This window comes from Oncorhynchus clarkii, chromosome 20 (genome assembly GCF_045791955.1).
Source record: "Oncorhynchus clarkii lewisi isolate Uvic-CL-2024 chromosome 20, UVic_Ocla_1.0, whole genome shotgun sequence".
Taxonomy (NCBI): domain Eukaryota; kingdom Metazoa; phylum Chordata; class Actinopteri; order Salmoniformes; family Salmonidae; genus Oncorhynchus; species Oncorhynchus clarkii.
This window is the reverse complement of record NC_092166.1, coordinates 11,011,681-11,083,769: the sequence shown is the minus strand read 5'-3', so window position 1 is coordinate 11,083,769 and position 72,089 is coordinate 11,011,681. Positions and strand designations below refer to the sequence as shown.

At 44.3% G+C, this 72,089-nt stretch overlaps 2 protein-coding genes across 4 annotated transcripts; both read left to right on the top strand.

The window, feature by feature from the left end:
- The first annotated feature begins 11,731 nt into the window (after positions 1 to 11,731).
- LOC139377255 (calcium-activated potassium channel subunit beta-2-like) lies at positions 11,732 to 18,179 on the top strand. The gene is made up of 5 exons (XM_071120261.1): positions 11,732 to 11,898; positions 13,284 to 13,412; positions 13,643 to 13,813; positions 14,204 to 14,399; positions 15,621 to 18,179. The coding sequence occupies exons 1-5, from the start codon at positions 11,888 to 11,890 to the stop codon at positions 15,903 to 15,905; spliced, it is 792 nt and encodes a 263-aa protein (XP_070976362.1). The 5' UTR covers positions 11,732 to 11,887; the 3' UTR covers positions 15,906 to 18,179.
- Positions 18,180 to 23,688: 5,509 nt separating this feature from the next.
- Positions 23,689 to 53,106, top strand: LOC139375876 (phosphatidylinositol 4,5-bisphosphate 3-kinase catalytic subunit alpha isoform-like). 3 transcript variants are annotated; one of them, XR_011627855.1, is made up of 22 exons: positions 23,748 to 24,056; positions 24,835 to 25,245; positions 25,440 to 25,649; positions 26,102 to 26,352; positions 26,774 to 27,019; positions 30,787 to 30,872; positions 31,220 to 31,325; positions 36,308 to 36,460; positions 36,815 to 36,949; positions 37,318 to 37,442; positions 37,672 to 37,753; positions 37,988 to 38,152; positions 42,541 to 42,644; positions 45,309 to 45,480; positions 45,720 to 45,826; positions 46,014 to 46,135; positions 46,532 to 46,610; positions 47,307 to 47,477; positions 47,880 to 47,997; positions 48,689 to 48,840; positions 49,198 to 50,255; positions 50,485 to 51,976. XR_011627855.1 is itself a non-coding variant. In XM_071117821.1 (21 exons), the coding sequence occupies exons 2-21, from the start codon at positions 24,894 to 24,896 to the stop codon at positions 49,466 to 49,468; spliced, it is 3,207 nt and encodes a 1,068-aa protein (XP_070973922.1). In that variant the 5' UTR covers positions 23,689 to 23,928; positions 24,835 to 24,893; the 3' UTR covers positions 49,469 to 53,106. The 3 variants fall into 3 exon arrangements, 2 of the variants coding, with proteins under 2 accessions (XP_070973922.1, XP_070973924.1); XM_071117821.1 differs by having other exon boundaries at positions 23,689 to 23,928; positions 49,198 to 53,106; XM_071117823.1 differs by having other exon boundaries at positions 23,698 to 24,056; positions 49,198 to 53,106.
- Positions 53,107 to 72,089: the final 18,983 nt, after the last annotated feature.

The following is a 72,089-nucleotide window of genomic DNA, read 5'->3' as shown; positions in this document are numbered from 1 at the left end:
TTGGCTCCAGTGCCTGCTAGAGACAGACCACTGCATTGGCTCCAGTGCCTGCTAGAGACAGACCACTGCATTGGCTCCTGTTCCAGCTAGAAACAGACTACTGCATTGTTTCCAGTGCCTGCTAGAGACAGACCACTGCAGTGGCTCCAGTGCCTGCTAGAGACAGACCACTGCAGTGGCTCCAGTTCCAGCTAGAGACAGACTACTGCAGTGGCTCCAGTGCCTGCTATAGACAGACTACTGCATTGGCTCCAGTGCCTGCTAGAGACAGAACACTGCAGTGGCTCCAGTGCCTGCTAGAGACAGAACACGGCATTGGCTCCAGTGCCTGCTAGAGACAGACCACTGCATTCGCTCCAGTGCCTGCTAGAGACAGAACACTGCATTGGCTCCAGTGCCTGCTAGAGACAGACCACTGCATTGGCTCCAGTGCCTGCTAGAGACAGACCACTGCATTGTCTCCAGTGCCTGCTAGAGACAGAACACTGCATTGGCTCCAGTGCCTGCTAGAGACAGACCACTGCAGTGGCTCCAGTGCCTGCTAGAGACAGACCACTGCAGTGGCTCCAGTTCCAGCTAGAGACAGACCACTGCAGTGGCTCCAGTACCTGCTAGAGACAGATCACTGCATTGGCTCCATTGCCTGCCTAGACCTAGTTATTTTTTAACCCAACCAGGGGGAAACAAAGGGGAATAATCAGCTTTCATCTTCCATTACTCTATTGTTGTTTCACCTCCAAATCTGACTCGTGAAGAAAGCATCCGGTTCGCCTGCAATCCTTCTTCCTCTGTGGTGATTATGTTTCGGCCTGGTCACCTATACACCACAAATGCCCTTTCTTCTTTTTTTCTATATTGGGCCAGCGTTCCCCCTGTTTCCTCGCTATGTGATGGGAACGGGGATGGTTCTTTTCAGGCCTCAGAGCGGAGGTCAGGATAAAAAAAGACATTGTTTTCCAATGGGTAGGCCCAACAGGACAGGTTCATACAGCTTGTTACAGCTCTCGGGGGAGGTTGTAATCTCCTATCACAGGGTAGACATTACACTGATATCAGAGGGAGCTAAGTAGCTCATTAGGCAGGGGCTGACTGTCCCTTGGGAGGAGAGCTTGGAGTTTAAGATGGGCATATCATCAGAGGCTGGTAGTGAATAATTGTTATGGATGGAAGACCGGTAATGAGACAATCAAAATCCACAATGGCTGCAAGGGGTTTGCAGGGGAATCCCCTAAGCATATCTAGTGTATCTTCTGGAGAACCAAGGAGAAGCCACTGAGGATTCCTTAGAATGTCTTACTATAATGTGACTCTGGATAAATAGAAAAGTGATCAATCATTGCTCTAATAAAAATACTACAGCGTATAATAACCCATATGCACAATATATGATATATACACAATATACGCAATATGTACAGAATTTTATATATACTGAATTTTCACAACCAACATTCACATACATTAATGAAACAATATATTTGCATATGCATTTATTTAATTTGAAATGCTATCTCAAAGTTGTATAATAAACATATTTCAGTTGATAATCACAGGATAATAACAGTAAATCCACTGTGTGGGAAGCTGCTTTGCATTTTTCTGATTCTGTGGCAGCAGAGACACCTGGTGGCAAAACAAGAACATTATTTCCTGTTCGATAGCTGCAGACACACTACAAAAAACATTGCTATACATTGAGCCACTACAGTTAATTGTGCCTTGATGCCTTAACCGACTCATTTTAAGCATGGGCGTATTGAAATTGTCACTCAAATTACCCACACAGGTATGACTAGCATGCAGTTTGACTGGGGTTTGAGTATGAGTATAAGGTAGCAGGGTTATGTCACTGAGAGTCCACACTGTGTTGGAGAGGGACACCGTTGACATAAATGTGACAACATTCAGACAATAAAAATATTGTGTCAACCATTTACTTTTACATATCTAATTTGACACTACGTAAAGATACTAACCAGTTAGTATCATAAAGATACTAACCAAGTCAGCTACTTGACCTGTCAAACAGCAATCATGGGAGCATGAGCAGGTCCAGCAGCCAGCTCTGTTCCAACATGCACCCCATCCGGTATCACAACAAGCAGTGATACGGCCAGATTAACAATTCAAATCAAATCAAATCAAATGTATTTATAAAGCCCTTCGTACATCAGCTGATATCTCAAAGTTCTGTACAGAAACCCAGCCTAAAACCCCAAACAGCAAGCAATGCAGGTGTAGAAGCACGGTGGCTAGAAAAAACTCCCTAGAAAGGCCAAAACCTAGGAAGAAACCTAGAGAGGAACCAGGCTATGTGGGGTGGCCAGTCCTATTCTGGCTGTGCCGGGTGGAGATTATAACAGAACATGGCCAAGATGTTCAAATACAACTACAGACACCCATGCCCTCCCCTGCACTACAGACAGCCATGCCCTCCCCAGCACTACAGACAACCATGCTCTCCCCAGCACTACAGACAGCCATGCCCTCCCCTGCACTACAGACAGCCATGCCCTCCCCAGCACTACAGACAACCATGCTCTCCCCAGCACTACAGACAGCCATGCCCTCCTCAGCACTACAGACAGCCATGCCCTCCCCAGCACTACAGACAGCCATGCCCTCCTCAGCACTACAGACAGCCATGCCCTCCTCAGCACTACAGACAGCCATGCCCTCCCCAGCACTACAGACAGCCATGCCCTCCCCAGCACTACAGACAGCCATGCCCTCCTCAGCACTACAGACAGCCATGCCCTCCCCATCACTACAGACAGCCATGCCCTCCCCAGCACTACAGACAGCCATGCCCTCCCCAGCACTACAGACAGCCATGCCCTCCCCAGCACTACAGACAGCCATGCCCTCCCCAGCACTACAGACAGCCATGCCCTCCCCAGCACTACAGACAGCCATGCCCTCCCCAGCACTACAGACAGCCATGCCCTCCCCAGCACTACAGACAGCCATGCCCTCCTCAGCACTACAGACAGCCATGCCCTCCCCAGCACTACAGACAGCCATGCCCTCCCCAGCACTACAGACAGCCATGCCCTCCCCAGCACTACAGACAGCCATGCCCTCCTCAGCACTACAGACAGCCATGCCCTTCCCAGCACTACAGACAGCCATGCCCTCCCCAGCACTACAGACAGCCATGCCCTCCCCAGCACTACAGACAGCCATGCCCTCCTCAGCACTACAGACAGCCATGCCCTCCCCAGCACTACAGACAGCCATGCCCTTCCCAGCACTACAGACAGCCATGCCCTCCCCAGCACTACAGACAGCCATGCCCTCCTCAGCACTACAGACAGCCATGCCCTCCTCAGCACTACAGACAGCCATGCCCTCCCCAGCACTACAGACAGCCATGCCCTCCCCAGCACTACAGACAGCCATGCCCTCCCCAGCACTACAGACAGCCATGCCCTCCCCAGCACTACAGACAGCCATGCCCTCCCCAGCACTACAGACAGCACTTTTTTGTATTTTTTATTTTATTTCACCTTTATTTAACCAGGTAGGCTAGTTGAGAACACCTTTATTTAACCAGGTAGGCTAGTTGAGAACACCTTTATTTAACCAGGTAAGCTAGTTGAGAACAAGTTCTCATTTGCAACTGTGACCTGGCCAAGATAAAGCATAGCAAATTCAACACATACAACAACACAGAGTTACACATGGAATAAACAAAGCTTAGTCAATAATACAGTAGAACAAAAGAAAACAAAAAGTCTATGTACAGTGAGTACATATGAGGTAAGATAAGGGAGTTAAGGCAATAAATAGGCCATGGTGGTGAAGTAATTACAATATAGCAATTAAACACTGGAATGGTAGATGTGCAAAAGATGGATGTGCAAGTAGAGATACTGGGGTGCAAAGGAGCAAGATAAATAAATAAATACTGTATGGGGATGAGATAGGTAGATAGATGGGCTGTTTACAGATGGGCTATGAACAGGTGCAGTGATCTGTGAGCTGCTCTGACAGCTGGTGCTTAAAGCTAGTGAGGGAGCTAAGAGTCTCCAGCTTCAGAGATTTTTGCAGTTCGTTCCAGTCATTGGCAGCAGAGAACTGGAAGGAAAGACGACCAAAGGAGAAATTGGCTTTGGGGGTGACCAGTGAGATATACATGCTGGAGCGCGTGCTACGGGTGGGTGTTGCTATGGTGACCAGTGAGCTGAGATAAGGCAGGGCTTTACCTAGCAGAGACTTGTAGATAACCTGTAGCCAGTGGGTTTGGCGACGAGTATGAAGCGAGGGCCAACCAATGAGAGCGTACAGGTCGCAATGGTGGGTAGTGTATAGGGCTTTGGTGACAAAACGGATGGCACTGTGACAGACTGCATTCAGTTTGTTGAGTAGAGTGTTGGACGCTATTTTATAGATGACATCACTAAAGTCGAGGATCGGTAGGGTGGTCAGTTTTACGAGGGTATGTTTGGCAGCATGAGTGAAGGATGCTTGGTTGCGATATAGGAAGCCAATTCTAGATGTAATTTTGGATTGGAGATGCTTAATGTGAGTCTGGAAGGAGAGTTTATGGTCTAACCAGACACCTAGGTATTTGTAGTTGTCCACGTATTCTAAGTCAGAGCCGTCCAGAGTAGTGATGCTGGACGGGCGAGCAGGTGCGGGGAGGGAACGCTTATTTTCCACCATAATTTGCAAATAAATTCATTAAAAATCCTACAATGTGATTTTCTGGATTTTTTTCCCTAATTTTGTCTGTCATAGTTGAAGTGTACCTATGATGAAAATTACAGGCCTCTCTCATCTTTTTAAGTGGGAGAACTTGCACAATTGGTGGCTGACTAAATACTTTTTTGCCCCACTGTATTTAGTTATAAAGAGACCTCTCAATACTCATTCTCATGATAGCATATGGGTAATAATCAGCCGACAAATATGAAACCTAAGCAGGTTTGGGCTTGGTTAGAAGCTTGGATGGGAGACCAAATAAATTGCAGTATATAAATAAACTCCTCAGTAGGAGGTGCTGCACAGCCTATTGATTTTTGTTTCAAAGGTACAAATTCAACATATTGTATACAAGATTTGTCTACGTTGAAAATTGGTTACCATGATGACATAATTCTGTGGTTGAAATTTCACCCTCAAAACAACAGTTTACTAGGTTGAAAACTTTTTCCAATCCGATGTATTTTCCACATAGATCCCATGTCACAATACGTTGACAAATTACATTGAAACAACGTTGATTCAACCAGTTTGTGCCCAATGTGTAGTTTATTCTGCTTCATGCTGGCAGCATTAAAATTGACCATGTGTCTTTCAGTAGAGTATGTCTTTCAGTAGAGTATGTCTTTCAGTAGAGTATGTGTCTTTCAGTAGAGTATGTCTTTCAGTGGAGTATGTGTCTTTCAGTGGAGCATGTGTTTTTCAGTGGAGCATGTGTCTTTCAGTGGAGCATGTGTCTTTCAGTGGAGCATGTGTCTTTCAGTAGACTATGTCTTTCAGTGGAGCATGTGTTTTTCAGTGGAGCATGTGTCTTTCAGTGGAGCATGTGTTTTTCAGTAGAGTATGTGTCTTTCAGTAGACTATGTCTTTCAGTGGAGCATGTGTCTTTCAGTAGACTATGTCTTTCAGTGGAGCATGTGTTTTTCAGTGGAGCATGTGTCTTTCAGTTGAGCATGTGTCTTTCAGTGGAGCATGTGTCTTTCAGTAGACTATGTCTTTCAGTGGAGCATGTGTTTTTCAGTGGAGCATGTGTCTTTCAGTAGAGTATGTGTCTTTCAGTAGACTATGTCTTTCAGTGGAGCATGTGTTTTTCAGTGGAGCATGTGTCTTTCAGTGGAGCATGTGTCTTTCAGTGGAGCATGTGTTTTTCAGTGGAGCATGTGTATTTCAGTGGAGCATGTGTTTTTCAGTGGAGCATGTGTCTTTCAGTGGAGCATGTGTCTTTTAGTGGAGCATGTGTCTTTCAGTAGACTATGTCTTTCAGTGGAGCATGTGTTTTTCAGTGGAGCATGTGTCTTTCAGTGGAGCATGTGTCTTTCAGTAGACTATGTCTTTCAGTAGAGTATGTCTTTCAGTGGAGCATGTGTCTTTCAGTGGAGTATGTGTCTTTCAGTGGAGCATGTGTCTTTCAGTGGAGCATGTGTCTTTCAGTGAAGCATGTGTCTTTCAGTGGAGTATGTGTCTTTCAGTGGAGCATGTGTCTTTCAGTGAAGCATGTGTCTTTCAGTAGAGTATGTGTCTTTCAGTGGAGCATGTGTTTTTCAGTGGAGCATGTGTCTTTCAGTGAAGCATGTGTCTTTCAGTAGAGTATGTGTCTTTCAGTGAAGCATGTGTCTTTCAGTAGAGTATGTGTCTTTCAGTGGAGCATGTGTCTTTCAGTAGAGTATGTCTTTCAGTGGAGCATGTGTCTTTCAGTAGAGTTTGTGTCTTTCAGTGGAGCATGTGTCTTTCAGTAGAGTATGTCTTTCAGTAGAGTATGTCTTTCAGTGGAGCATGTGTCTTTCAGTAGAGTTTGTGTCTTTCAGTGGAGCATGTGTCTTTCAGTAGAGTATGTCTTTCAGTGGAGCATGTGTCTTTCAGTAGAGTATGTGTCTTTCAGTGGAGTATGTGTCTTTCAGTAGAGCATGTGTCTTTCAGTGGAGCATGTGTCTTTCAGTAGACTATGTCTTTCAGTGGAGCATGTGTCTTTCAGTGGAGCATGTGTCTTTCAGTGGAGCATGTGTCTTTCAGTAGAGTATGTGTCTTTCTAAAGACTAAATACTGGGACACCTGGCCACAGAGCAATAACCACTCGAAGGACAAGGCAGAAGATACATCCTGAGACATTGTCTAAGAAGCAGATGTTGTCATCCCCAAGCAGTCAGAGGCAGATTATTAGTATGGGCCAGCTTTGAAATGCAATGTGGCCTGTGGTGAGTGTAAAAATGCCAGGCCTTATGGTGAGACTTAGCACCCACTAAACTGTGGACTATCAAAGACAATTTCCCAGAGGGGTTGTAACCAAAGAAATAAATATAACTAACATCATTATCACTCACTTTCCTTTGCTTATGATTAATATGTCTTGTCCAGTCAAACTCATATGTCATGTCAACTCAAACTCATATGTCTTGTCCAGTCAAACTCATGCATAATGTCAACCCAAACTCTTATGTCATGTCAACTCAAACTCATATGTCTTGTCCAGTCAAACTCATGTGCAATGTCAACCCAAACTCTTATGTCATGTCCAGTCAAACTCATGTGCAATGTCAACTCAAACTCATATGTAATGTCAACCCAAACTCTTATGTCATGTCAACTCAAACTCATATGTCTTGTCCAGTCAAACTCATGCGTAATGTCAACCCAAACTCTTATGTCATGTCAACTCAAACTCATATGTCTTGTCCAGTCAAACTCATGTGCAATGTCAACCCAAACTCTTATGTCATGTCCAGTCAAACTCATGTGCAATGTCAACTCAAACTCATATGTCATGTCAACTCAATCTCATATGTCATGTCAACTCAAACTCATATTTAATGTAAACTCAAACTCATGTAATGTCAACTCAAACTCATGTGTAATGTCAACTCAAACACATTGGTTGCTGATGTAAGTGTATTTCAAACATACTTTGAACATCACAAGCAAAAAGTACAAGTTGGAAAGTTGACATTGATAACACTTTCTAATGATTTGACATGAACAAAAGCATCAAAACATCAACAGAGAGTGAAACTGACACATTCGACAAATTCAGAGGTGTGGTGATTATACTGTAATACAAAACTAAAAGTTGGGAAAGCATTTGAGAGTAGTAAATAACCTAAGTAAAGTAGCATGGAGTTTGTCACACAAGGTCAGCGGCATTAGGAGGACATGCGTCATTAGAGAGATAATGGGAATACAGGGAGGTACAGCAACCGTTACATTATTCAATAACATGGAGGACGTATGGGCTTATTCTTAATTACGCTCTCAAAGTGGGGGTGACTGTAAAACGTACGCAACCATCTGTAACCAATACGTTCTTCTCCATGTTTATGTGTAGGGGGCTTTATGATGGTGTGATGGCAGAATTTGGGGTGAGCTGTTGTAACTTCTCAAGGGGATATGTTCTGTGTTGGACTGTGATGTCATGCCTTTCATAGACTCCTGGTATGTCTGCACCCTAACAAGGCCATTGTGTTCCCGGAACTTTTGCTTGTATAAAAAACTGTTGTGTAAACAATATGATTGTATCGTCACCTCCCACAATATAAGAGACATGGAACCATTTACTCTTTGAGTTCTTCCCTGTGAAACCAGAGGTACATCTCCACTGCAGCTGCTTGTACTAAAGATTTTTCTATTATATAATTAAATAGTCTCTGATTTAATCTTTGGATCTAATTTTCCACAACAATGGTTAGTTGAATACTGTCTCCCATTTTCTCCAGTAAGTCCTGAAATTAATATATATAGATTACGGAGACGTAATTTATAGAGCGGAAAGTAAGGGTGCTCTCGAGCGGCTAGATGTTCTTTACCATTCGGCCATCAGATTTGTCACCAATGCTCCTTATTGGACACATCACTGCACTCTATACTCCTCTGTAAACTGGTCATCTTTGTATACCCGTCGCAAGACCCACTGGTTTATGCTTATTTATAAAACCCTATTTTCTGAGATACCTATTGCAGTCCTCATCCTCCACATACAACATCCGTTCTGCCAGTCCCATTCTGTTAAAGGGCCCCAAATCACACACATCCCTGGGTCGCTCCTCTTTTCAGTTAACTGCAGCTAGCGCCTGGAATGACCTACAACAAACACTCAAACGGGACAGTTTTATCTCCATCTCTTCATTCAAATACCTAGTCATGGACACTCTTACTGACAGTTGTGGTTGGTTCGCGTGATGTAATATTGTCTCTACCTTCATGCCTTTGTGCTGTTGTCTGTGCCCCATAATGTTTGTACCATGATTTTAGCTGCTACCATGTTGTGCTGCTGCCATGTTGTGTTGCTACCATGCTGTGTTGTTATGTGTTGCTGCCATGCTATGTTGTTGTCTTAGGTCTCTCTTTATGTAGTGTTGTGGTGTCTCACTTGTCGTGACGTGTGTTTGTCCTATATTTTTAACTGACTTGCCTAGTTAAATAAAGGTTGAAAAATAAAACATAAAAATATACATTCAAGGATTTTTCAATATTTTTAATATTTTACACATTGTAGAATAATAGTGAAAAAATCAAAACTATGAAATAACACATATGGAATCATGTAGTAACCAAAAAAGTGGTAAACAAATGTAATTCCTCAAAGTAGCCACCCTTTGCCTTGATGACAGCTTTGCACACTCTTAGCATTCTCTCAACCAGCTTCATGAGGTTGTCACCTGGAATGCATTTCAATTAACAAGTGTGCCTTGTTTAAAGTTCATTTGTGGAATTTCTTTCCTTTCTTTCCGATCATAGATACAATTTGGCTACATAGGCCTACAAACATTTACAATGAATAGCAAAATCACAATAATCACAAGAATGGCTTCAGATCAAAGTCCACGTTGAGACCGAAGGGAGCAAGAGTCCTTAAATTAAAGATCCAGGCAGCCTCTCGTTTTAACAATAAATTGTCGAGGTCACCCCCTCTCCTATGGAGGGTGACATGTTCAATGCCGATATAATGTAGGGACGAAATCGAGTGGTTTGCTTCCAACAAGTGGGCCGCAACTAGTAAGTCGAGTTTTTGCACCGAATGGTGCTACGATGCTAACATCTGCAAACAATGTGTATGTGACCAATAAAATTTGATTTGATTTGACTTGTCCCGAAGCTACTCCTGCGTTGTCTTGGATGTCTGCTTAGGGTCATTGTCCTGTTGGAAGGTGGCCTTTCACCCCAGTCAGCGGTCCTGACACTCTGGAGTAGGTTTTCATCAAGGATATCTCTGTAGTTTGCTCCGTTCATCTCCCTCGATCCTGACTAGTATCCCAGTCCCTGCCACTGAAAAACATCCCCACAGCATGATGCTGCCACCACCATGCATCACAGTAGGGATGGTGCCAAGTTTCCTCCAGACGTGACACCTGGCATTCAAGCCAAAGAGTTCAATCTTGGTTTCAGCAGACCAGAGAATCTTGTTTCTCATGGTCTGAGAGTCTTTCGGTGCCTTTTGGCAAACTTCATGTGGGCTGTCATGTGCCTTTTACTGAGGAGTGGCTTCCGCCTGGTCACTCTACCATAAAGGTCTGATTGGTGGAGTTCTGTAGAGATGGTTGTCCTTTTGGAAGGTTATCCCATCTTCACAGAGGAATTCTGGACCTCCCTGACCAAGGCCCTTCCCCCCCGATTGCTCAGTTTGGGCGGATGGCCAGCTCTAGGAAGTCTCTTGGTGATTCCAAACTTCTTCCATTTAAGAATGATAGAAGCCACTTTGTTCTTGGACCTTCAATGATGCAGAAATGTTTTGGTACCCTTCCCCAGATTTGTACCTCGATACAATCCTGTCTCTGAGCTTTACGGACAATTCTTTTGGACCTCACATGGCTTGGTTTTTGCTCTGACATGCACTTACAAATGTGGGACCTCATATAGACAGGTGTGCCTTTCCCAATCATGTCCAATCAATTGAATTTACCACAGGTGGACTCCAATCAAGTTGTAGAAACTCAAGGATGATCAATGGAAACAGGATGCACCTGAGCTCAATTTCGAGTCTCATAGCAAAGGTTCTGAATACTTATGTAAATAACTTATTTCTGTTTTTTATCTTTAAGAAATGTGCAAAAAGTGTCTAAAAACACGTTTTCACTTTGTCATTATGGGGTATTGTGTGTAGATTGCTGATATTTTTATTTATGTAATCAATTTTAGAATAAAGCTGTAATGTAACAAAATGTGGAAAAAGTCAAGGGGTCTGAATACTTTCCAAAGGCACTGTATATAAAATAGGAAAATGCATTTTCACTGCTTAAATGAACTGGCTGTTTCCATGACACAATCTGTAGAGTACCTGGGGCAGCCAGCGGAAAATACGGAGCGCAAGGGTTGGTAATGTTCTTTAGTTTCCCCGCGACTGGCTCAGTGTTCTGTCACTCATGGGGACACTACGTCACAGCAAAATCTACAGGGAGAGCTCGAAAAATCAAGCCCCTTGGGCGCTGCCATAGAGTTACATTAGAAGTGCCCATTCAAGAAGGCTCACGATCATTGGCAACAGACAAAACAACGTCAAATCACATATCTGCCGTAGTTTTGATTGGACTGATCATGTCAACATCATACTTTCAAAATCTTAGCTAGCAAGTTAGACAAGCAGTCATCATCATGAATCACGTCGACAATCTACATAACACATGTTTTTATTTTTGCCCCACCAGGATTTACATGCTAAAATCACCAGTACTAAAGAACATGGCCCTGGCTGCTGCCCAATTGAATATGCATGCTACTTTTAATGGGAGAAAGCTGTGTGCTATTGGGTGGAATGTTCAGTGACCATGATTCAGTGTGCCAGCCTTGGAAAGTTGTTGACGTTAGATGAGAGGACACAATGAGTTTGTGTTGACAGGGGTTGCATTCATATGGTTCATGCTCCAGGAGCTACGTCTTTCATGACAAGTTCATCGACATTAACACCTTTTATCCATGTTCATCGATCCTCCTGTCTCTCACCTTATTAACGCTTCTTTGTGTTGCAAAATGAGATGTTTGTTTAGCTGGTGGCGCTGCACCTGAATGTCAACTATATTAAAGGAACACTTCTGTCCTATTCAAGTCATTTGTTCTTCTTCCTGGTTATGGTGGATCACGACTACGTACTTGTTGATGTAGTAGGATAAATACTTAGTCGTTTCTTTTGAATTGTATAAACCAAATAATATTTTGTCAACAACTTGGCTTTCACAGTAGTGAATTTGACAGCAAAGTCATGCAACACAGGTAGGCTTTCTTTTGCTCTATCTCTATCTTTGAGCTTTCACACATAGTGAATTTGACGTCAAAGTTGTGGAACACAGGTAGGCTTTCTGTCTTTGAGTTGCACAACTATCTTGAAAGAACAGTAGAGCATATTTTAACATGTTTCTCTGTGATGGTAAAGCTATGTTTCAAACAATAGTGTTCTAGTTCAGTGTTCTTTCCATGACACGAAAGTGGGCAAGAGTGGCCATAAGCGGGTTGACTGAAGATTTACGGTGAAGAAATACAATGAATTACCATCATTAATCTAAATTAATATTATAGTTGACAATCTGTCATTGAGTATGATTCATGCCATTTCATTCCTTGATATATAATCTATGAAATCGCTATTGAGCAAAATGTATAACTACTGTTGATCTGTCTATCTGTACTATCTAGTAGTCGAAAATCTTATGTAGTAATGGCACAATATAATGGGTAGTTAACAGCATATTTAACAGGGTAGTTAACAGCATATTTAACAGTGTAGTTAACAGCATATTTAACAGGGTAGTTAACAGCATATTTAACAGTGTAGATAAGAGTGTAGTTAACAGGGCAGTTAACAGCATATTTAACAGGGTAGATAGCATATTTAACAGCGTAGATAGCATATTTAACAGCGTAGTTAACATGGTAGCGGGTAGTTAACAGAATATTTAACAGCATATTTAACAGCGTAGTTAACAGGGTAGTAACAGAGTAGTTAACAGGCTAGTTAACAGAGTAGTTAACAGGGTAGTTAACAGCATATTTGACAGCATAGTTAACAGGGTAGCAACAGCATATTTAACAGCGTAGTTAACATGGTAGCGGGTAGTTAACAGAATATTTAACAGCGTAGTTAACATGGTAGCGGGTAGTTAACAGCATATTTAACAGCGTAGTTAACAGGGTAGGAACAGGGTAGTTTCCCAAATTCGATCCTCAAATGTATTTTTAACACTACACAGCTGATTCAAAATATCAAAGCTTAAAGATTAGTTGATTATTTGAAGCCATGTAGTGCTAGGGGGAAAAAAACACACAAAAAACATGCACCCCTTGGGGTCGCGAGGACAGAGTTTAGGAAACCCTGCAGTAGTATATCTCATTGCCAACTGTCCAGCAAGTTGAACTGTTGGCGAGTGTCTGAGAACAAACAGGTATATTGAATAGAGCAGTGATTCCCAACCAGGGGTATTTGGCCTATCCACAGGGGGTACTTGAGAAGACTCATAAAACCATTGGCCTACTGGTAAAATGCACATGACGGGGTACTTCAGGGGTACTCCGGTAAGAGCAAAATTCAGTTACTGGTACAGTAACCAAAAAAGGTTGGGAACCACTGGTCTAGAGTGATAACAGACCGTTATTTTGTGCAGGTCATTCCATCAGTCTTTCCGCACCACTTCTTCTGTGAGAAGAGGAGGTCGTGAGAAATCTGGAAAGAGGCTCTTTGTGACAGGTGCCAAAAGTACGGGATGGGCAGCATCAGGAGGAGGAGCGACGAGGTACACTGTCACTCTTAAAAACGGAGGTTGTGAAAGACTATATTTTAGTCATTCATTTTTATATATTTTTTCTGACATGCAGTGGGGGTTCCTCCAAGAAGGAAATAGATAATGGTTCTCCTAATTTAAATTGAGAAAAATGTCAACTGATTCAACAAACTAAAAAAATCCTCTTTGTAAAATGAATTGAAATGGACTTGACCCCAACACTGGCCTGACCACTACCTCAGGTCCATCTACCAGAAATTCCGAGATGTTGACCTGCAGGACAAGAAGAAGACGATGACAGCTATGAAGGCTGGGGAGGACCGGGCTATTCTCCTAGGCCTGGGCATGGTCATTGCGTCGGCCATGATGTACTTTGTCCTGGGCATCACTGTACTGCGCTCCTATGCCGACAGGTACTGGACTATCAATCTGACAGTGGATTGTTTTGTGTGGATTTTGTACTTTTGGGTGGACTCTGCTTTCGTTCATTCTGAAAGACTGTAATTCAATCAATCTGCCTTTGTAGTGTTGATGCGGTATGTTTGTTTGTCAGTCTTTTCTTTGTGCAAGTCACTGCACAGCATGCCACAGTATTATGGAGGGTTATCAGCGCCAATTCTAAAATGCAATGCTTAAATGCTAAATTGAAATGTGAAAATGACGCATCTACTTCTCTACCTGGTATTTTTACACCCCAACATCTTTCTGCAATTTGATTTGAATACAGAGAAAAATCTATATTTACATGCCACTGTGTAAATCCTACAATAGCCTTGAATTATTACCTTTATCTCTCCATATAGTGTGTGGACAGAGGGGAGTGTCTGTATCGTGCTCAACTCCACCATCACGGCAGACATGAACTGCTCTTACAGCTGTGGCTCGGACTGCTGGAGAGGCTCCAAGTACCCCTGTCTGCAGGTCTACGTCAGTGTCAACACCACGGGCAGGATCAGCCGCTTATCCCACAATGAGGAGAGCTGGGACGCCAACTTTGAGGTGAACGGGGGGTCAGAACGGAGGTTGTGAAAGACTGGATAGCGTATGTTGACACTGGGCTTGTGATATTCTGACCACACCATATGTACACATACATGTTATTCACTCATTTCATCTAAACTGCTTGCGTGCGTCAGCGAGCGTCTGAGTAGCCAGGCGCTAAAATAGAACTTGGTTCTATTTTTAACGCTTGACACACTGCAAGTCCTACCTCTTCCATCTCCTCATTGTTTTTTAGGAGCATATAGCTGTCATGCCCTGAGCATAGAGAGCTGTTTATTCTCTGTTGGTTGGGGCGTGATAGTGACTAGGGTGGGTCATCTAGGTGATTAATGGTTTATGTTGGCCTGGTATGGTGCGACAGAAGATCCCACCACCAAAGGACCAAGCATCGTGGTCAGGAGGAGCAGGGATCCTGTGCCCGAGAGAAAAGTGAGTGGAGGACATCATGGACATGGGAGGAAGTTATGGCAGGGGGTAAGACCCTACTCCTTTCAACGAGTGTGACAATAGCCGCGTGGGTGATTGAAAGATGAACCAAGGTCCAAACTCCAGTCCAGTTGGTGGTGGTAATGCACCTTAAAGTTGGTTGCCAACTGCCATATAAAGTCCACAGAAGAAGAAGAATACTGATGGAGGAGAGATTACAATAAAATCACTAGGTTTCTCCTTTTATCTGTGAATTAATTGTCGGAGAAGAGAACACAAGATTTTGAGTGATTCAAAATGGGTAAAAATTCTACAAAGATACAGAAAAAAAGGACCTTGTGCATTTCAGGTAAAATGACCACCCAGTGTTTATATCCCATGACAAATTAGCTAGCAACAGCAAGCTAGCTAGCTAAATGGCCCTGAATGTTTCATGTGTTTTGACCTGTTCCCAAATTAACATGGTTGGTTCAGAGTTCATTTTGATATTTCAACCTGCGTGTTCCGATTTCATCTGATGGGGATGGACAAAATCAAACGCGGACGCACGCACGTGCCCTGTCTAGCCAGCATGGCCTGCTTCTTCCTGTTCAGGTGGTCTGGGAAACTCCTAGCCCTATGCATGACTCATGATGCGCTATGTACCTGTTTCTCTCAACAGGAACAAATGTTTATACAAATAAATATTTATGTTGACTATCAAAGGATGCTTACTAAGCCTGTAGGTTAGGTATGCATGCTGAAAGCCCCCGAACAAACATCAATGTCACCCACCCACTTTTCTATTTCCAGTGTTTCTATGTGCCAAAGTGCCAGAAGGACACCAATGCCATGCACCACATTATCGTGAACATCTCAGAGCGCCTGAAGCCGCACCACCAGGTCCTGTGCTACTACGACCCCAGCGACCAGCAGGAGAGTGTCCTCCTGACCCGGCAGTACGGCCACAGTCCCGTCTTCCACTCACTCTTCTGGCCCTCCTGTATGCTCACGGGGGGCACCGCCATCATCTTCATGGTCAAACTCACCCAGTACCTCTCCATTATGTGCGAGCAGGTTATCAAGATCGAAAGGTGAAGCTTGCTGGCGTGGCAGCTGAGAGCGTCAAACATGGCCGCCAGTCCGGACAGATGATGACATGAAAGGGATTGTTTCAACCGAATGACCCTGTGACCTCTTGTAATGTCGCTCTCTCAGCGCTGAGAGATTTGGAACAGGTGGCTGGACTGGCTTCTGTTCTGAAACTGACATCTTGGAAAGCAGATAAATTAATGTTCGACTCCTGTTGCTTGGAAAGCAACTTGCATGCATGTTTTCTTACTGAATATGTAAGCTTTTTATATACATTAACAGGCTATTTGAAAGTTATTAAATTATTCACCAATGCTGAACATGGGACTTTCACAGAAAGTTGGGTACAATCCTAAGTGTTGAGTATTGGTGAGCACTTTATCTAACACAGATGACAATGCCAAGCTACATTTGTGCTGACGGAGTGAGACAGAGAGTTCATTCTCCTAAATTGTCCAATGTATTTGCTGAAGATAACTGTTCACGTCCTACTGTGTCAAAGTTAGAACCCTGTTTCAGTTCCTGTATGTTCACAATGAAGAGGGTTAAAGACCATTGTGGATATACACAAACTAGGTAGAATATGCTGAATCTAATGGGGAAAATGCTGAATGACACCATCAACATATTTTAGGGGTCAGCTATAGCTTATATTATTTATAGTAGATACCATTTTATTGTTCAGTCTGTCATACAGAACTTGTGTGCTATGCAGCAACAACAAAAATCAGTGTCTTGTGTTGCTCTGATGACAATCCCAGGAAAGCTGCAAAATCCATTCTGTTTATTTTTAATACATTTTGCTCTGTATGCAATAAATTGACCTCTCATAACATATACATGCACTTATGCCTTCCCATGGTGAGGCATATCAAAATGAAATAAATCATTTCATTGTTTACAAATGATGAAACTGTAATAAACCCTACATTCTTGTTCAGAAATTCCTTCCTTTGAGGGCATTTGGCATAACAGCCTTTGAGCCTTTCCTTGCTTGAGAAAAATGTCACACCTGGCTTTGCATAAGACTGGCGTTGGATAGAAATACACATTTTATGGCCGCATTAATCACATCTTTGATATTGTCGGTTTCACTGCTCTCCCTTGTTATGACACACGTGTTGTTTGCTTGGCCAACTTCCCACTTCCATCTCCCTTTTACAGCAATGGAACGCAGCAAATATTTTACAATCAAGCAAGGGGGTTTCCTTTAATTTTCCCCCCTTTGCTGTCCCCTTCATGACAAGGTTATTACCCCTGACCAGAAGCAGTGTAGGCGGCCTAGTCCATTTTAGAGTGGGAGAGCTATAAGGAGTGCCCAGTAGGCCTAATGGCTGTCAAGACGGTTTCGGAAGATACACCTGCGTTTATGAAAATGGCGTCCCTTCAGAGGACAAGAACAAGATGTATGTCAGGAGAAGTGCAATATCATATGGAGACGTATACTTGGAATACAGAGGACTAATGGAAGGAAAAAGAGAGGCAGAGGAGGTCGAAGAGAGAGAGCGAAGATGAGGGGGAGCTTGAAGCAGAGGGAGCTGTACGCCAGATTTAAGACAGGAGGAGAATTGGAAGTGAGTGAGGGCAAGGTATTGGAGATGGTAGGTGTGATGAAGTTCTCGGAGCCTGAGGATTGCACCGAGGGTCAGGATAAATATGAGTCAGCGACGGTAGGAGGGTAATTTTGTGAAAAGTTAACCCTTGCCTTCAGGCTGATCCATTTGTGGTTTCAGGATGGGTGAAAACAGTCGGATGCTGTGGAATCGGTGAAGGTGATAATTGTCTTGTGATAATTGTCTGTGTTTCTGCTGGTCAGAGGGAATAGGTGCTCTACGCGTAACGAATGGGGACATAAGATGTGAATTGTTTTCTCTCAAGAAAAGGGCTCCATTGACAGGAGTGATTTCTGGGATAGCGGTAAATGCAGTGGTGTAAAGTACTTAAGTAAAAATACTTTAAAGTACTACTTAAGTCGTTTTTTGTGGTATCTTTACTTTACTATTTATATTTTTGACGACTTTTACTTCACTACATTCCTAAAGAGAATTATGTACTTTTTACTCCATACATTTTCCCTGACTCCCAAAATTACTTTTTACATGTTGAATGCTTAGCAGGACAGGAAAATTGTCTAATTCACACACTTATCAAGAGAACATCCCTGGTCATCCCTACTGCCTCTGATCTGACTGACTCACTAAACACATGCTTCATTTGTAAATCATGTCTGAGTGTTGAAGTGTGCCCCTGGCTATCCGTAAATTAAAAAAACAAGACAATGTTGCCGTCTAGTTTGCTTAATACAACGAATTTGAAATTATTTATACTTTTACTTTTGCTACTTAACTATATTTTAGCAATACATTTACTTTTGATACTTAAGTATATTTAAAAACAAATACTTTTAGACTTTTACTCAAGTAGTGATTTTCACTTTTACATTTTCTACTAAGGTATCTTTACTTTTACTCAAGTATGACAATTGGGTACTTTTTCCACCACTGGGTAAATGTATCAAGGCACAAGGCGAGACCCAAATGCAGACACAGGAGGCAGATGGTTGAAGTCGTACAATGTTTATTAATCCAAAGGGGTAGGCAAGAGAATGCTCATGGACAGGCAAAAAGGTCAAAACCAGATCAGAGTCCAGGAGGTAAAGAGTGGCAGACAGGCTCGTGGTCAAGGCAGGCAGAATGGTCAGGCAGGCGGGTACAGAGTCCAGGAGGTACAGAGTGGCAGACAGGCTCGTGGTCAAGGCAGGCAGAATGGTCAGGCAGGCGGGTACAGAGTCCAGGAGGTACAGAGTGGCAGACAGGCTCGTGGTCAAGGCAGGCAGAATGGTCAGGCAGGCGGGTACAGAGTCCAGGAGGTAAAGAGTGGCAGACAGGCTCGTGGTCAAGGCAGACAGAATGGTCAGGCAGGCGGGTACAGAGTCCAGGAAGTACAGAGTGGCAGACAGGCTCGTGGTCAAGGCAGGCAGAATGGTCAGGCAGGCGGGTACTAAGTCCAGAAACAGGCAAGGGTCAAAACCGGGAGGACTAGAAAAAGGAGAATGCAAAAAGCAGGAGAATGGGAAAAACGCTGGTTGACTTGGAACATACAAGACGAACTGGCACAGAGAGACAGGAAACACAGGGATAAATACACTGGTACAGAGAGACAGGAAACAGAGGGATAAATACACTGGGGAGAATAAGTGACACCTGGAGACAGAAGACAAAGGACAGTGAGACACAGGCTTAATCCTAGACACATGGAAGGTAGGGTGAATACGGAGGGTACGGGGTAACACAAGACAGACAGCAGTGGAACTCAGGACTCTGGAGATGGGAAAAGGACCAATGAACCGAGGTCAAACCGAGGACCAATGAACCGAGGACCAATGAATCGATCCCTTCGGGGCAGATCCCGAGTTGAAATCCATACCCTCTGCCCAATGCGGTAGCGGGGAGCTGGGGTCCGGCGACGGTCAGCTTGTCGACGATACCTGGAGTTGGTCTTGAGAATAGCCGCCCTGGCTCTTCTCCAGATATGTTGACAGCGGCGGACAAACCAAGGGTACACTGTCACGCCTGCTCCCGCTCTTTCTCCCCCTCCCCCAGCGCCTATGTCTCGGCCGGTTCGCCCAGGTGGGGCGCTGGGTGGCGGCCCTAGAGGGGGGGGGGGGGGGGGGGGGGGGGTACTGTCACGCCTGCTCCCGCTCTTCCTCCCTCTGGCGCTCGAGGGTGCCAGACTCCCCAACATTACGCACTCAAGCCACCTTCAGTACGCACACCTGCCTTTCCCCATCACATGCATCAGCACTCATTGGACTCACATGGACTCCATTACTTGTGTAATTTCCTTCGCTATATCTGTCTGTTTCCTAGCTCTGTTCCCTGCTTCAGGATTATTTGTCTCATGTCCATGTTACCCGTGTTCCGACGCGGTTCCTGTCTTGTTTCCTTGTCTGTCCCTGAATAAATGTCTGACTCCCTGTACCTGCTTCTCCTGTCCGGCGTTGGTCCTTACAAAACGTGAAAGTTGACCAACTGAAAGGGAAGTTTCCTGGTGTTTGTGATGCTCGTCATTTGGTAAGACGCAGAGAAACAGTGGTGGTGAAACAGAAGAGTCGTTGTCTGTTATTTTGAGTTTTGATGTTGAGTCTTTGTTCGACAAAGTGATGTTAGGGTATATAAGTTATCATGTACGAGCTTTTGTGCCGAATACATTACGTTGTTACAGGTGTCAAGCTGATGGGCATGTGGCAGCAGTGTGTAGGAGGGAGGTTCCTAGGTGGGAGAAGTGTGCAGAAGGGCATGAGACAAATAAATGTGTAGCATTGGGGAAAGTAGTGGTATGTGTTAATTGTAGAGGTGCTCATGGGGCTGGGGATCAGAAATGTCCGGTGCGAGAGAGGCAGGTTGAGGTTTCCAGGGTCAGAGTAGTGCAGAAGTTGTCTTGTGCTGAAGCAGTGAAGAAAGTAGAGGAAGTTGGTGCAAGGGGGAGGGATCCTGAGAAAAGTGGTGTGAGCAGTAGATCTCTACCAGTACATAGGGATAGGCCAGCAAGTGATATATTCTTCAGTAAGATTGGAACCAGAAGCCATGGATTACAGGCAACATTCGCCTGTAAATTCGAGCTAAAGGGTAGAGCTGCCACTTTCAAGGTGCGGGACTCTAACCCGGAAGCTTATAAGAAATCCTGCTATGCCCTCTGACGAACCATCAAACAGGCAAAAAGTCAATACAGGGCTAAGATTGAATCATACTACACCGGCTCAGATGCTCGTCTTATGTGGCAGGGCTTGCGAACTGTTACAGGCTACAAAGGGAAGCACAGCCACGAGCTGCCCAGTGACACAAGCCTACCAGACGAGCTAAATCACTTCTATGCTCGCTTCGAGGCAAGCAACACTGAGGCATGCATGAGAGCATCAGCTGTTCTTGATGACTGTGTAATCACGCTCTCCGTAGCCAATGTAAGTAAGACCTTTAAACAGGTCAACATACACAAGGCTGCGGGCCCAGACGGATTACCAGGACATGTGGTCCAGGCATGTACTGACCAACTGGCAGGTGTCTTCACTGACATTTTCAACATGTCCCTGATTGAGTCTGTAATAAAAACATGTTTCAAGCAGACCACCATAGTCCCTGTACCAAAGAACACAAAGGCAACGTGCCTAAATGACTGCAGATATTATGAATGCTATTCATTGTTCAACAGCATAGTACCCTCAAAGCAAATCACTAAGCTAAAGATCCTGGGACTAAACACCTCCCTCTGCACCTGGATCCTGGACTTCCTGACAGGCCTTACCCAGGTGGTGAGGGTAGGTTGCAACACATCTGCCACCCTGATCCTCAACACCGGAGCCCCTCAGGGGTGCGTGCTCAGTCCCCTCCTGTACTCCCTGTTCACCCATGACTGCATGGCAAGGCATGACTCCAACACCATCATTTAGTTTGCAGCCGACACAACAGTGGTAGGCCTGATCACCGGCAATGACAAGACTGCCTATAGGGAGGAGGTCAGAGACCTGACCGGGTGGTGCCAGAATAACAACCTATCCCTCAACATAACCAAGACTAAGGAGATAATTGTGGACTACAGGAAAAGGAGGACCGAGCACGCCCCCATTCTCATCGACGGGGTTGTAGTGGAGCAGGTTGAGAGCTTCAAGTTCCTTGGTGTCCACATCACCAACAAACTAACATGGTCCAAACACACCAAAAGTTGTGAAAAGGGCACGACAAAGCCTATTCCCCCTCAGGAAACTAAAATGATTTGGCATGGGTCCTCAGATCCTTAAAAGGTTCTACAGCTGCAACATCGAGAGCATCCTGACTGGTTGCATCATTGCCTGGTACGGCAATTGCTCGGCCTCCGATCGCAAGGCACTCCAGAGGGTAGTGTGTACAGCCCAGTACATCACTGTGGCTAAGCTGCCTGCCATCCAGGACCTCTACACCAGGCGGTGTCAGAGGAAGGCCCTAAAAATTGTCAAAGACCCCAGCCACCCCAGTCATAGACTGTTCTCTCTATTACCGCATGGCAAGCGGTAGCGGAGTGCCAAGTCTAGGACAAAAAAGGCTTCTCAACAGTTTTTACCCCCAAGCCATAAGACTCCTGAACAGGTAGTCAAATGGCTACCTGGACTATTTGCCTTGTGTGTGCCCCCCCTTCCCAACCCCTCTTTTACGCTGCTGCTACTCTGTTTATCATATATGCATAGTCACTTTAACTATACATTCATGTACATACTACCTCAATTGGCCCGACTAACCAGTGCCTGTATATAGCCTCGCTACTGCTATTATCACAATTTTTTTACCGTTGTTTTTCATTTTTTTCTTCACTTTTGGTTAGAGACTGTTAGTAAGCATTTCACTATAAGGTCTACCTACACCTGTTGTATTCGGCGCACGTGACAAATAATCTTTGATTTTATTTAATCTAGCATGGGTAGGATAGTCATCTGAATCAGGGTTAGTTTGGCAGCTGGAGTGAAGGGGAGCGATTACGATAGAGGAAATCAAGTCTAGATTTAACTTTAGCCTGCAGCTTTGATATGTACTGAGAGAAGGACAGTGTACCGTCTAGCCATACTCCCAAGTACTTGTATGAGGTGACTACCTCAAGCTCAAAACCCTCAGAGGTAGTAATCACACCTGTGGGGAGAGGGGCATTCTTCTTATCAAACCACATGACCTTTGTTTTTGAGATGTTCAGAACAAGGTTAAGGGCAGAGAAAGTTTGTTGGACATTAAGAAATCTTTGTTGTAGAGTGTTTAACAAACATCCGGGGAGGGGCCAGCTGAGTATAAGACTGTATAATCTGCATATAAATGGATGAGAGAGCTTCCTACTGCCTAAACTATGGTGTTGATGTAAATTGAGAAGAGTGTCTGGCCTAGGCTCGAGCCTTGGGGTACTCCCTTGGTGAAAGGCAGTGGCTGAGACAGCAGATGTTCTGACTTTATACACTGCACTCTTTGAGAGGTCGTTAGCAAACCAGGCCAAAGACCCCTCAGAGACACCAATACTCCTTAGCCGGCCCACAAGAATGGAATGGTCTATCATATCAAAAGCTTGGATATAGTAATGGATACCATCTGTACTGCAGGAATTTAAGTTGTAGAAAATTGAATTTATAGTGGCAACTGCAGAGATGTATTTGGGTGTATGAGATTTGACCTCAAAAGAGTTACAGGGTGTGTTGAGTGGTGGTGTCCTGTTCTTTCAGGCTGTTGGCCTGAGGTAGGGTTAGATATATTAAAATAGTGGAGTTGGGTGGTGGGTGTATGGTTAGATGGTAGGGTATTTGTTGATTTATTCGTATTTTTTTTTATTTAAAAATAATAACAATTCAAGCAAAGTATAAGGGACGTATACTCCAGTTTAGTAGGTGGCCGTAATGCAACATTTATTGGATGCTAACCGCCATTAAACCTCAGATAAAAGCGTAATGGCTCTGGTGGGCTGTAGGTCAGGGTTTTGTTCAAGCCCCTCATTAAAACATTCGATTCAAACCATCAGTGGAACCCACCCCTGGTCCTCCCTAATAGCAATCCCTGGCCACCCAACTCCTGGCCTACTATTAAAGCATTTTTACTTGAGTTGTGTTGGTATGCTGTCAGAATTGAATTTTTTGTATTTATTTCAAGAGTGTGTTTTCTTACACGTTTAAACAGTTTGTAAAAATGTATACAATTCTGTTGGTGAAATGAAAACGACAGAGAACGTTCTATGCATCATGTCTTCGAGGTCAAAGCCCGATGCCACTGGGGGTCTCTGATGGGGCGGTACTAACGACAAGCCAGGCGGCTAGCTGTGGCTAAACGAACACTAGCGGGCTTGTGAGCCATCAAAAAATGCCGTATTTTTCGCTATTGGGTTGGACTTCACATCATGGAATGTAATGAACTTATTCCTTGGGGGAAACTATATATTATAGCCAACGGACGTCTTTGTTGAGAAATCGGACTGCCCCTGAGACTTGGATGGAGTTGCAAGCAAGCGCCACGACCGAGGAGGTGTAGAACGGGTACGAATCGGGTTTGTTTAGCTAACGTCAGCTAGCTATTATCGGGAGAAAGTTGCCTGTTACGAGTGAAAACAGGGCGTTACTTGCGCGAGACAATAACCAAACTATTGTTTGTCTGCAGATGCCAGGTATTTAATCATAAAAGGTGTCAAAATACATATCAAATAAATACATACTTTTCAACGAGACGACAGCACGGCGTAGTTGTATAATGAGACGTTGGACAATTAGCTAGGCTAGCTGGCACACGCTAGCTAAGTCGGCACAAACAACTAGCTAATGGCTAGCGGTTTGTCAGCTAATATTAGCAAACTTGCTATAGGTAGTAGCACCGGTGTTTTAGCTAGCTAGGTAAAGTGTTTAAGCTAACTCTGTAACTAGACGCATTCTAGCAAGGAAAAAGAAAATAACAATTGCCGGTTAGTTCTCGAACTTTTGCCATCCTAATACACCCATATTGGGATGAATTAATAGGTTGCTAAACAACTAGCTAACTAGTTACTTTATTAGCAAGCTATCTAACCAGCTAGCTACTGTCTTCAAATTCCATTGGCATTGCTTGCTGTGACACAGCTTGTTCATTAGCTAGCTAATGATTACAGTGACTGAGCTGTCAACCTCTCCACTTAGCTACCAAACGACCTATTGTTATGTTAAATATTTTCTTCGAGCAACATATGTCCTTTTTCATGCTTGAGCTGCCCCCATGCATTTACATTTTCTGAGACAATTAACAATTTGAGTTCATCATTTTATAATCTACTGTAAGCAACCGCCTGATTATAATGTGATAGTAATTCGTTTTTTGCACTTCCACTCTCATTCAATATATTTAGCTAGCAGTATGGAGATTTTTTAAACAGGTCACTGCGTCTTATGGAATTGTCCCCCTCTCTCTCTGTCCAGTTGGTCGACCCGTCTCATCCTAATTATTAGCATAGTGAGGAGCAGCCGACCTGACCATCATGCCTCCCAGACCGTCTTCTGGGGAACTATGGGGCATGCACTTGATGCCCCCGAGCATCCAGGTGGACTGCCTTCTCCCAAATGGGATGATTCTGACATTGGTGTGCACACGCGAGGCAACACTCATCTCAGTCAAACACGAACTCTTCAAAGAGGCCAGGAAGTATCCTCTCCACCACCTCCTACAAGAGGAGACCTCCTACATCTTTGTCAGCGTTACCCAAGAGGCTGAGAGAGAGGAGTTCTATGACGAAACAAGGAGACTGTGCGACCTCAGGCTTTTTCAGGCCTTCCTGAAAGTCATCGAACCAGTGGGCAACCGAGAGGAGAAAATACTAAACCGAGAAATTGGTATGCATGTCTCTCGTATTCTTTATACTTGGTCACTGACGTCACATAGGCACTTTCTTTGAGTATAGTGTGACATCTGGCTGTTTTCAAATACAGCACTCAAATGTCATTAATGAATACTGAGTGTGATTAAGATTGATACAATGTGTCTTGAAGCTATAGGAGTACATGAAATGTTATTTTTCTTTGTACAGGTTTTGCAATAGGAATGCCTATATGCGAGTTTGACCTGGTCAAGGACTCGGAAGTGCAGGACTTTAGAAGAAACATATTGAATGTCTGCAAGGAGTCTGTGGACCTCCGAGACACTAATGGACCCATCAGTAGAGCGTTGTACGTCTACCCTCCCAATGTAGAGTCGTCAGTAGAACTGCCCAAGCACATCTTCAATAAGCTTGACAAAGGTAGGAAATGGGAGACAGTGACACATAAAGAAGGTTTTGGTCTGGGAAAGGCAAAATGTCCCAGCCACGTACAGCTAATATTCTAGAAACAGACACTATTGTAAACATTGACAGAATCACCATCCACTTGTTTCAAATATGTTTTTTTGTGTGATTTTAATCAATTAAAATAAAATTGAATTTGTCACATGCGCCAAATACAACAGGTGTAGTAGACCTTACCGTGAAATGCTTTCTTTACAAGCCCTTAACCAACAATGCAGTTCAACAAATGGAGTTAAGAAAATATTTACTAAATAAACTAAAGTATAATTTATTTTTTTAAGTAATACAATCAGAAATGGTGTGACATTTCTGATTGGATGGTGGAAGACTTACCTCACTTACTTTTACCATGTTACTGTAGTAGCACATTTATTCAGGACTGACCACCATATTGTTTTCTCCCCCAGGTCAAATCATAGTGGTCATCTGGGTCATCGTGTCGCCGAGCAACGACAAGCAGAAGTACACCCTGAAGATCAATCACGACTGCGTGCCGGAGCATGTGATCGCAGAGGCCATCCGCAAGAAGACGCGTAGCATGCTGCTGTCCCACGAGCAGCTCAAGATGTGTGTGCAGGAGTATCAGGGAAAGTACATCCTCAAGGTGTGTGGCTGTGACGAGTACCTGCTGGAGAAGTACCCCCTTAGCCAGTACAAGGTAAACACAGACCCACACACACATTGCTCTGACGCGTACTCCACATCTTGAATAGGAATACAATTACACATCTGATGTATTTCAACTCTTGCCGGTGTGTTTTTAAATATAATATAGAAATATGATACCAAATAAATAATTCCCAAATGCTGCTTTTTATGGAAACAGTCTGATCTGAAATGTTGGCGTTTGAGAGGAAAATAAGAAGAAAAACACTTTTTTTTACAAGCGTACTCTGTTAGGACATTCTTCCTTTGAATCCTGTCTGAAGCATTTTAGAATGACTAGCCAATGACTAGCTAGCAATGTTGCACATGTAAAAGCAGATGCGCAAAACACAGGTAGCCATTCGTTGCATGTTCAATTCCCCCTGGCTTGGTGTATTGTCTAATGTCCTTATGTCTATGCCTTTCCTTTCCAGTACGTGAGGAGTTGCATCATGCTGGGGCGCATGCCTAACCTCATGCTAATGGCCAAGGATAGCCTTTACTCCCAGCTGCCCATCGACACCTTTACCATGCCCTCGTACGCCCGACGGATTTCCACGGCAACGCCCTATATGAACGGCGAGACGGCCACCAAGTCTCTGTGGACCATCAACGGCACGCTGAGGATCAGGATACTGTGCGCAACCTATGTCAATGTAAACATCAGGGACATTGACAAGGTACTGTACTTGAGGACTTTTGGGTTGTGTTCAGTAGAGCATATCGTAATGAAACGTTTTGCAACTGATAACGAATACCTGTGTTTAGGGCTGTGGCGGTCATGCCATTTTTGTCAGCCGGTTATTGTCATGCAAAAGACTGCCGGTCTCACGGTAATTGACCGTTAATTAACAAACACGTTTAGCATCTCCAGGCTCCATGCATACAAGCCTCTGATGCCTGCCTTTGGAATATCTACATTAAAAAAAAAGTCTAATTAATTGATTATGCACCAACACAATAAATGCATTATTTATTTTAGTCAGGTCTAAAGAAACATGATAGGAAGAAAAGGTATTTCAGAAGAACAGAATATGAGTTGGCCTACTGTATGTTATCTGGATATTCTCCATGTCATAGGCTGTAGGCTTGTTAGCATACAAGATATGCTTATAAATCCTGTGACATTATTTAATATTATGATTTTATAGTAAGCAAGAATATAATTCACAAAACAAAAGTTGGTGTTCTGTTCTTTGCCTCACGCTGTTCTCTCAAGTGATCATATTTTCACCCATCAGACTTCTCAATTTAATCTTTACTAACATGTACAATTAGTTTCAATTTAGAATGCCACATAATCAAATGGGCAGGGGAATATTATTTTAATGCATATGCACTGGAATAGCAAATGGAGGCCATTTTCCCACCGGTACATTTTCCACTAAAGTTATGTAGTCTACTCCGGTCATTTCGCTGTGCCACAGGTGATATTGTGCCCAAACTGTATGCCATAGGCTCACCCAAACCCGTGTCCTGCAGCTACCCAGTGCTTAGTTTGAGTCTCTGCGTGTTGGAGAAAGGAATGAAGGAGAGGGGGGGACAGAGACAGAAATGCAGTGGTTAGATATTCTGTAGCTGAAGGTATTGTCAGCCTATTAATTATATAAAAAAATGCCCTCTTATACTAGGCTATTCAAAATCTAAAACAAATTCACTATAATTCTAGGCTAAATCTCAATTTGATTTATTTAGGCTAGACCAATTATGTTTCGAAGAGATCTTAAGTCACTATGTTGGGGTATCTTTACTGTGTGTGAATGTTTTTCTGACGTGTAATATGCGGTAGACTGTGTATTATATAACAGCACAATCATTATTTTAATTCTGTTATTTTTTGGGGGGCTTGGCCTCATATTTACTAATTTCATATGTAAATACTGTATTCTATTCTACTGTATATTAGTCAATCAAATCAAATTTTATTTGTCACATGCGCCGAATACAACAGGTATTCACTTACTGTGAAGTGCTTACTTACCAACCCTTAACCAACAATGCAGTTCAAGAAAGAGTTAAGAAAATATTTACTAAATAAACTAAAGTAACATTTTCTTTTTAAGTAACACAAGAAAATGACATAACAATAACGAGGCTATATACAGGGGTACCTATACCGAGTCAATGTTTGAGGGTACAGGTTAGTTGAGGTCATTTGTTAAGTGACTGCATAGATAATAAACAGTGAGTAGCAGCAGTGTAAAAACAATGTACAGTAAATAGTCCGGGTGGCCCTTTGATTAATTCAGCAGTCTGATGGCTTGGGGGTAGACGCTGTTAAGGAGCCTTTTGGTCCTAGCCTTGGCACTCTGGTACAGCTTGCCGTGCGGTAGCAGAGAGAACAGTCTATGACTTGGGTGACTGGAGTCTTTGACAATTTTTTGGGCCTTCCTCTGACACCGCTTAGTATATGGGTCCTGGATGTCAGGAAGCTTGGCCCTAGTGATATACTGGGCCGTATGCTCTGCCCTCCGTTGCGCCTTACGGTCAGATGCCGAGCACTTGCCATACCAGGCGGTGATGCAACCAGGCGGTGATGCGCTCGATGGTGCAGCTGTAGAACTTTTTGAGGATCTGGGGACCCATGCCAAATCTTTTCAGTCTCCTGAAGGGGAAAAGGTGTTGTTGTGCCCTCTTCACAACTGTCTTGGTGTGTTTGGACCATTCTAGTTTGTTGGTGATGTGGACACCAAGGAACTTGAAATTCTCAACCTGCTCCACTTCAGCCCTGTCAATGTTCATGGGGGCCTGTTCGGTCCTCCTTTTCCTGTTGTCCACAATCAGCTCCTTTGTCTTGCTCACATTGAGGGAGAGGTTATTGTCCTGGCACCACACTGCCCGGTCTCTCAGTACCCGATAGCCTACCTCATCGTTGTCTGTTATCAGCCCTACCACTCTTGTGTCGTCAGCATACTTAATGATGGTGTTGGAGTCGTGCTTGGCCACGCAGTTGTGGGTGAACAGGGAGTACAGGAGGGGACTAAACATGCACCCCTAAGGGGCCCCGGTGTTTTAGGATCAGCGTGGCAGATGTGTTGTTGCCTACCCTTACCACCTGGGGGTGGCCCGTCAGGAAGTCCAGGATCCAGTTGCAGATGGAGGTGTTTAGTCCCAGGGTCTTTAACTTAGTGATGAGCTTTGAAGGCACTCTCACAGGTGCTCCTTTTGTCCAGGTGGGAAAGGGCAGCGGGGAGTGCGATTGAGATTGTGTCATCTGTTGGGGCGGTATGTGAATTGAAGTGGGTCTAGGCTTTCCGTCATGATGGTGTTGTTGTGAGCCATGGCCAGCCTTTTAAAGCACTTCATGGCTACCGACATGAGTGCTACGGGGTGCTAATCATTTAGGCAGGTTACCTTCACTTCTTGGGCACAGGGACTATGGTGGTCTGTTTGAAACATGTATGTATTACAGACTCGGTCAGGGAGAGGTTGAAAATGTCAGTGAAGACACTTGCCAGTTGGTCATCGCATGCTTTGAGTACATGTCCTGGTAATCCGTCTGGCCCCGTGGCTCTGGGAATGTTGACTTTTTTTAAGGTCTTGCTCACATTGGCTATGGAGAGCGTGATCACACAGTCGTCCAGAACTGCTGGCGCTCGCATGCATGCTTAAGTGTTGCTTGCCTCGAAGCAAGCATAAAAGGCATTTAGCTCGTCTGATAGGCTCGCTCCACTGGGCAGCTCGCGGCTGGGTTTCCCTTTGTAGTCCTATAACATTTTTCAAGCCTTGCCACATCCGACGAGCATCACAGCCGGTGTAGTGGGATTCAGTCTTAGTCCTTTATTGATGCTTTGCCTGTTTGATGGCTCGTCTGAGGGAATAGCAGGATTTCTTATAAGCATCTGGATTAGTGTCCCACTCCTTGAAAGTGGCAGCTCTTACCTTTTAGCTCGGTGCGGATGTTGCCTGTAATCCATGGCTTCTGGTTGGGAAATGTACGTACGGTCACTGTGGGGACAACGTCGTCGATGCACTTTATTGATGAAGCTGGTGACTGAGGTGGTATACTCCTCAATGCCATTGGATGAATCCCGGAACATATTCCTGTCTGTGCTAGCACTCCGACATTGCTCGTCCTAATATTTATTTTACTTTTAGATATGTGTGTATTGTTGTGAATTGTTAGATATTATTGCACTGTTGGAGCATTTTGATACACCCGCAATAACATCTGCTAAATATATGTGACCAATACAATTTGATTTGATATGTATAGTCATATGAACAAGTTCAGGCAGTACCGCTTTACAAAAGGTTTTCTCCCCACTGAACACGATCCTGTTGTCAGTTCTGTTGTACATGTCAGTGCAGGTCCTCGTGAAGAAGAGGAACAACATTTAGATGTAATATCTGAATAGATCCGGTTTGGGCCCTAATGCCTTTGATACAGAAACTGACATCCAGGACATCTATGTAAATGATTGATGTGTCCCTGCTATTGATCTAGATCTATGTACGGACTGGGATCTACCACGGTGGGGAGCAGCTGTGTGACAATGTGAACACTCAGCGTGTGCCATGCTCAAATCCCAGGTATGCCATCCAGCGTCATAATAAACTGTGCTTTCTTTATGAAGTACTTGCTAAATCACATACTGCAGGTCGTTACAGTGAGACCATTTTTACTCGCATATGTATTTTGCTGTGCGATCTGGATTTTTAATTTAGGAGCACCAGTGTGCCTAGAAAAATGTATGATTCTACCTTTTTTACTACCTCATATTTCGCGTTTGTGCTCCTAAATGTCTTTCGGTGTGGTGTGCCTTTTATTTTTCAACTTAGGCTCACATGTGCTCCTTGTAAAATAGCGAAGCCTATTGTTAGCTTCATAAGTATGTTTATTTGATTGATTGGTGAAATGTTCTTGTTGTCCATCCCAGGTGGAATGAGTGGCTGAACTACGACATGTACATTCCAGACATCCCACGTGCCGCCCGCCTCTGTCTGTCCATCTGCTCTGTGAAAGGGAGGAAGGGGGCTAAAGAGGTGAGCTCTCCCTCCTGCCTACCGGTGCCACCTCCTGCCTACCGGAACTTAGTTTGGCCAAATCAAAAGTCACGTTTTTCCCCTGTCAGAAAGTATCAGAGGTCTCAAACTCAAAATACCAGAGGGCCTATGTCAGTCTTACTGTTGTCAGGGGGGGCCTATGTCAGTCTTACTGTTGTCAGGGGGGGCCTATGTCAGTCTTACTGTTGTCAGGTGGGGCCTATGTCAGTCTTACTGTTGTCAGGGGGGGCCTATGTCAGTCTTACTGTTGTCAGGGGGGGGCTATGTCAGTCTTACTGTTGTCGGGGGGGCCTATGTTAGTCTTACTGTTGTCAGGGGGGGCCTATGTCAGTCTTACTGTTGTCAGGGGGGGCCTATGTCAGTCTTACTGTTGTCAGGGGGGACCTATGTCAGTCTTTGCCGGTCTTGGTGTTGTCAGGGGGGGCCAATGCCGGTCTTGGTGTTGTTAGGGGGGGCCAATGCCGGTCTTGGTGTTGTCAGGGGGGGGCCAATGCCGGTCTTGGTGTTGTCAGGGGGGGGCCAATGCCGGTCTTGGTGTTGTCAGGGGGGGGCCAATGCCGGTCTTGGTGTTGTCAGGGGGGGCCAATGCCGGTCTTGGTGTTGTCAGGGGGGGCCAATGCCGGTCTTGGTGTTGTCAGGGGGGGCCAATGTCGGTCTTGGTGTTGTCAGGGGGGGCCAATGTCGGTCTTGGTGTTGTCGAGGGGAGGGGGGGACCAATGTCGGTCTTGGTGTCAGGGGGGGCCTATGTCAGTCTTACTGTTGTCAGGGGGGGCCTATGTCAGTCTTGGTCTTGTCAGGGGGGGCAATGTCGGTCTTAGTGTTGTCAGGGAGGTCGGGCCGATGTCGGTCTTAGTGTTGTCAGGCAGGGGGGGCCGATGTCGGTCTTAGTGTTGTCAGGGAGGGGGGGGGCGATGTCGGTCTTAGTGTTGTCAGGGAGGGGGGGCCGATGTCGGTCTTAGTGTTGTCAGGGAGGGGGGGCCGATGTCGGTCTTAGTGTTGTCAGGGAGGGGGGGCCGATGTCGGTCTTAGTGTTGTCAGGGAGGGGGGCCCGATGTCGGTCTTAGTGTTGTCAGGGAGGGGGGGCCGATGTCGGTCTTAGTGTTGTCAGGGAGGGGGGGCCGATGTCGGTCTTAGTGTTGTCAGGGAGGGGGGGCCGATGTCGGTCTTAGTGTTGTCAGGGGGGGGGGCGATGTCGGTCTTAGTGTTGTCAGGGGGGGGGGGGGGGGGGGGGGGGGGCGGGCGATGTCGGTCTTACTGTTGTCAGGGAGGGGGGGCCTATGCCGGTCTTGGTGTTGTCGGGGGGGGCAATGCCGGTCTTACTGTTGTCGGGGGGGCCAATGCCGGTCTTGGTGTTGTCAGGGGGGGCCAATGCCGGTCTTGGTGTTGTCAGGGGGGGCCAATGCCGGTCTTGGTGTTGTCAGGGGGGGCCAATGCCGGTCTTGGTGTTGTCAGGGGGGGCCAATGCCGGTCTTGGTGTTGTCAGGGGGGGCCAATGCCGGTCTTGGTGTTGTCAGGGGGGGCCAATGCCGGTCTTGGTGTTGTTAGGGGGGGCCAATGCCGGTCTTGGTGTTGTCAGGGGGGGGCCAATGCCGGTCTTGGTGTTGTCAGGGGGGGGCCAATGCCGGTCTTGGTGTTGTCAGGGGGGGGCCAATGCCGGTCTTGGTGTTGTCAGGGGGGGCCAATGCCGGTCTTGGTGTTGTCAGGGGGGGCCAATGCCGGTCTTGGTGTTGTCAGGGGGGGCCAATGTCGGTCTTGGTGTTGTCAGGGGGGGCCAATGTCGGTCTTGGTGTTGTCGAGGGGAGGGGGGGACCAATGTCGGTCTTGGTGTTGTCGGGGGGCCAATGTCGGTCTTGGTCTTGTCAGGGGGGGAAATGTCGGTCTTAGTGTTGTCAGGGAGGGGGGGCCAATGTCGGTCTTAGTGTTGTCAGGGATGGGGGGGCCAATGCCGGTCTTGGTGTTGTCGGGGGGGCCAATGCCGGTCTTACTGTTGTCGGGGGGGCCAATGCCGGTCTTACTGTTGTCGGGGGGGCCAATGCCGGTCTTGGTGTTGTCAGGGGGGGCCAATGCCGGTCTTGGTGTTGTCAGGGGGGGCCAATGCCGGTCTTGGTGTTGTCAGGGGGGGCCAATGCCGGTCTTGGTGTTGTCAGGGGGGGCCAATGCCGGTCTTGGTGTTGTCAGGGGGGGGCCAATGCCGGTCTTGGTGTTGTCAGGGGGGGGCCAATGCCGGTCTTGGTGTTCTCAGGGTGGGCCAATGCCGGTCTTGGTGTTGTCAGGGGGGGCCAATGCCGGTCTTGGTGTTGTCAGGGGGGGCCAATGCCGGTCTTGGTGTTGTTAGGGGGGGCCAATGCCGGACTTGGTGTTGTCAGGGGGGGGCCAATGCCGGTCTTGGTGTTGTCAGGGGGGGGCCAATGCCGGTCTTGGTGTTGTCAGGGGGGGGCCAATGCCGGTCTTGGTGTTGTCAAGGAGGGCGAATGTCGGTCTTGGTGTTGTCAGGGGGGGCCAATGTCGGTCTTGGTGTTGTCGAGGGGAGGGGGGGACCACTGTCGGTCTTGGTGTTGTCGGGGGGCCAATGTCGGTCTTGGTCTTGTCAGGGGGGGAAATGTCGGTCTTAGTGTTGTCAGGGAGGGGGGGCCAATGTCGGTCTTAGTGTTGTCAGGGATGGGGGGGCCAATGCCGGTCTTGGTGTTGTCGGGGGGGCCAATGCCGGTCTTACTGTTGTCGGGGGGGCCAATGCCGGTCTTACTGTTGTCGGGGGGGCCAATGCCGGTCTTGGTGTTGTCATGCCGGTCTTGGTGTTGGGGGGGCCAATGCCGGTCTTGGTGTTGTCAGGGGGGGCCAATGCCGGTCTTGGTGTTGTCAGGGGGGGCCAATGCCGGTCTTGGTGTTGTCAGGGGGGGGCCAATGCCGGTCTTGGTGTTGTCAGGGGGGGGCCAATGTCGGTCTTTGTGCTGTCAGGGGGGTGGGGGGACAATGTCGGTCTTGCTGTTGTCGGGGGGCCAATGTCGGTCTTGGTGTTGTCAGGTGGGGGCCAATGTTGGTCTTGGTGTTGTCAGGGGGGGGCCAATGTCGGTCTTGCTGTTGTCGGGGGGGGGGGGCAATGTCGGTCTTGGTGTTGTCAGGGGGGGGGGGGGGGCACGCAATGTTGGTTTTGGTGTTGTCGGGGGGGGGGGGGGGGCAATGTCGGTCTTACTGTTGTCAGGGGGGGTCAATGTCGGTCTTGGTGCTGTCAGGGGGTTGGGGGGACAATGTCGGTCTTGCTGTTGTCGGGGGGCCAATGTCGGTCTTGCTGTTGTCGGGGGGGGCCAATGCCGGTCTTGGTGTTGTCAGGGGGGGTCAATGTCGGTCTTGGTGCTGTCAGGGGGTTGGGGGGACAATGTCGGTCTTGCTGTTGTCAGGGGGGGCCTATGCCGGTCTTGGTGTTGTCAGGGGGGGCCAATGCCGGTCTTGGTGTTGTCAGGGGGGGCCAATGCCGGTCTTGGTGTTGTCAGTGGGGGGCCAATGCCGGTCTTGGTGTTGTCAGGGGGGGGCCAATGCCGGTCTTGGTGTTGTCAGGGGGGGGCCAATGCCGGTCTTGGTGTTGTCAGGGGGGGGCCAATGCCGGTCTTGGTGTTGTCAGGGGGGGGCCAATGCCGGTCTTGGTGTTGTCAGGGGGGGGGGCCAATGTCGGTCTTGGTGTTGTCAGGGGGGGGGGCCAATGTCGGTCTTGGTGTTGTCGAGGGGAGGGGGGGGCCAATGTCGGTCTTGGTGTTGTCGGGGGGCCAATGTCGGTCTTGGTCTTGTCAGGGGGGGAAATGTCGGTCTTAGTGTTGTCAGGGAGGGGGGGCCAATGTCGGTCTTAGTGTTGTCAGGGAGGGGGGGCCAATGCCGGTCTTGGTGTTGTCGGGGGGGCCAATGCCGGTCTTACTGTTGTCGGGGGGGCCAATGCCGGTCTTACTGTTGTCGGGGGGGCCAATGCCGGTCTTACTGTTGTCGGGGGGGCCAATGCCGGTCTTACTGTTGTCGGGGGGGCCAATGCCGGTCTTGGTGTTGTCAGGGGGGGCCAATGCCGGTCTTGGTGTTGTCAGGGGGGGCCAATGCCGGTCTTGGTGTTGTCAGGGGGGGCCAATGCCGGTCTTGGTGTTGTCAGGGGGGGGCCAATGCCGGTCTTGGTGTTGTCAGGGGGGGCCAATGCCGGTCTTGGTGTTGTCAGGGGGGGCCAATGTCGGTCTTGGGGTTGTCAGGGGGGGCCAATGTCGGTCTTGGGGTTGTCAGGGGGGGCCAATGTCGGTCTTGGTGTTGTCAGGGGGGGGGGCGCGCAATGTTGGTTTTGGTGTTGTCGGGGGGGGGGGGGGGGCGGCAATGTCTGTCTTACTGTTGTCAGGGGGGGTCAATGTCGGTCTTGGTGTTGTCAGGGGGGTGGGGGGACAATGTCGGTCTTGCTGTTGTCGGGGGCCAATGTCGGTCTTGCTGTTGTCGGGGGCCAATGTCGGTCTTGGTGTTGTCGGGGGCCAATTGTCGGTCTTGGTGTTGTCAGGGGGGGCCAATGTCGGTCTTGGTGTTGTCAGGGGGGGCCAATGTCGGTCTTGGTGTTGTCAGGGGGGCCAATGTCGGTCTTGGTGTTGTCAGGGGGGGGGGGCAATGTCGGTCTTGCTGTTGTCAGGTGGGGGCCAATGTCGTTCTTGGTGTTGTCAGGGGGGTCTAGAGCGAAGCAGCTTTTGGGCCTGATGTGGCCCTCGGGCACCCAGTTTGAGATTCCTGTTGCAGATGGATATGGAGAAAAATACATTACCAGTACATTTCCTGGCTTTGACCAATCCTGCTGTTGTCTTTGTGCAACCATCGCCTTCAATTTTATCATTCCATTGCTTGGAATGCTATATCGTTTAACAAAATAATTTAACTATTTACATTAACCACGATTCCAATCCAACTCCATACATTTGACTACAATACAATCCAACGTTGCTCTATTGTTGCTGCAGGAGCATTGTCCGCTAGCCTGGGGCAACATCAATCTGTTTGACTACACCCACACTCTAGTGGCCGGGAAGATGGCCCTCAACCTGTGGCCTGTGCCCCATGGCCTGGAAGACCTGCTCAATGCCATCGGAGTCACTGGCTCCAATCCAAACAAGGTCGGAGGTGTTAGCTAGCTCGACCACACACACACACACACACACACACACACACACAGAGACCGATGCAAAGACACACTTCCTCAAAGACACTCAGCTAGAGTGGCGAACGATAAGCCGCACACACACACCTACAGAGACAAAGTTACACACACCATCACGACCCCAAATTCATTCACATACAGCTTGAGCGGCTAGCAATAATCCTCCGCTCTCGCTGTCTAAGCCTCTTATCTCCCTTATTAATGACTAATTGACGCGCCACCTAACCCCACAATAGGACACCGTGGTTCTCTTAAGGCACTTTTGAATGACCCCGTGTGACCTTTTCATTATATTACCATGGGCCCACAGGAAACCCCTTGCCTGGAGCTGGAGTTTGATCACTTCAGTAACCCGGTCAAGTTCCCCGACATGCCGGCCATCGAGGAGCACGCCAACTGTAACATATCCCGGGAGCTGGGCTTCAACTACTGCCACACCGGTTTGGTAATTCCCAAGCGTTTGTGTTTCTAAGTCAATATTAACATTGTACGTTAATCTGTTATGTTGATTTAATGCTGTTGACAAGTCGGGTATACCAGAGACGTCACTAGCAGTCACCGCACAACCTGAGACACCTGTGGTTTCATATTTAATTCATAGTGTCTCTCCCTGAGGCATGTTCATTAGGCTCAAAACAGGAAGGAAAAAACCCCATCTTGAAACAGGGAGGGTACTACCTGAGTGTGTCCAATAAGAACACAGATTTTAGTTTTCTGTTGCAAAACGTTGTACAACGGAGTGTTTATTGAACACAACCCTGTTTCCCACCAGTACTGTTGTTTTAATAAGCAGCATAATTGTGTCTATTGTAGAGTAACAGACTGGCGAGGGACAACCCCCTGACGGACAGTGACAATGAACAGCTGCGCTTGGTGTGTAACAGAGACCCACTGTCTGAAATCACTGAGCAGGAGAAGGACTTCCTGTGGAGGCACAGGTAATATGCAGTGTGTGTGTGTGTGTGTACATACAGTGTGTATGCTTCATCAACAAAGGCATATTTGTTATGAAAAACTCGTAAACAAAACCCTCGCAAGATCTATCTAACATTTCTTACCTGAAATGGTTTTGTTACTTGCTCAAGCTACTCAACAAGCTCTTCTACTAACTATCCCAGTGTGTGATGTTAGGAGAGGAAACTAATGCACTATACTCTCCACCTATAGACATTACTGCGGGACTATCCCAGAGATACTTCCTAAGATTCTCCTGGCAGTGAAATGGAACTCCAGAGATGAGGTTGCACAGGTAAACAGTCTCACATGTCAACTGCTCACACTTGCCTTTTTTTAATAGCCTAGCATAGCATGGGCTATTTGCTGCATATTCATTTTAATTGATTTGACTCATTTAGCCATTTGGTTCCATTTCTGAGACGGTCATGTCAGTAAATATGGTTTAAAGAATTTAAAAAAATAATTTCCTCGAGCTTTGCATTTTATTTTAGACATGCATTTTTATATTTGTTGTTCTTTGTCTCAGATGTATTGCCTTCTGAAGGACTGGCCAGCCATAAAGCCAGAACAAGCCATGGAGTTGCTGGACTGCAACTTCCCCGATCCCATGATTCGAGACTTTGCCGTGAAGTGCCTTGAGAAATACTTAACAGACGACAGACTCTCTCAATACCTCATCCAGCTGGTCCAGGTACAGTAATAAATACCTACTAGACAGACTCATTACCTCATCCAGCTGAACCAGGTACAGTAATAAATACCTACTAGACAGACTCATTACCTCATCCAGCTGGTCCAGGTACAGTAATAAATACCTACTAGTCAGACTCATTACCTCATCCAGCTGGTCCAGGTACAGTAATAAATACACTCGTGTTCAAAAGTTTGGGGTCACATAGAAATGTCTTTGTTTTTGAAAGAAAAGCACATTTTCTGTCCATTTTAAAATAACATCAAATTGATCAGAAATACAGTGTAGACATTGTTAATGTTGTAAATGACTATTGTAGCTGGAAACGGCTGATTTTCTTATGGAATATCTACATAGGCGTACAGAGGGCCATTATCAGCAACCATCACTCCTGTGTTCCAATGGCACGTTGTGTTAGCGAATCCAAGTTTATCATTTTAAAAGGCTAATTGATCATTAGAAAACCGTTTTGCAATTATGTTAGCACAGCTGAAAACTGTTGTTCTGATTTAAAGAAGCAATAAAACTGACCTTCTTTAGACTAGTTGAGTGTCTGGAGCACCAGCGTTTGTGGGTTCGATTACAGGCTCAAAATGGCCAGAAACGAAGACTTTTCTTTTGGAACTCGTCAGTCTATCTTGTTTTCCTTTGCAGAGTTGCAAATAAAAATCCCTATCTCAGACTGGCCAATAAAAATAAAATATTAAGATGGGCAAAAGAACACAGACACTGGACAGAGGAACTCTGCCTAGAAGGCCAGCATCTCGGAGTCGCCTTACTGTTGACGTTGAGACCGGTGTTTTGCGGGTACTATTTAATGAAGCTGCCAGTTGCGAACTTGTGAGGTGTCTGTTTCTCAAACTAGACCCTCTAATGTACTTGTCCTCTTGCTCAGTTGTGCACCGGGGCCTCCCACTCCTCTTTCTATTCTGGTTAGAGCCAGTTTCCGCTGTTCTGTGACGGGAGTAGTACACAGCGTTGTACGAGATCTTCAGTTTCTTGGCAATTTCTCGCATGGAATAGCCTTCATTTCTCAGAACAAGAATAGACTGACGAGTTTCAGAAGAAAGTTCTTTGTTTCTGGCCATTTTGAGCCTGTAATCAAACCCACAAATGCTGATGCTCCTGATACTCAACTAGTCTAAAGAAGGCCAGTTTTATTGCTTCTTTAATGAGCACAACAGTTTTCAGCTGTGCTAACATAATTGCAAAACTGTTTTCTAATGATTAATTAGCCATTTAAAATTATAAACTTGGATTAGCTAACACAACGTGCCATTGGAACACAGGAGTGATGGTTGCTGATCATGGGCCTCTGTATACAGATAATGGGCCCCTGTATATGTAGATAATCCATTAAAAAATCTGCCGTTTCCAGCTACAATAGTAATTTACAACATTAACAATGTCTACACTGTATTTCCGAGCAATTTTATATTTTAATGGACAAAAAAATAGATTTTCTTTCAAAAACAAGGACATTTCTACGTGACCCCAATCTTTTGAACTGTAGTGTACCTACCAGACAGACTCTCTGAATACCTCGTCCAGCTGGTCCAGGTACAGTCATACGACCCACTCATAGTCTGTGCTGTGTAGAGACAGAATGGCCACATAGAAACCACATACTATTCTATTCATTTTCTTTGACTCAACATGAATGCCACTGTCGTCTTGATAGTTGGGGTTTTGACACCATCTGACAATGTTTTAAATAATTAACACTACGTAATGACATAATTCAATATGACCCTTTAGGCTAAATGCTTGATTTTACATGGTGGCTTTATTCCGTCTTATCTCTTTCTGTGGTTTGCTAATGTAATCCTTTTTGATTTACAGTGTATTCAGAAAGACCCCCTTGACTTTTTCCACTTTTTGTTACGTTACAGCCTTATTCTAAAATCGATGAAATTGATGAAGGAAAAAAACAATCTACACACACTACCCCATAATGACAAAGCAAAAACAGGCATTTTTGACATTTATGCAAATTTCTTAATATTAAAAAACAGATATAGTTTATTTACATAAGTATTCAGACCCTTTGCTATGAGACTTGACATTGAGCTCAGATGCATCCTGTTTTCATTGATCATCCTTGAGATGTTTCTCCAACTTGATTGGAGGCCATCTGTGGTAAATTCAATTCATTAGACATGATTTGGAATGGCACACACCTGTCTATATATTCTCCCACAGTTGACAGTGCATGTCAGAGCAAAAACCAAACCATGAGGTCGAAGGAATTGTCTAAAGAGCCCTGAGACATGATTGTGTTGAGGCACAGACCCGACTTTCAATCCACATAAATCAAATCATCATTTTATTTGTCACATGTGCCGACTACAACAGGTAAAAATACCTTATCATGAAAAGCTTACTTACAAGCCCTTAACCAACAATGCAGTTCAATAAATTAGAGTTAAGAAAATATTTACTAAATAAACTAAAGTAAAAAAAATAAACACAATAATGAGGCTATATACAGGTGGTACCAGTACCGAGTCAATGTGCGGGGGTACAGGTTAGTTGAGGTAATTTGTACATGTTGATAGGGGTAAAGTGACTGCATAGACAGTAAACAGAGAGTTGCAGCAGTGTAAGAACAAGGGGGGGGGGGGGGTCAATGTAAATAGTCCGGGTATATTTCATCCCCCACATGGACATTCTTCCTGCTCGTATCTCATTTAGGCTACACTGGTTTCCAGTTAAGAGTTTACATCTATCAGCTCCTACAGAGAGGTAATGAACTCAACAGTTTAATGAATTGGACAAGTCGCTCCTAATTTTAGGCTCCTGCTATTAAGGAGAAGAACACGAAGGGTGAAATCGACTATTCACCTCAAATATTTAATACATTTCAGAACAAGGCTGTAATGTAACAAAATGTGGAAAAAGTCAAGGGGTCTGAATTAGAGGTTGAGCGATTCTGATTTTTCAACGCCGATACAGATTATTGGAGAACCAAAAAAGCTGATGCCGATTTAAAAAAATAAATAATAATAATAATAAAAAAAATAATAATAATATAAATAATAATATAATAATAATAAAAAATAATGATATATATATATATATAATTATTTTACATTTATTTTATTGTTATTTGTAATAATGACAATCACAACAATACTGAATGAACACTTATTTTAACTTAATAAATTCAATTTAGCCTCAAATAAATAATGAAACATGTTCAATTTGGTTTAAATAATGCAAAAACAAAGTGTTGGAGAAGAAAGTAAAAGTGCAATATGTGCCATGTAAGAAAGCTAACATTTAAGTTCCTTGCTCAGAACATGAGAACATATGAAAGCTGGTGGTTCCTTTTAACATGAGTCTTCAATATTCCCAGGTAAGAAGTTTTAGGTTGTAGTTATTATAGGAATTATAGGACTATTTCCCTCTATACCATTTGTATTTAATTAACCTTTGACTATTGGATGTTTTTATAGGCACTTCAGTATTGCCAGTGTAATAGTATATCTTCCGTCCCTCTCCTCGCTCCTCCCTGGGCTCGAACCAGCAACACAACGACAACAGCCACCATCTAAGCAGCGTTACCCATGCAGAGCAAGGGGAACAACTACTCCAAGGCTCAGAGCGAGTGATGTTTGAAACGCTATTAGCGCGTGCTAACTAGCTAGCCATTTCACTTCGGTTACACCAGCCTCATCTCGGGAGTTGATAGGCGTGAAGTCATAAACAGAGCAATGCTTGACGCACAACGAAGAGCTGCTGGCAAAACGCACAAAAGTTCTGTTTGAATGAATGTTTACGCGCCTGCTTCTGCCTACCACCGCTCAGTCAAATACTTAGATACTTGTATGCTCAGTCAGATTAAATGCAACGCAGGACACGCTAGATAATATCTAGTAATATCATCAACCATGTGTAGTTAACTAGTGATTATGATTGATTGTTTTTTATGAGACAAGTTTAATGCTAGCTAGTAACTTACCTTGGCTTACTGCATTCGCGTAACAGGCAGTCTCCTTGTGGAGTGCAACGAGAGAGAGGCAGGTCGTTATTGCGTTGGACTAGTTGACTGTAAGGTTGCAAGATTGTACCCCCCGAGCTGACAAGGTGAAAATCTGATGTTCTGTCCCTGTACGAGGCAGTTAACCCACTGTTCCTAGGCCGTCATTGAAAATAAGAATGTGTTCTTAACTGACTTGCCTAGTTAAATAAAGGTATAACATTTTTTTTACGGCAAATCGGCGCCCAAAAATACCGATTTCTGATTGTTATGAAAACTTGAAATCGGCCCTAATTAATCGTCCATTCCGATTAATTGGTCGACCTCTAGTCTGAATACTTTACGAATGCACTGTATGTGGGTGTGTGTTGTAAACGTGCCCTGTTTTTTTTCTTCTGGCCACCAGGTTCTTAAGTACGAACAGTACCTCGACAACCCGCTGGCCCGCTTCCTGCTGAAGAAAGCTTTGACCAATCAGCGGATAGGACATTTCTTCTTTTGGCATCTCAAGTGAGTTTGTTTTCCGGTTGTTTCCACAGCGTGTATTATGGATGGCTTGATGTTGCCACAGGCAGCTGGAATGCCATTCGGCTGGTATAATACATCTTTCTCCAAGGTCCTCTAAAAAGCTTAATTTGTGCATATCAGGGTTTACGTAAAGAAAAGCTGACCGAGGGCAATTCGCCAGATCAAGTTACACATTTATTTTCACACATTTATTTGCGTAATCACAAGACATGTGTTTTTGGAAATGTTTTTGCATACATTTCTATGGGTCATGCAGTTTGAGAAGTCTTGCTTGTACATTTTGTATGAGGACAATTAGAGGTCGACCGATTTATGATTTTTCAACGCCGATACCGATTTATTGGAGGACCAAAAAAAGCAGATACCAATTAATCAGACAATTTTTTTAAATGTATTTATTTGTAGTAATGACAATTACAACAATACTGGATGAAGACTTTTATCTTAATAAAATCCATTTAGCCTCAAATAAATAATGAAACATGTTCAATTTGGTTTAAATAATGCAAAAACAAAGTGTTGGAGAAGAAAGTAAAAGTGCAATATGTGCCATGTAAGAAAGCTAACATTTAAGTTCCTTGCTCAGAACATGAGAATATATGAAGGCTGGTGGTTCGTTTTAACATGAGTCTTCAATATTTCCAGGTAAGAAGTTTTAGGTTGTAGTTATTATCGGAATTATATGACTATTTCTCTCTCTACGATTTGTATTTCATATACCTTTGACTATTGGATGTTCTTATAGGCACTTTAGTATTGCCAGTGTAACAGTATAGCTTCCGTCCCTCTCCTCGCTCCTACCTGGGCTCGAACCAGGAACACATCGACAACAGCCACCCTCGAAGCATCGTTACCCCATGCAGAGCAAGGGGAACAACTACTCCAAGTCTCAGAGCGAGTGACGTTTGAAACGCTATTAGCGCGCACCCCGCTAACTAGCTAGCCATTTCACATTGGTTACACCAGCCTAATCTCGGGAGTTGATAGGCTTGAAGTCATAAACAGCGCAATGCTTGAAGCATTCGAAGAGCTGCTGGCAAAACGCACGAAAGTGCTGTTTGAATGAATGCTTACGAGCCTGCTGGTGCCTACCATCGCTCAGTCAGACTGCTCTATCAAATCATAGACTTAATTATAACATACAGAAATATGAGCCTTTAGGTCATTAATATGGTTGAATCTGGAAACTATCATCTCGAAAACAAAACATTTATTCTTTCAGTGAAATACCGAACCGTTACATATTTTATCTAACCGGTGGCATCCATAAGACAAAATATTGTTGTTACATTGCACAACCTTCAAAGTTATGTCATAATTACGTAAAATTCTGGCAAATTAGTTCGCAACGAGCCAGGCGGCCCAAACTGTTGCATATACCCTGACTCTGCGGGCAATGAACGCAAGAGAAGTGACACAATTTCACCTGGTTAATTTTGCCTGCTAACCTGGATTTCTTTTAGCTAAATTTGCAAGTTTAAAAATATATACTTCTGTGTATTGATTTTAAGAAAGGCATTGATGTTTATGGTTAGGTACAGTCGTGCAACGATTGTGCTTTTTTTGCAAATGCGCTTTTGTTAAATCATCCCCCATTTGGCGAAGTTGGCTGTCTTTGTTAGGAAGAAATAGTATAATATATAATATAATAATCTTCACACAGTTCGCAACGAGCCAGGCGGCCCAAACTGCTGCATAAACCCTGACTCTATTTCAAGGGAAGTGACACAATTTCCCTAGTTAAAAGAAAATCATGTTAGCAGGCAATATTAACTAAATATGCAGGTTTAAAAATATATACTTGTGTATTGATTTTAAGAAAGGCATTGATGTTTATGGTTATGTACACGTTGGAGCAACTAGTCCTTTTTCGCGAATGCGCACCGCATCGATTATATGCAATGCAGGACACGCTAGATAAACTAGTAATATCATCAACCTAGCTAGCAACTTACCTTGGCTTCTTACTGCATTCGCGTAACAGGCAGACTCCTCGTGGAGTGTAATGAGAGGCAGGTGGTTACAGCGTTGGACGAGTTAACCGTAAGGTTGCAAGATTGAATCCCCGAGCTGACAAGGTAACAATCTGTCGTTCTGCCCCTGAACAAGGCAGTTAACCCACCGTTCCTAGGCCGTCATTGAAAATAAGAATGTATTCTTAACTGACTTGTCTAGTTAAATAAAGGTGTAAAAAAAAAATATTGGCCAAATCGGTGTCCAAAAATACCAATTTCCGATTGTTATGAAAACTTGAAATCAGCCCTAATTAATCGGCCATTCCGATTAATCGGTCGACCTCTATGCACAATCAGGTCGATGATATATAATTAAATCTCATATGATGGTAATTGACATTGACGATATATCTTGAAGGTCAAGACTATGCTGTATTTGAACTTTACAAATCCATACTGTGCAGTTTTATCTGTTAAATTAAGTCTAAATGAATTAACTAAGCCTTATTTTTTTTCGCCATACTAGGATTGTTGAATGAAAATGCAACTAAAATATCTATATTTTTTTATTATTATCTACTTATATTAATGTTGCAAAACGATTATATTGCAATATTTATAGTAGCATATCATAGAAGAGGTCTGCTGCTGAACCAATCACAATCACATAAGTTATTGTCTCTGCCTCCAGGTCGGAGATGCACAACAAGACTGTGAGCCAGCGGTTTGGCCTACTGCTGGAGTCCTACTGCCGGGCCTGTGGCATGTACCTCAAGCACCTGAGCAGACAGGTGGAGGCCATGGAGAAACTCATCAACCTTACCGACCTCCTCAAGCAGGAGAAGAAGGACGAGGCCCAGAAGGTCAAGTTTACGCTGTGGTCAAGGCCCTTCCACTTCACGCCCTAACATGGAAGCCTCAATAGATGACCACGTTTTTCTTATCCTCAATACAACACAAAATAACAACCCACAGTCATACAACAAACTAGCGATACTAAGCAAAACGAGTAGAACTGCTATACAAGCCAACAGGCCCAAATGGTCTTCACGACTATGGACTCCTTGCAGTAAAGTGAAGCTCTCTCTCTCTCTGCCCTCAGGTTCAGATGAAGTTCCTGGTGGAGCAGATGAAACGGCCTGACTACATGGATGCCCTACAGAGCTTCACCTCTCCACTCAACCCAGCGCACCAGCTGGGAAACCTCCGGTACAGACGCTTTTTCAATCCAGAAAGCGCAGTAGACATGACCACAAACGTCCACATATTTCCCCGGAATGAACAAAGAAACCAAGAAATGTATCCTGTGAAATTGAGGGTTAATGACAGGTCAAATGTTTTCTGAACGTTATTCTCAGCGCCTCCGTGTTGATACAATGTTTACGATCTGTTTTAGCTTGGAAGAGTGCCGGATGATGTCATCGGCCAAGCGGCCCCTGTGGCTCAATTGGGAGAACCCCGACATGATGTCAGAGCTGCTCTTCCAGAGCAACGAGATCATATTTAAAAACGGAGATGGTATGTCTCGCTAATGCATATCGAATCACTCAACCCCCTTGACTCACTAGACGATAAACATGCTTACAGGATCCCATTTTACATGCATGTCCCCAAACTCACTTTGCATTGCCCTGGCACGATTCATAATGCATTAAGGCAGGGTTTCCTAAACTCGGTCCTGGGGACCCCAAGGGGTCCACAACACTACACCACTGATTCAACTATCCAACGTTGATCATTAAGCTTTGATTATTTGAATCAGCTGTGTCGTGTTAGGGGCAAAAAATAAAACGTGCACCCCTTTGGGGTCCCCAGGACTGAGTTTGGGAAACGCTGCATTTTAAAGTGTGATCAAAGCTTGAACTGCTCATCATCTTGCTATTCAACCCCTCCCCCTCCCCCTGTCTCCTTCAGATCTGAGGCAGGACATGCTGACTTTGCAGATCATTAGAATAATGGAGAACATCTGGCAGAACCAGGGCCTTGATCTCAGGTACTGTCTCTTTGTAGCCGCTCAGCAGCAGCACGCATGAATAGTCGATTTCACCCTTCGTGTTCTTCTCCTTAATAGCAGGAGCCTAAAATTAGGAGCGACCCGTGTAGCCTAAATGAGATACGAGCAGGAAGAATGTCCATGTGGGTGGACTGAAAGTCAGGTCACTTTCTTATTGGTCTATTAACTAATTTATCACAGGCAGGCCAAAACTCCATCCCACCAAAACAGGCTGACATTTCAGGCTGTCTTTTCAAACCGCTCTTACACTAAAAGGGCATTTATTATAATTTTCACAATTCCACAGTATTATTCCAACCTCATAGGTTGGAATTCCATGACCGACTGACCAGGTGAAAGCTATGATCCCTTATTGATGTCACTTGTTGAATCCACTTCAATCCGTGTAGATGAAGGAGAGGAGGCAGGTTAAAGAAGCAGTTTTAAGCCTGTGTCGATGGCTGGATAGACGGAGGCATAGATGTGTTGGACAGTAGTATTTTGAGGGATTTACAGACCCATCCAAACTTTTTCATGATCATATTTTGTAAGTTACTTTTCTTAAATTGTAAATATTGTATATTTTGTTGGAATTGTGAATTTGTATGATTGTGTGCAGGGCTTCTTGGTCTCAAATGAGATTTCCTGTTTTAAATCAATTGAAATATATCCTATTGCTTCCTCTGTGTCATTCAGGATGCTGCCGTACGGCTGCCTGTCCATCGGCGACTGCGTGGGCCTGATAGAGGTGGTGAGAAACTCCCACACCATCATGCAGATCCAGTGTAAAGGAGGCCTGAAGGGGGCGCTGCAGTTCAACAGCCACACACTGCACCAGTGGCTCAAGGACAAGAACAGGGGAGAGATGTGAGTGATGCCTGGGCTAGGTTCCAATAGCCAAACTTGAACACTACATAGAACGAATGCCCAGTAGGCCTATGTAGCTTTGTTCTTCTACATTGCTTCATTCGAAGCAATCCTAATTCATTCTAAATGATACTATTGTAATGGATAGAGATTTGGTGAGACATTTCATAGTTCCAAGCAGAGAAACTATTTGGAACAGTCCGTTGCTTATGGGGGGACAACATATCAAGTTTATTCTCCACAGGGCAAAGGTTTCCTGGAATTGCTTAGGAGTGGATTGTACTGTGTTTGGTATTCCTATTATGACAACTTCCTCTTCAGTTAAATGCCATAGGGTTATGACAACTTCCTCTTCAGTTAAATGCCATTTGACTCATGGAAAACCCATTAAACTGTGTCCAGGTACGACCAGGCCATTGACTTGTTCACACGGTCGTGTGCGGGCTACTGCGTAGCCACCTTCATCCTGGGGATCGGTGACAGACACAACAGCAACATCATGGTCAAAGATGATGGACAGGTACTTCACAGACTAACGGCCCTGCTACACTATAGCCGTCAGCCGTTGAGGAAATGCTTCCTTTTAAAATCAATGAAAGCTGCTTCACTGCCCCTTCTACGTCACGTCCAATGGCAGGATCCAAGCTCAAGACTCTGAGGTTCAATTCTTGATGCACGCGATCATTATATCTTGTGAATTGAAATAAGGAGAAATCGTTTATTGGTTGCATATGACCTCGACTACACACCACTGGTTATTTTACTAAGATTTATGACGTCAAGAAGCTACTAGCAAAACCTCTAGCGAGCTACATTGACTAGCTAAGTTCAGAATATAAACAAACACAACTTGTGTAATTAGAGGATAATTTAGAACGACCACTAGCAACAATGTAAAAATGTAAATAAAAAAAACTGGACCTAAGCTGTTGTACTGACACATAGTTGATGACTGTAGTGCAGTAGGGGAGGATAGAGTAAAGATGCTCCTACGCTCTCAAAACAACACGCTCTATGTAGCAGGTAGAACTGGTAGGAAGATTCCTGGAATAAGCAGGAAACCTGGGAATCCTCCAACCAGGATTTCTGAAAAACTGGGGAATTTTGTGAAAGTTGCCAGATTTTTTGCAATCCTACACACTACTCTTTTCTCTTGACGTTCTTTGGTTATAGGTTAAAAAATAGTTGTAAAAAATATTTTCTCCTTGCAGCTGTTCCACATAGACTTTGGCCATTTCCTGGATCACAAGAAGAAGAAGTTTGGCTACAAGCGAGAGCGGGTGCCCTTCGTCTTGACACAGGACTTCTTAATCGTCATCAGTAAAGGAACCCAGGAGTGCACCAAAACCAGGGAGTTTGAGAGGTACAGTTTCACTATTTTGTGTTTATGTTAGTGTTCCTACAAGTGAATATTAGGTGTTAGGTTCACTACCCTAAAGGGAAAGGTACGTGTTTGAATATATGATGCCGTACCTTTTTTGACTTCCTTTGCTTTAAATGGATGAGTACATGTCATTGTGTTACAGAATGATATCATTACTCCAACCGGTAATACAATGCAACTTTATTTATCTGTCACACACACACACACACACACACACACACACACACACACACACACACACACACACACACACACACACACACATCTCCTAACCCAGCTAGGTTCAACATTTCCCAGACTAATCGTCCCTCACCGTTGTCCTTCCATTCCCACCAGGTTCCAGGAGATGTGCTACAAGGCCTACCTGGCCATCCGGCAGCACGCCAACCTCTTCATCAACCTGTTTTCCATGATGCTGGGCTCGGGGATGCCCGAACTGCAGTCCTTCGACGACATCGCTTACATCCGCAAGACCCTGGCGCTGGACAAGACCGAGCAGGAGGCCCTGGACTACTTTATGAAGCAGATGAACGACGCCCACCACGGCGGCTGGACCACCAAGATGGACTGGATCTTCCACACAATCCGCCAGCACGCCATGAACTGAGATGGCGCCATCTGCCCGGAGAGTAGCAGCAACGCAGAGAGGACGAGGGCGGATCTCTACACCATCCGCCTGGACTGTGTGTCAACGGAGAGACTAGAGCGGATCTCTGCACCATCCGCCAGCTAAGCATGCCATGAGCTGAGATGGCAGAGCGGACAACGCTAGTGTCCACGGATGGAGCTATGAATGGATAGAAACCTTTGGCTGAATTGAGAGGCTAGAACGGATCGCTACATCATCTGCTAACTTCTGAGCTCTGAGGGAAATGCACATCTGTACACCATCCACTAGGAGGCGCCAAAAGTGGAGATTAGGGATGCATCGATAGGGAAATTACGGGCTGATGCGATAATCATATTTACTGGACATTATCTTTCTCATATTGGTATGGCAACATAGCCACAGTTTTCTCTTTGTAAAATTAGGGGAACAACCACGATTGTAAACAGCCATTTTGCAAAAGTTATGTCATTTTTAAGATGAAAGCGATCTATTGTATTATCAGCCGATATCGATATGATGGCTTTTTTTTCTTCCTATATCAAAGCCTGCCCAGGGTCATGTCCTGCTAACACACTAGGATAGCGTGAAGACCTGCCCAGGGTCATGTCCTGCTAACACACCAGGATACCGTGAAGGCCTGCCCAGGGTCATGTCCTGCTAACACACCAGGATACCGTGAAGGCCTGCCCAGGGTCATGTCCTGCTAACACACCAGGATACCGTGAAGGCCTGCCCAGGGTCATGTCCTGCTAACACACCAGGATACCGTGAAGGCCTGCCCAGGGTCATGTCCTGCTAACACACTAGGATAGCGTGAAGACCTGCCCAGGGTCATGTCCTGCTAACACACCAGGATACCGTGAAGGCCTGCCCAGGGTCATGTCCTGTTAACACACCAGGATACCGTGAAGGCCTTCTCAGGGTCATGTCCTGCTAACACACCAGGATACCGTGAAGGCCTGCCCAGGGTCATGTCCTGCTAACACACTAGGATAGCGTGAAGACCTGCCCAGGGTCATGTCCTGCTAACACACCAGGATACCGTGAAGGCCTGCCCAGGGTCATGTCCTGCTAACACACCAGGATACCGTGAAGACCTGCCCAGGGTCATGTCCTGCTAACACACCAGGATACCGTGAAGACCTGCCCAGGGTCATGTCCTGCTAACACACCAGGATACCGTGAAGACCTGCCCAGGGTCATGTACTGCTAACACACCAGGATACCGTGAAGACCTGCCCAGGGTCATGTATTGCTAACACACCAGGATACCGTGAAGACCTGCCCAGGGCACGCAACGGAAAATGGTTTGATACGGAAAACAAAACAACAATTCTTATTGGACACATCTTGGCAGTCTTTCTCTTTCAATCATGTTTTCTTCATCTTGGTGCCCATTGAACACGACCCAGAATACCACCAGCATTGTTAATTCCCAGTGATGGATGGTTGACAGACACTAGGATGTCCTTTTCATCGTCTACTGTCAACTCTAAGACTAGTGAAGAGAACTGACAAATCGTTTGATCTCAATTGACGATCACACATCTTGTGTGTCTCCCCCCCCCCCTCCCCAGATGGAAACGGTCATGTTTCGTGACCTCAAAGTTTGAGATTTTGTACAGAAGTATCCCAATGGTCTTGTATGCATACATTATTCCTTTTTAGTCTTCATTTTCTACTGAGCCAAAGTACTATATATATCTCCCCTACTACATCTGACTTATCAGTCTAACCATGAGTCACTACTATTCCAATCCCTGTGTATCTCCTTTGTAGCACTGATCTCTACAGTATTTGTTTGTTTGTCTATCAGTATTATGATGCGTGTGCAGCGTTCTGGAGTAAAATGGCTGCCGTCCAGCACCCAGTTGGATGCAACACAGACGTTTACGATGACCGACAGAAAATAACTGTAGATTTATCCTGTAACTGTAAATTCATTGAATTCATCCTCTTCGTTTTGTTGTTTTTTCAGGGTTGTATTTTTAAAGGGAAATGGGGGCAAAATGGATGTGCAATGTTATAGTTCTGTTACACTATGCAATTTGTGATCTTTATGTACTGTACTGCAAAGTAGAGTCGATGGGAGTATCTAATCATATACACAGCATTAAAGATGTCTTATCAACTGTACAGACAAGACAGTACACAGAAGACGAATGCACAATTATGCACTGACAGTATCACCGATTTCTTCCCTCACAGGATGACTCTGGAAGAATAGAAGAACTGTTAAAAAAGAAAAAGAGCCTCTTGTACCCTGCCTTACACTTTAGTTGTTCTTTTCTTCAGATCTAACCAGACATTTTCAGAAAGCGTTTGGAACTACCGTAGATTTCTTTTTGTTTTTGGTGACTTGGAATTTGCTTCATCCTATATTTTCAGAATACAAGTATGTATAGATTTGACCCTATTCCAGACTTCCCCAGCATTCTATGTCATATGAACTCCCTAATCAGTAAAGTTGTTTAAGATCAATAAAATAAAAGTGTAACAGGTGAATTTGTGGTTTTGCCTTCCCTGACAACTGCCCTTTTTTAAGTGTGGATTCTGCAGTTTTCTCATTGCATAAATATACTTTTATTAGTCAGTTGTTTGCCAGTTTTTACCAAATTACATGGTATGTGTTTCTGTGCAGGTTACAGATGGTTGGGCAGGTCCCATTCAAAACAAGACAACTACAATAACTGTATTACAAACAATATGCAAGCGCTATCATAGGACATTTTTCCTTTTAATTTTTGCTGTGGTTAAATGTCATCCTTTTCTTTTCACTGTTAATGCATGAGGTCCCTGAAGATACTTTGTGTTAATGCATGAGGTCCCTGAAGATACTTTGTGTTAATGCATGAGGTCCCTGAAGATACTTTGTGTTAATGCATGAGGTCCCTGAAGATACTTTGTGTTAATGCATGAGGTCGCTGAAGATACTTTGTGTTAATGCATGAGGTCCCTGAAGATACTTTGTGTTAATGCATGAGGTCCCTGAAGATACTTTGTGTTAATGCATGAGGTCCCTGAAGATACTTTGTGTTAATGCATGAGGTCCCTGAAGATACTTTGTTCAACCAAGTGTTGTTTACTTGAAGTTCATGTTGAAATGACATTTTGTTACTTGTGAGGTACAATGTCATCACACCATGAAGATAAGCAATACTACCCTGGGGCCAGGGAATAATGTCTGGCACTCATGAACTATATGCGTGTAAATCGCTTTCCTTGAGTAACTACTACAGAGGTAATATATTTTTGTATTCTAAATGTAGACTAACTCTCAATATAATCACTAAACAAAACAAAAAACTGGAATTATGCATAGTACATCGTTTCACACCCCACCTAGACAGCTTGTAGTTATTGAAATATGAGACACTAGTGATGGACAACATGAGCTTGGTAAGGAGGAGAATGTATTGAGTGTAATTTCACTGAAGGTCTTCTGCTCTGGCTAGGAGTACAGTGTAAAAGCACAACGATGAAAAGCTATCCTGCATGTTTTCAAACCCACTATTCATGAGTTATCTATTCATCCCTGTACTATGCACTCATTATTCTTTCAAACTAATTCATATACCATGTCTGGATAGAACCCTGTATTCATTCACTCATTGTACTGTTTGCAAAAAAAAAAATATTTGCTCTGTATCCCCAGATATTTTGAGAACCAATAAATGTAATTTCTAATGATCCATTTCTTGCCTCATTTTATCATTAATCTCATGATTTAAAAGAAATATATTTATAAAAACCTAAATGAATCCTAAATTGTTTCAATTTGATACATTCAGTGTCAGTAAGATCTAGCCTCGTCCCCAGGCTAACTGCTGCCCCATATCGACAAAGTACCTGCTATGAGAAACCAGACCAGGAAAAATTTTCCTTAAAATCAGCAAATTCAGACATGCAGTAGGAGTTCCTATAGTCCTTTGTGCATGAAACTAACTTTCCAGGAGATAGTTGGTAATATGATCATCCTCTTTTCCATTTCACACTACATCAGCCCATTGACTTCTCTCCATACAGTGGGAATCACATACACAGTATATAATCTCTATATCCTGTCACTGGCTATGTTCAAATACACATTGTAGTATGCCACTGTCACCTTGACTTGAGTTATCCTACATAAGAGACCTAGACCACCTTGGAAGCTGGTAGAATTAGCTTTTTGTCAGTGTCTGCCTACCCGCTGCTGCCTCACTACCCAGCTCCAGTCTCTGGTTGAGCTTCGCCAGGCCACCAAGTAGGCCACCAGCCAAATATTTTTTCATAACTAACCCAAGATAGACCACAGCCTGTCATTTCCAACACAAGACGCAAAAGCCTTCCTACCTGTTTAGGTGGGGTTTGACCAGAGTACATGGTGAAGCCCAGGATGACGATCTGTTACTATTACCTGGGCCTTGGCCCTGTCCCTTCCCCTACCCACACCTGTTCCTGGAGGATCTTCCTGTGACATACAAACATATGGAATACACACACACAAGATACAGGTGGCCGCTAAAGGGTGTCCTACCCTACTGGATGTGTTCTGCCATGCCTCCTTGTCATGTTGGTCTCCCAAGTTGTTGGTGGAAAGACTGAACTGTCCAATTACATTCTATATGACCGCGACATCAGGAGTTTCAGAAACATACATTCATGAATCAATTATTCATGATTTTACTATACCAAAACAACTTATATTATTCATGCAATGTTGATTATGTAAAAGGAAAACATATGGACATGTGGAGATATTAACTCAATGACATAATTGTTTAACACCCCCGGGGCATCCGGCCCACGCCAGCTTGTGAATGGGGAAAGGCAACTCAATAACGTATTAGCCTACAGTAGTTAGGCCTATGTCCATTAGTAACCTGAGTCTGAGCATGATGGAGGAGTAAGCTCTATATTTTCTGTGATGGAGGATTTACAGTATATTACAATATGTTTGACCATCATGTGAAATCACAGGAGGCTGCTGAAGGGCGGACAGGCTCATGTTAATGGGTAGAATGAAGTGAATGGAATGGTATCAAACACAACCATTTATTCCATTCCAGGCATTAGTTTGAGCCTGTCCACCCCAATTAAGGTGCCGCCAGCCGCCTGTGTGTGCAATTTATTCATCTTATGATAAAGGGCCTTTGGAAAGTATTCAGACCCCTTGACGCTTTCCACATTTTGTTACATTACAGCTTTATTCTAAAATTGATTAAATAAAAAAAACTCCGCAATCTACCCACGATACCACATAATGACAAAGCAAAAACAGGTTTTTTGAATTTTTTTCAAATGTACTAAAAATAAAAAACAGAAATACCTTATTTACATAAGTATTCAGACCCTTTGCTACGAGGCTCGAAATTGAGCTCAGGTGCATTCTGTTTCCATTGATCATCCTTGAGATGTTTCTACAAACAGGATTGTGTCGAGGCACAGAATTGGGGAAGGGTACCAATTCCAATTTTGCTTTGCAGCATTGAAGGTCCACAGTGGCCTCCATCATTCATAAATGAAAGAGGTTTGCAACCACCAAAACTTCCTACAGCTGGCCGCCCGGACACACTGGGCAATCAGGGGAGAAGGACCTTGGTCTGGTAGGTGACCAATAACCCAATAGTCACTCTGATAGCACTCTTGATCCTCTGTGGAGATGGTTGTCCTTCTGGAAGGTTCTCCCATTTCTGCAGCACTCCACCAATCAGGCCTTTATGGTAGAGTGGCCAGACGGAAGCCACTCCTCAGTAAAAGGCACATGGCAGCACACTTGGAGTTTGCCAAAAGGCACCTAAAGGACTCTCAGACCATGACAAACAAGATTCTCTGGTCTGATGAAACCAAGATTGAACTCTTTGGCCTGAATGCCAAGTGTCACATCTGGAGGAAACCTGGCACCATCCCTACGGTGAAGCATGGTGGTGGCAGAATCGTGCTGTGGGGATGTTTTTCAGCGGCTGGGACTGGGAGGCTAGTCAGGATCGAGGCAAAGATGAACGGAGCAAAGTACAGAGAGGTCCTTGATGAAAACCTGCTCCAGAGTGCTCAGGACCTCAGACTGGGACGAAGGTTCCCCTTCCACAGGACAATGACCCTAAGCACACAGCCAAGACAACGCAGGAGTGGCTTTGGGACAAGGCTCTGAATGTCCTTGAGTGGCCCAGTCAGAGCCCGGACTTGAACCCGATCGAACATCTCTGAAAAGACCTGAAAATAGCTGTGCAGCAATGCTCAACATCCAAAATGACAGAGCTTGAGAGGATCTGCAGAGAAGAATGGGAGAAGCTCCCCAAATACAGGTGTGCAAAGCTTGTAGCGTCATACCCAAGAAGACTCAAGGCTGTAATCGCTGCAAAGGTGATTCAACTATGTACTGTGTCAAGGGATCTGAATACTTTGGAATTCACTGTATATTTGATTCTTATGTGAACCACTGAACAAAAATATAAATGTAACATGCAACAATTTCAAAGATTTTACTGAGTTACAGTTCATAGAAGGAAATCAGACAATTTAAAAAAAAATATTAGGCCCTAATCTATGGATTTCACATGACTGGGCAGGAATGCAGCCATGGGCAGGCCTGGCAGGGCATAGGCCCACCAACTAGGGAGCCAGGTACAGTCAATCAGAATGAGTTCTTCCCCACAAAAGGGCTTAATTACAGGCAGAAATACCATCATTCACTAAACCCTAAACCTCAATGAAATTGTGTAATGAATAATGTCGAAATTTAGCAAGTTGAGGTGACAAAACTGCTTGGAGTAACCCTGGATTGTAAAAACATATTGAAACAACAGTTCTTAAGATAGGGAGAAGTCTGTACATCATAAAGTGCTGTTCTGCATTCTTAACAGCACTATTACCAAGGCAGGTTCTACAGGTCCTAGTTTTGTTGCACCTGGACTACTGTTCAGTTGTGTGGTTAGGTGCCACAAAGAGGGACTTTTGCAATTGGCTCAGAACATGGCAGCCCGGCTGGCCCTTGGATGTACACAGAGAGCTAACATGTCAATCTCTCCTGGCTCAAAGTGGATTGACTTCATCACTACTTGTATTTGTGAGAGGTATTGACATGTTGAATATTTTAACAACTGGCACACAGCTCGGACACCCATGCATACCTCACAAGACATACCACCAGAGATCTCTTCACAATCCCAGAGTCCAGAACAGACTATGGAAGGTGCACAGTACTACATATAGCCAGGACTACATGGAACTCTATTCCACATCAGGTAACTGATGCAGCAGTAGAATCAGATTTTATAAACTGATAAAAATACACTTCATGGAACAGCAGGGACTGTGAAGAGACACAGACACATGCATACACACACACGATAACATACGCACTATACACACACACACACGTGGCATTTGTAGATGTGGAGTAGTGGCCTGAAGGCACACACTTAATGTGTTGTGAAATCTGTTGTGAATGTATTGTAACCTTTTTAAAATTGTATATCTGTGTTAATGTTGCTGGACCCCAGGAAGAGTAGCTGCTGCCTTGGCAGGAACTAATGGGGATCCATAGTAAATACAAATGCTCTTGCAGTTGAATAGAAGCAAGTCCCAGTGGAAAGCCTTCCCAGAAGAGTGGAGGCTGTTATAGCAGCAAAGGGGGGATCAACTCCATATTAATGCCCATGATTTTGGAATGAGATGGTCAGGTGTCCACTTACTTTTGGTCATGTCATGTATCATGTTCTGTGTGTTTTACACCTTTTAACACAACATGGCCGAAGAAGAGATTGGCTATACCTTTATGGAGATGCAGAGCTCAAATGCCAATTGCTGAAAGCAAACTGCATTTTCCTTGAGGTATTTGAATAAATGACGGCTCATCTGGGCTGTTTTCTAATTGGATTATAGGGGTTCATGGAGGATAATGACCCCAATGGTGACATCTAGGCATGTCTTCTTTTACCAGCTCTGCCGAGGCTCCTATAGTACCTAGCTGTGGGGACAACTACCTGTGGGGACAACTACCTGTGGGGACAACTACCTGTAGGGACAACTACCTGTGGGGACAACTACCTGTGGGGACAACTACCTGTAGGGACAACTACCTGTGGGGACAACTACCTGTAGGGACAACTACCTGTGGGGACAATTACCTGTGGGGACAACTACCTGTGGGGACAACTACCTGTGGGGACAACTACCTGTAGGGACAACTACCTGTGGGGACAACTACCTGTAGGGACAACTACCTGTGGGAACAAAGTGGATAGAGCCCCACCTAGGCCTACTCATTATCAGACTATTGTCGGCAATAGCCTGAAGATGCCATTCCGCAACTCTATTCCCCAAATTCCGATGTTTAACTGGGGCAAAAGGCTTAATGGAGTCATCATCCCTCTAATTAGCTACATTTGTTCCTGGACGAGGTTGAATATTACCGGTGCAACATGTGGAGGCAAAACTGGATACGCAATAGCCAGAAACGCCATTTTATTTGATGGATTATCGTCAAAAGAAGAATCGTACATTTCTCACTATCAGTGGTGTAAAGTACTGAAGTAAAAATACTTTAAAGCATGACTTAAGTAGTTTTTGGGGGTATCTGTACTTTTCTTTACTATTTAAATTTTTACATATTTTATTTTTACTTCACTACATTCCTAAAGAAAAGAATGTACTTTTTACTCCATACATTTTCCCTGACACCCAAAGTACTCGTTACATATTGAATGCTTAGCAGGACAGGAAATGGTCCAATTCACACTATCAAGAAAACACATGGTCATCCCTACTGCCTCTGATCTGGCGGACTCACTAAAGAAACATGCTTCGTTTGTAAATTATGTGTGTTGGAGTGTACCCCTGGCTTTTGGGAAATAAAAAAAAACAAGAAAATGGCACCATCTGGTTTGCTTAATACAAGGAATTTAAAATGATTGATACTTTTGCTTTTACTTTTAATACTTAAGTATATTTTAGCAATTACATTCACTTTTAATACTTAAGTACATTTAAAAGTTTGACAATTGGGTATTTTTTCCATCACTGTTCACTGTTATATTGATTTTTCAGTTAAGTGCATTGAGTATTGTAAGTTACTTTCAACTGCTGACACTTCATATTCTCACAGTGAACAAAAACATGTCTGTCATATTATTTGTATGTTTTTGTAGGCTTTTGTCATATTCCAATCTAAAACATGCATAATAAGAAATGTTGCTCTTTCAAATGTGGTTATATGGTAAGAGAGACGTCTAATTCATACAGTCAATGATCCCTCTCTCTCTCTCTCTCTCTCTCTCTCTCTCTCTCTCTCTCTCTCTGTCTCTCTCTCTCTCTCTCTCTCTCTCTCTCTCAGTTGTCATCCTCCCTACACTCTTAGACAAAAATTGTTTCACAAAGGTTCTGCAGCTGTCCCCATTGGAGAACCCTTTTGATTTCAGATAGAACCCTTTCTGTTTCCAGGAATAACTATTTTGGGTTCCATGTAGAACCCACTGTGGAAAGGGTTCAACCTGGAACCAAAAGGGTTCTACCTAGAACCAAAAGGGGTTCTTCAAAGGGTTCTCCTATGGGGACAGGCAAATAAACATTTTTGGTTCTAGATAGCACCTTTTTTTTCTAAGAGTGTACAATAAAGAGGTGCCTCCATATTTCCTGGTTCCTGGCCTGTCTGCGTTTACCATCATCCTCTACTCCAATGTCGTTGAGATTGTTGGTGAGCTTCACAGCCAATAATTGTTTCCAGGCAGGAGGACAGGAGCCTGCTGTCTCATGGCAAATGAAGGTTGCATCCCAAATGGTACCCTATTACCTACATAGTACACTACTTTTGACCAGGGCACATACGGTGCCATTTGGGACGCAAACAAAGAACCAAGTGATTTATTGAACTGAGACATGAACAACTTGGGAGTCATAAAGAAAATCATTCGATTCCATTCAACCCTCTCAGCTAGCCTGCTGATGTGATGTTGCAAAGACAGTAAAGAAATGCAGGGATTTGGGGTTGGAGTCCTTGGAAAGTGAAATGTTTTGGATAGCCTTTTGTTTTACTTTTGATAATATGTGCAGACTTGTTACCAGGTTAAGATTTTGTGGTGTTTTATGAATAAATCAACCAAACCTCCAACAGCAGCGATAAAGTCCATGTGACAGTGCACCCCTTTGCACTCATGGCAACAGCAGTAGGCAATTCATTCCTAAGACCAATTCAAAGAGGGCTTAGTGCCAGCGTCAGATGATACAACTAATGATGAAATTACATATTTTCTCCCTCAGGTAACCTGCGTTTTATGGGATACTCAAAATGGCTACTGTTCTCCAGTCTACTTGTAGCTAGTGAGACATAAACATTCTGGAGTGTTAGTGGTTTTTCCTGTTGCTGCACTGTAGGCCTATACCCAGTCATTTGAACGGTAAGTAAATTATTTACAATTGTGTGTGTGTGTGTGTGTGTGTGTGTGTGTGTGTGTGTGTGTGTGTGTGTGTGTGTGTGTGTGTGTGTGTGTGTGTGAGAGAGAGAGAGAGAGAGAGAGAGAGAGAGAGAGAGAGAGAGAGAGAGAGAGAGAGAGAGAGAGAGAGAGAGAGAGAGAGAGAGAGAGAGAGAGAGAGAGATTGAGAGAGAGAGAGATGGATGGTGTGGTCCTGTTATTTTTATAGTCAATGATTCGGTCACACAATCCAGACCTATTTAATCTGTGTTGATGCCACAGGTACTGGCGCAGGAGCAGGTTCCTCCATCTTTTGCTTCCTCACAAGGAGCAGCCGTTTTCGCCTCCATCATGACATGTCGCCAAGCTGGCCTCCTGGTTGGTCAGTCACTCTTTATTCCTCATATGTCATCATACTCTTATTAGTACTGTGGCTTCCTCTGCTACAACAAAAACAAGTGTATCTTATCGTAAAGGCCCAGTGCGGAAAACAATAGATTTTCCTGTGTATAAGTTTATATATATTTCCACACTATGAGGTTTGAAATGTGAAATGGCGAAAATTATTATAATTCCCGTTTAGTGTAAGAACTGTTTGGAAAGACCACCTGAAATTTCAGCCTGTTAAGGTTAGGCTTATATTTAAAATCAGTTTTTATAAATTTGTGTCTGTGCCTCCAGAACAAGATTCACGATGAAAAAGGCTAACCTGATGTTTTTAAGTCTGTTTTCTTCCTTTTGATGCCTAATGAACACAACCTTGGTATCGTCTCTATTTGCAGGGTCAGCGTTTACCATCACCAATACCATCACCCTCTTCACCATCATCATCACCACCACCATCACCACCATCATCACTGCCACCACCATCGCCACCATCACCACCACCACCATCACCACCACCATCACAACCATCACCACCACCACCATCATCACTGCCACTACCATCACCACCATCACCACCACCACCATCATCACCATCACCCCCACCACCATCACCACCACCATCACAACCATCACCACCACCATTACCACCATCACCACCATCATCACGACCATCACGACCATCACCACTATCACCATCACCACCACCACCATCATCAACACCATCACCCAAACTATCACCACCATCACCATCATCATCATCACGACCATCACGACCATCACCACTATCACCATCACCACCACCACCACCATCAACACCATCACCAAAACTATCACCACCATCACCATCACCACCATCACCACTATCACCATCACCACCACCACCATCATCAACACCATCACCACCATCAACACCATCATCATCACCATCACCACCACCATCAACACCATCAACACCACCATCATCAACACCACCATCACCACTATCAACATCACCACCACCACCATCATCAACACCATCACCAAAGCTATCACCATCACCACCACCACCATCATCACCACTATCACCACTCTCACCATCACCACCACCATCACCAAAACTATCACCACCATCACCATCATCACCACTATCACCACCACCACCATCATCAACACCATCACCACCATCATCACCATCACCACTATCACCATCCCCACCACCATCATCAACACCATCAACACCACCATCATCAACACCACCATCACCACTATCACCATCACCACCACCACCATCATCAACACCATCACCAAAGCTATCACCACCATCACCATCACCACCACCACCATCATCAACACCATCACCAAAGCTATCACAACCATCACCACCACCACCATCATCAACACCATAACCATCATCACCATCACCATCACCATCCCCATCACCACCATCACCACTATCACCACCACTACCGTCATCAACACCATCACCACCATCATCATTACCACCACCATCACCATCTCCCCACCACCATCATCAACACTGTTACCATACCACCACCATCACTATCATCACCATCACCATCACCACCCCCATCAACCCCATCACCATCACCACCATCATCACCACCATTTTCACCACCATCACCACCACCTAGATAATCAACCCTCCAAAGTTTACCCACTACAGCTCTATGCTTCACGAATTCTAACCCACACAGCAAACATCCATTCTTATGCATGTATTTTCAATCTCCTGTTCAGAGTTAGTGGGTACATTAACACTAGCCTACAGTATATGATGTTATTAAACTTGCATATGCATACTAATTCATAACTCATATATACATACTTTATAAAACCAATGTAAACACTTGGAAACATTTGCAAAACACTGCACCCTCAACACCCTCACAAATTAAAATGCTGAAATGTTTTACTCAACCATCTCAGCACCCTTCCCTGCCCTTTTCCTCTCCTCCCTCTCCTCCCCCTCTTCCAAACCGTCATGTGTCTGATGTGGATCCTACTCCAGTTCGTGGTGCTGGCCCTGTACTGGGACATACCACCTGTCAGCTCCGGGGAGGAAGGTATGGCTGTGGGAGAGATCAAGAGAGACCTAGAGACGTACGGGGCGTTCAGATAGAGATCTTTCCAAGAATGTGTGCTGTTAGTTTCTCACCGTCTTGTCTGTTGAGTAGGAAGAGATGTCACTGTCTATTAGTGCATGTTAGGTGTCTCCTGTATCGATTCTGTCTCAAGTATCTGTTATGTGCCAGCTTGTATGTGTGTGTGCGAGGCTGCGTGTGTGTGTGTGTGTGTGTGCGTGCGTGCGTGCGTGTGTGTGTGTGTGCGTGTGTGCGTGCGTGCGTGCATGCGTGCGCGTGTGTGTGCGTGCGTGCGTGCATGTGTGCGTGCGCGTGTGTATGTGTGTGTGTGTGTCACACTCTTCAACCAGACAGCGCTGGAGGTGAGAGCAGCTGCAAAACTGTAGGACTACATCGTTTTTTTATTATCATAAGACAATTATACAATTTGGACTTTGCAGCTTGATCATAGAGTGGGTGCTGAGAGCCCTTTCCCATCAAGGGTGCGTTTGTAAATTCACTCTGGCTAGCTAAATTCACTCTGGAGATCTTTGTGGGCTATACTCGGCCTTGTCTCAGGGTAATAGGTTGGTGGTTGAAGATATCCCTCTAGTGGTGTCGGGGGCTGTGTTTTGACAAAGTGGTTGGGGTTATAGCCTGCCTGTTTGGCTCTGTCCGGGGGTATCGTCAGACAGGGCCACAGTGTCTCCCGACCCCTCCTTTCTCAGCCTCCAGTATTTATCCTGCAATAGTTTATGTGTTAGGGGAGTATCTCTCCTGTCTTATCCGGTGTCTTGTGTGAATTTGAGTATGCTCCCTCTAATTCTCTCTTTCTCTCGCTCTCTCTTTTTCTCTCTCTTTCTCTCTCTCTCTTTCTCTCGGAGGACCTGAGCCCTAGGACCATGCCTCAGAACTACCTGGCCTGATGACTCCTTGCTGTCTCCAGGCCACCTGGTCATGCTGTTTGCTACAGTTTTAACTGTTCTGCCTGCACCTACGGAACCCTGACCTGTTCACCTGACGTGGTACCTTGTCCCGGACCTGCTGTTTTGGACTCTCTCTACCGCACCTGCTGTCGAACTCTGAATGTTCGGCCATGAAAAGCCAACTGACATTTACTCATGAGGTGCTGACCTGTTGCACCCTCTACAACCACTGTTATAATTATTATCCGACCCTGCTGGTCATCTATGAACGTTTGAACACCTTGGCCATGTTCTATTATAATCTCCACCCGGCACAGCCAGAAGAGGCCACCCCTCATAGCCTGGTTCCTCTCTAGGTTTCTTCCTAGGTTCCGGCCTTTCTAGGGAGTTTTTCCTAGCCACCGTGCTTCTCCATCTGCATTGCTTGCTGTTTGGGGTTTTAGGCTGGGTTTCTGTACATCACTTTGTGACATCGGCTGATGTAAAAAGGGATTTATAAATACATTTCATTGATTGATTGATACTCCAGTAAACATCAGCCAAAAAGCGTAATCAAATTGTTGCCAGTAACACAGTTACAATCATTAACCCCTTAAACAACATGAAACATGCATAACCAGCTCTGCTATAATGGTCAGAGTGAGGTATTCTTTCATTTGTGTCTTAAAGTAGGTTGCAAGCTAGCCAACGTTAGCCAGTTAGCTTGGGTACTTGACTGAGGTCAGAAGGCTTAGATCAACCCTACTCCTCCGCTCTGAATTGACGATTTACTAACAGACAGTCTGACAACACTCTGAATTTATGAACGACCCAGAGTGCACTCTGACACTCCACAGTGAATTTACAAACGCAGCCAAAGAAGTAAAGAAATGGTAATGTAATTTCCCTGTCTTCCCCTCCCTCTCTAGACCATGGTGACTGACCCAGCACTTCAGAGAGCTGGCCAACAGCCTGATGTACAGCCTGTGTGGCGTGGAGGTGATCCTGATCCTTCTTGGTGCGTTGGTTCAGCTGCCAGGTGGAGGATCGCATGGTGCTGGCTGTCTGCAGTGTAACCTGCATCTGGTGCCTCATCTTCCTGGCCAACCCCCAGGGTGAGTGGATGAGAGTAGGGTGAAGTTACCCCTCAACTTTACCCCACTAATGGTTAATGTTAGGGTTGGTGGAGGGGGAAGATCTGTACCTAGGGGAAATTTCACCTCAGAGTAAGTGGCTGAGAGAGCCTGCATGTACCACCACCACCCACTGTGTATGGCATGTCATTCCATACCCAGGTTTGATGTGAGACTCTAAAGTCACAGCAGAGAAAACACAAGGTGTTTGACTTACACGGCCACCGTTTGACTCATGACATGGCAGTTTGACTCCGTATCACTCCTGTTACGTAAGCAGATGTGATCATTGCATGTATTGAATCATTGAGCTGGATAAAATCATGATTTATGGTTAAGACCTGTTATTTCCTTGAAGGAATACAAATATTGATATTAAAGATTTATAAAAAATTCAATAATGAAATGTTTTAGCTTGCTTTTGTTTTACTAAAGGTCCATTACAGCTGTTTTTATCTCAATTTCAAATAATTTCTGAGTAACAATTAAGTACATTACTGTCATTGTTTTCAATTAAAATGGTCAAAAATAAACAAAAATAGCTTCTTAGCAAAAAGCAATTTTACTAACAAGAATTTTGATAGGACTTCCTGCTAGAGGTCTGAGCGGGGAGGTGGAAACTGAAAACTAGCTGTTATTAGCAGAGAGGTTTGGAATTCACTTTCTTATTGGTCTATTAACTAATTTACCGCCTGGGATGTCATCAAAATTCCATCCCATCAAAACAGACTGAAATTTCAGGTGGTCTTTTCAAATAGTTCTTACACTAAAAGAGCATTATCATAATTTTCACATCTTCACAGAATTATTCCAACCTCATAGTGTGGAAATATATCTATAAAATCACGTTTTTGTCTCCACTTCTGAAAAGGTGCCAACAATGCACTTGTGTGAAGGCTTAGTAAATCTCAGTGAATCAAGCCATTTGACTAACCCCCCTAGGCAATGAGGCAATGAGGCTCTGACTCATGGCAATGCTGAGATTGATTAGGGGAATGATCATTAACTAGAGGAGGCCACGATGCTCTCAAATCACTAAATGGTCATTTGTTTTACAGGAAATAGAGGTCATTAATCACTACAATGAATGGGATTGTGCATGTGTGTTTGTGTGTGTGTGTGTTTGTGTGTGTGTGTGTGTGTGTGTGTGTATGTGTGTGTGTGTGTGTGTGTGTGTGTGTGTGTGTGTGTGTGTGTGTGTGTGTGTGTGCGTGTGCGTGTGCGTGTGTACGTGCGTGCGTGCGTGTGTGTGCATGTGTATGTGCGTGCGTGTGTGTGTGCGTGTGTACGTGCGTGCGTGCGTGCGTGTATATGTACAGTACATGTGTGTGTGTGTGTGTGTGTGTTCCTGGTAGTGTCTAAGGTTCAGTCAAGACGTGAGGGGATCTGTTGGGGGGCTGGCGACTATCCCAGGGCCTCTCTGGGCAGGAGGGCTGACTGGTAACATATCTGATACTTGGAACGATGCTGTCTCTTCTCCTTATACGTCACAGTAAGTAGTCAGTGTACGGTGTGCACTGCTGAACTCTACCCTGCTGTCAACCTGAACGACAGCTGAAGCCCTAAAAAAAAGGTCAAAGGTGAGATGATATGACACAAATATCTCCCATCTTCCATAAGAAGGTCAATGAATGCACATCACAATGAACGTGTAGTGTGTGTCTAAACTGTGAAAAGCAGAAGAGATCCAACCAATTACCTATATGTATCCAACACACTTTTACACTCTGTGGGGTTCATTCTACTATACCAACATTCAACTTTGCACATTTTAGCGAACCTGTTTGATATATAGTTGTTATTTGTGTTTCTGTAGTGTAGAGTCTGTCTATATTTACCAAAGGATGTAGACATGAATATATAACGGTCTATTATGGCTGTACACAAGGGGGCGCCGTCACGCTCTGTGTGAAAATTCAGAGTAATGTAATTGATGTTAAATAAATCAAGTTTTCAAACAGTTATTTATAGCGCACATGTTAATGGAGAACATTTGTATTTCTTCCCTTTCCTAGAATAGATAGTGTTGTGCCTGGAGGAACTAACTTTCACCTCTCGTTTAGCCCTCTCAGATCAGCGCTAGATGTTCAACGTAGCCAAGGCGTTTCCCAAACTAAGTAAAAATCATTTGTGTTGCTTATGTAGAGAGGAAGTACATATTTCTATCCTTATTTTGGATATTTGAACTTGAACATTTGAAAACATTTACAATGGACAATAAACTAAGTTTCACATATACTGTGAGATTTACTCCATAACGTTTAGTAAATCAAAACAAAAAAACAAGCATCATCAATTAGTGTTGCGATTTCAGTGACATTCTTTTTAGCGTTGGTGTAAAGTACTTAAGTAAAATAAGTAAAAAATACTTTAAAGTACTATATAAGTAGTTTTTTAGGTATCTGTACTTTACTTTACTATTTATATTTTTGACTACTTTTACTTTTACTTCACTACTTTCCTAAAGAAAATAATGTACTTTTTACTCCATACATTTTCCCCTGACATCCAAAAATACGTTTTCAATATATAGCAAGACAGGAAAGTGGTCCAATTCCCTCACTTATCAAGAGATCCCTGGTCATCCCTACTGCCTCTGATCTGGAGGACTCTCTAAACACAAATGCTTCGTTTGTAAATGATGTCTGCATATTGCAGTGTGCCCCTGGCTAAAAATCATTGTTGTGCCATCTGATTTTGTTCTTATAAGCAATTTGAAATTATTTATACTTTTAATTTGACTTTTGATACTTAGGTATATTTATGGAATTAGATTTACTTTTGATACTTAAGTATATTTAAAACCAAATTTATTTAACCAGGGAAGTCAGTTAAGAACAAATTCTAATTTTCAATGATGGCCTAGGAACAGTGGGTTAACTGCCTTGTTCAGGGGCAGAATCACAGATTTTTACCTTGTCAGCACAGGGATTTGAACTTGCAACCTTTTGGTTACTAGTCCAAAGGCTACCCTGCCACCTGAAAATACTTTTAGACTTTTTCTCAAGTAATATTTTTCTGGGTGACTTTCCCTTTTACTTAATTAAGTCATTTTCTATTAATGTATCTTTACTTTTACTCAAGTATGACAATTGGGTACTTTCCCAATCACTGCTTTTTAGCCCTATTAATCCTCGACTGTCCAAAATGCACCACTAGGGGGCACTGTGTGCTCTGCAGAAAAGCGAAATGCTTGGAGCGTTAAGGATTCGTAGCTAAATCTGCGTCACACAGACAGGTTGTAGGCTATAATCCTGTGATCAGATTTATGAAATCATGTTCAGGTTGTTTCCAACTAGACTCTATAACTGTCAATAAGTCACGACTAATCACAATGACAAAAATGGGAAAGTCCATGTCCTTGTATCTTACATACACCCTGATGGAAAGTTAGGTGGGTCATGAAATATTAAAGGCCTACATGTAACAGCCATTAGAGGCTCAGACTGAAAGTTATTTGTTTTTACAGCAGATGAAGCGTCTATATGCGGAGGTGAATCTTCTAGACCAGGGGTGTCGAACTCATTTTGATTAAAAACTCAGCAAAAATAAAAACATTCTCTCACTGCCAACTGCGTTTATATTTAGCAAACTTAACATGTGTAAATATTCTTATGAACATAACAAGATTCAACAACTGAGACATAAACTGAACAAGTTCCACAGACATGTGACTAACAGAAATGGAATAATGTGTCCCTGAACAAAGGGAGGGGGGGGGGGGTGAAAATCAAAAGTAACAGTCAGTATCTGGTGTGGCCACCAGCTGCATTACGTACTGCAGTGCATCTCCTCCTCAAGGACTGCACCAGATTTGCCAAATCTTGCTGTCAGATTTTACCCCATTCTTCCACCAAGGCACCTGCAAGTTCCAGGACATTTCTGGGGGGAATGGCCCTAGCCCTCACCATCCGATCCAACAGGTCCCAGACGTGCTCAATGGGATTGAGATCCATGCTCTTCGTTGGCCAAGGCAGAACACTGACATTCCTGCCTTGCAGGAAATCATGCACAGAACAAGCAGTATGGCTGGTGGCGTTGTCATGCTGGAGGGTCAGGTCAGGATGAGCCTGAGGGAAGGGTACCACATGAGGGAGGAGGATGTCTTCCCTGTAACGCACAGCGTTGAGTTTGCCTGCAATGACAACAAGCTCAGTCCGATGATGCTGTGACACACCGCCCCAGACCATGATGGACCCTCCACCTCCAAATCGATCCTGCTCCAGCATACTGGCCTTGCTCTAAGGCTCATTCCTTCGACGATAAATGTGAATCTGACTATCACCCTTGGTGAGACAAAAACGTGACTCGTCAGTGAAGAGCACTCTTTGCCAGTCCTGTCTGGTCCAGCAATGGTGAGTTTGTGCCCATAGGCAACATTGTTGCCGGTGATGTCTGGAGAAGACCTGCCTTAAAACAAGCACAAGCCCTCAGTCCAGCCTCTCTCACCCTATTGCGGACAGTCTGAGCACTGATGGAGGGATTGTGCGTTCCTGGTGTAACTCGGGCAGTTGTTGTTGCCATCTTTTACCTGTCCCGCAGGTGTGATGTTCAAATGTACCGATCCTGTGCAGGTGTTGTTACACGTGGTCTGCCACTGTGAGGACGATCAGCTGTCGTGCCTTAGACATGCTGCAAGGAGGCATGAGGACTGCAGATGTGGCCAGGGCAATAAATTGCAATGTCCGTACTGTGAGACGCCTAAGACAGCGCTACAGGGATCTCTTAGGCGTCTCACAGTACGGACATTGTAATTTATTGCCCTGGCCACATCTGCAGTCCTCATGCCTCCTTGCAGCATGCCTAAGGCACTTTCACGCAGATGAGCAGGGCCCCTGGGCATCTTTCCTTTGGTGTTTTTCAGAGTCAGTAGAAAGACCTCTTTAGTGTCCTAAGTTTTCATAACTGTAACCTTAATTTCCTACTGTCTGTAAGCTGTTAGTGTCTTAACGACCGTTCCACAGGTGCATGTTTATTAATAGTTTATGGTTCATTGGACAAGCATGGGAAACAGTGTTTAAACCCTTTACAATGAAGATCTGTGAAGTTATTTGGATTTGTACAAATTATCTTTGAAAGACAGGGTCCTAAAAAAGGGACGTTCCTTTTTTTGCTGAGTTTATTTCCTTGGTGTCAAAATGTGCAAAAAAAAGTCCTCTATCCATCGTTTTGGGAATTTCCGATGCTCCCTGATTGTCTAGTGATTATTAACGAGTTGGACAGTGAAGAAACTGTGCAAATATAAGCCCATTATCATTTCTACACAGTTTCGATTTGGGTTAAGTAATTTAAAAGTATATATATTTGTATATATTTTTTCCTCAAACAACCCGTAACTGGTCCCTGGGCCGTATGTTTGACACCCCTGTTCTAGACACTAGAAGGCTAGTTAGGACAGTATGACATAATCGCTGAGTATATTGCAGTAATGCAGGTTTCACGGCATAGACATACTCTAATATCAAAGTAAATTAAGGAGACTACACTCTTAGAAAACAAGGTGCTATCTAGAACCTCAAAGGGTTCTTGTGCTATCCCAATAGGATAACCCCTTGAAGAACCTTTTTTTGTTCCAGGTAGAACCCTTTTGGGTTCCATGTAAAACTCTTTCCACAGAGGGTTCCACCTGCAACCAAAAAGGGTTCTCCTGTGGGGACAGCCCAAGTACCCTTTTTCTAAGAGTGTACCATGTAACTACTGTTTAACAACGGAGTAAGTACATGAATGAAGTACTTGCCATTTTAGTAATGATCGTGAAATGTGGTTGTTTTGCCTACCTTAGTTAAATTAACTGATTGTAAGTTATTCCGTATAGGGCTCATCCAGGGTAAAGTCTACTACACCTGTTGTATTCGGCGCATGTGACAAATAAAATTTGATTTGCGTGTCTGCTAATTTACCAAAATGTAATTGTAGCCTACTGCCTAGTTTACCGTAATTACATAATTTATTCCCCATAGTGATTAAGGAATACTACTCAAATACATAGTGTTTTCCCAATCTCTAAGCACTGATTTAGAGTCATGTCATGTTGGAGTGTCTAGACCGAGCATGTCAGGAATATCATTCCTATAACGAATCTGCTCTGAGGTAAATTAACTTTTCGGCAACATGACAAAGATAAAGGTAAGTGAGCTGCAAGAATAACAGCACATCATTTGAAGGCAGGAGAATAAGAGCATAGCCTATCATTTGACGGCAGGAGAATAACAGTATAGCCTATCATTTGACGGCAGCCGATATATTACAATTATCTTTCTGAAAAAATAGACTGGTAGACTACAGGACCCTTCCCTGATTGTATTATTTGTCTTGGAAGATGATTGTTAATGGGCCGTGGATGATTGATGAGCGAGTCAGAAGAGAAATATGAAAGAGACCAAAACAGACCAGGGATATTTTCTCATTCCATAACTAATTTTAGTCTTGGATATTGTCATGTCCACCCTCGCTCCCCATCTCCCGCGTTCGACGTCGCCGACCTATTAACCACGGGTCCTGGCAACCCATCATGGCGCACACCTGGCAACCTTCATTATGAACACCTGCTCCTCATCATGCACACCTGGACCTCATCACCTCCCTGATTACTTCCCCTTTATATAACACTCCGTTGTTATCACACACCAGGCAATGTTGTTTATGGTTCCACGTTTAGATGCGTGTCTTGTTTTGGATCGGCAATGTTCTTCGTCATTTAGCTCACTAACGGCACTTGCTTCCTGGCAAGTACTCCATTCATGTACACATATATATATATATATATATATATATATATATATATACATATATGAAGAATACATTGTCATGAATTAATAACATTTTGTTGGGTTCGGTTTGTTTTATTAAATGCATTGTAATAGATATCAGTACTAGCAGTTATATACAGTCGCTGGTGGTCCAGGAAATGCTGGGCAGTTGTTGGCCAATAAATTGTTTTCAACCTTGGTCTTGATTTTTACATGATTTGCAGACGTTTGTTCTTGACCAGCACGAGCCCTCTCAGTACATCGAATCAACTAATCATCGGGCCCTTGTTTAGTTGTCGGATGTGTCAGTCAGCAGTACTGGGTTGGAACGAAAGCCTGCACATCCTGTGCATCCCTAGGTTGGAGGTCCAGGATTGAATATCACTATAGCTTATAAGGATCTTAGAAGGATCCTTCTAGATAGCTTGTAAGGATCTGGTCAGACAGCCTCCATATTGTAACTGTATCAATTGTTGGGTCTGTGGGAGAGATTATGTGGCTGGTTGCACTGGGAGACCAATGATCAGCCAGGATGATCCATTTAACATATTTGAAATGTCTGGATGGTTACTCTATTCCTTGTTTTATATACAGGAGCCTATACACTGAGTGTACAAAACATTAGGAACACCTTCCTAATATTGAGTTACAACCCCTGTTTGCCCTCAGAAAAGCCTCAATTCGACGGGGCATGGCCACTACTAGGTGTTGAAAGCGGGGATGCTGGTCCATGTTGACTCCAATGCTTCCCACAGTGGTGTCAAGTTGGCTGGATGTCCTTTGTTGATACTCGAGGGAAAAACCCATCAGAGTTGAAGTTCTTTTTTTTTTTGAATTTTTTTTTTTACCCCCCTTTTTTCTCCCCAATTTTGTGGTATCCAGTTGTTGTAGTAGCTACTATATTGTCTCATCGCTACAACTCCCGTATGGGCTCGGGAGAGACGAAGGTTGAAAGTCATGCATCCTCCGATACACAACCCAACCAAGCCGCAC

Excerpts from the sequence above, each read along its gene's own strand:
- LOC139375876 (XM_071117821.1), top strand. The coding sequence starts at position 24,894 with ATGCCTCCCAGACCGTCTTCTGGGGAACTATGGGGCATGCACTTGATG. Across the intron at positions 25,246-25,439 it reads AATACTAAACCGAGAAATTG|GTTTTGCAATAGGAATGCCT; the intron begins GTATGCATGTCT and ends TTCTTTGTACAG. Across the intron at positions 36,950-37,317 it reads ACTACTGCCACACCGGTTTG|AGTAACAGACTGGCGAGGGA; the intron begins GTAATTCCCAAG and ends TGTCTATTGTAG.
- LOC139377255 (XM_071120261.1), top strand. Across the intron at positions 13,413-13,642 it reads TCAGGAGGAGGAGCGACGAG|GTCCATCTACCAGAAATTCC; the intron begins GTACACTGTCAC and ends CCACTACCTCAG. Across the intron at positions 13,814-14,203 it reads CTGCGCTCCTATGCCGACAG|TGTGTGGACAGAGGGGAGTG; the intron begins GTACTGGACTAT and ends CTCTCCATATAG.